Source organism: Cryptomeria japonica, chromosome 11 (genome assembly GCF_030272615.1).
Source record: "Cryptomeria japonica chromosome 11, Sugi_1.0, whole genome shotgun sequence".
In the NCBI taxonomy this organism is placed as follows: Eukaryota; Viridiplantae; Streptophyta; class Pinopsida; order Cupressales; family Cupressaceae; genus Cryptomeria; species Cryptomeria japonica.
The window spans coordinates 402,225,759-402,297,847 of record NC_081415.1 but is presented as its reverse complement, the minus strand read 5'-3'; the positions used below and the strand labels follow the sequence as shown (position 1 = coordinate 402,297,847).

General features: G+C 35.5%; 1 protein-coding gene across 2 annotated transcripts; it reads right to left on the bottom strand.

Moving 5' to 3' along the window:
• Positions 1 to 21,288: 21,288 nt before the first annotated feature.
• Positions 21,289 to 66,713, bottom strand: LOC131071583 (V-type proton ATPase subunit a3). 2 transcript variants are annotated; one of them, XM_058007484.2, is made up of 19 exons: positions 66,303 to 66,713; positions 63,971 to 64,015; positions 63,402 to 63,524; positions 63,194 to 63,301; positions 47,810 to 47,923; positions 47,518 to 47,691; positions 39,008 to 39,145; positions 30,118 to 30,225; positions 29,877 to 29,984; positions 29,480 to 29,628; positions 29,004 to 29,157; positions 28,017 to 28,177; positions 23,794 to 24,000; positions 23,468 to 23,651; positions 23,228 to 23,311; positions 22,290 to 22,483; positions 22,144 to 22,203; positions 21,735 to 21,970; positions 21,289 to 21,643 (listed from the first exon to the last, which is right to left on the bottom strand). In XM_058007484.2, exons 1-18 carry the CDS (start codon positions 66,444 to 66,446, stop codon positions 21,766 to 21,768), a joined length of 2,460 nt encoding a protein of 819 aa, XP_057863467.1. In that variant the 5' UTR covers positions 66,447 to 66,713; the 3' UTR covers positions 21,289 to 21,643; positions 21,735 to 21,765. The 2 variants fall into 2 exon arrangements, with proteins under 2 accessions (XP_057863467.1, XP_057863466.1); XM_058007483.2 differs by having other exon boundaries at positions 21,289 to 21,970.
• Positions 66,714 to 72,089: the final 5,376 nt, after the last annotated feature.

Below are 72,089 nucleotides of genomic sequence, written 5' to 3'. Positions count from 1 at the left end.
ATTTAAGACATCACCCGGTTAAGGGATTTTACAAAGGGACCTGTTAAAGTCCACCTGGTTAAGGGATTTGAGTTGCAATGGTTAGAAAGCAATAGAAAGATGATCTGTTGGAGTAGCTACTGATAGCTTGATTAGATCACAATGAAAATCATACTCTATCTGCACCGGTTGTGCTCTGTACAACGTCGGTTTTCTTCTTATACCTTTAGCTCTGCACTCTGTCGGTCCTCTGATCCTTGGCTCTTCACTCTATCGGTTGTCTAACCCTCGGCTTTGCACTCTGTCGGTCCTCTGATCCTTGCCTCTTCACTTTGTCGGTCCTCTGACCCTCGGCTCTGCACTAAATCGGTCCTCTGACCCTCAGCTGTGCACTCTATTGGTCTACTTCCTATACTCTATGCTCTACTAAATCTTTTAGCACATCCTCTCACTCTACTCTACACTTTGGATCGCCTTTCACAGGATCTTCTCTTTGCAAATTTTGCGATCAAGAATATTTTGAATGAACTCAAAATACTTTATACATTCTCTGTCATCACCTTCAGGTGTCTCCTTAATCAATGCAATCACAGGTTTCAATAGATTTAGAATTCAAATCTTCCCACTCTTGCTCTGCACGCCCTACAACAATTCCACCAACTACTCAACCAATTCTGCCACCACATCCCCCAAAAATAGTGACTTCTGGGTCAAGTACTGTCTTTTAAATGCGAACCAAAAAATCCGCAAGTAATCATGGCTTAATTGCATGATGACTGAAGTTGAATTCACCAACCTTTAGTTTGGCATAGACACAAGCTCACCAACTCACCTTTTCTTCCTTCTGCTTCACCAGTATACCACTGCACTCTTCATTACCAATTCATCCTTTGATGTTGGTTTGTTGTGCTTCTAGCAAGCCTCTTCTCCTATTTGCCAATTAGGTTCCAGTTTGCATACAACCTCAAGCCTTCTTGCCTAAGTCACCTTTTGTGACTTCATCATTATCAAAATGACCAACCTGGAGATCTGACCTCAACACCGATCTTCTTGAGTGATAGACCGGTTAGCTTAGTTTGTCTTCCCTTGAGCTGACTGAACCTTGATCATCTGTCTCTTATGTTGTTTCCATGTTGTTTACAAGTCATCACCTTTGCTACTGAGATACACCACTCCACCGGTCAATGTTAGACATCAATGACAAATCTTAGCAAATATATCGGTTCTCTGGAATAACCAGTTTTGTCAATGCCAACATAGGTAGCAGCTTCTAGTCATCATCCACTAACTTGAATGGAAACTCAGAGACTTCATTGATAATGTCAACCCTTTTCTCATTGTAGTCCTTCTAATATTTTCGAAGATCTTTGATAATATATTTAAATGCATCTATTTTGTACTCCAAGGTCCCACTATTCAATGTACATTTGACAAGTGGGAATGACTTCACTGTCAACAAGAACATCCAATTCAAAATCCTCAAGTTTGAGCCAAGCATCAAGGTCTTTTTCCTATACCTATAATTCTTGTGACAACAGATCAAGTGTTTGATCTAATTGGGATCCCACACTATCCAAGTTATTCACCAATTTACCTAAGGAACTCAAAAGGTGTGTTCCTTGTGATAGAATCTTATCTGTCCATGCAGCAATAGCTCTTCCATGGACTACAATTTGTTCTGCCTTTTTCACAATTTCTTTATCAATGAAAGAACAAACTAGTTCAATCACTTGTGAGGACTGAGTAATTTTATACAATACAAAAGTAAGTTGCTCCACTTGAAGTTTGAGCTTGTCTCTGATCTCTTTATCTCTATCATACCTTTCAATCAAAGATTCAAACTTGTTTATTGAGAATCTTCTTTGGCACTCTAATGAGTCTTCTTCCTAAGGTCAATCCTCCTCAATTCATAATATGTTTCTTGAATCTCATCAATTACTTTGCCTTGAGGAGGGATTGCCACTTCTACATATTTATTTCTTAACTCATCTACTTTAATCCTTGAAAAAGTTTTCACTTTCTCAATACCCTTTGGTTTAGGACCCAAATTCCTGAAGTCAAAGTCATCTAGGGAGATGGCTTGCTTCTTTCTTTTTGGGGCTATTGATTGCAACCATGAAAGAAGATTAGAAATTGTTCATGTACAAGCTACTACATTTTGGATTGGCATGGTTTGTTGTGGCACAGTGGCCATTATGATGGGCTCGATGTGAGTCATGACTGCGAGTGGAACTTCTATAGTTGAGGCACTTGGGAGAACATCAGACATAAACTTATCAAATTTAATGTAAGCCTCATCAAGCATTGAGGTAATAACTTTTTAAAGGCTTAGGAAAGAAGAAAGGGAACCGAAAACATGTGTTACATTATCCTAAGGTGTATCCAAGACTAACTCAGTTGAAGTGGATTAATTAATGGAAATGATAGGGGTAATATTGGGAATAGTGGAAACAATAGGAGTAGACGTCACAGTAGAAACAATGTCAAAGAGGAAAAAATGAGAGTGGAAGTAGAACATTTCACACCCATAATAGTAAGAGGATTTGAATCCTTTGGAGATTCTTCAAAAGTGAACACTTGTTGTTTCATCGCGAGAGGTTCTGAAAGATTTTCTTCATGTGAGCCTTCTTCATGTTCTTGTTCCTAGTCAAGTTCAACAACATCAATTTGTTCTTCTGCCTAATGAGGTATTTCATCTTTATCCTTTTTCTTCTCTTTAACTATTGTAAACTTGAGCTTGGGACCCTTCTTTGGAGTAGAGGGATCCTCTCTATTCTTTGTTCTAAGTTCAAACCTTTTCCTAGGAGGTCCTTCAATATCTTCTTCAAATCCTGTCTTGAAGGGTTTCAATATGATTCCTTTCTTTTGCAACCAAACATTAGTATTGGCAAGAATGTATTAGAATCTTTCCCTGGTGGAGATGGATTCCTTTTGAGACCATTATATCATAGGGAGTGAAGTCTCGACAATTTTACCTTGTAAAAATCTAGGATCTACTATATCATCTTCGTCCTCCATGGTGTCAAGGATATCTACTAGATCAGTATTTTCAATCTACTCAAATGTAAGATGATTGTAATCCAATCTCCTTACATCTTCATTGGTCCTACATTCTACCTAGATATCTTCAATCTTGTGTACATGTGTATAACTCTATTTGAGTTCGTCCTTCATGCCATGGTAATCAAAGTCTTCTCTCCTCTTGAATCTTTTCATGGTTACCCATTGCATTTAATTCTCCATTTTTTTGGCTTTGTAAGATGTAATTACTAAGTAACGACCAATCGCAAGAGGAAATTAGAAGCCTACTTTATGTGCTTCAGATTGTTGGTCATGAATAATTATGATCTATTGACTCAGCGCCATCAGAACAATCTCATCACTAGGGTACCTGGGTGACATGAAGGGTTCTCCTTCATAGCAACCAATCCTGATGTAAGGAAAAGTGGGAAACTAAAGGAAAAGACATCCATACTCCTTCAATGTGTTTCAGGCCTCCTTTGAAACTCTTATTTCTTCTAGGCTTTGATCGAGTGAGCACATTAGTGCTCCAAACAAATCATCATTGACCCTATGGAAATGATCTAGATTGTGTTTGTAGGTTAACTGAAGGTAATACTTATAAATAAGAACAACAGTTATGTCTCCCTCTGTGGTAAGGCCTAGAAAATGTCTCATATATGCAGCAGCATATACTAAGTAAGAAGTCATATAGAATTTCAGGGTTGTAGCACTAGTACATTTGGGCCTAATTTTTTATGGCTAATTATCAGAATTCTGACGACACCACGTCGGACTTCCGACCAATTTTACCATCGAAAACTTGTCGTCGGTCTTCTCGACGATGCCATTTGCACCGGACGTCCGACGACATTATGAACTCATCCAACGGTGGCTATATTTTCTCCCCTGACCACAAATTTTGGTGGATTACCGTCGGAATTCCGACGGATGCTATATCTACTCCTCGACGACTTTCCGACATGGAAGTGATGTCAGATATATAGCATCCTTGTCAAATGTTTCTTTAGTTGTCGTCAGAATTCCGGCAGTGAGAGATGATGTGGGTCAGACGGCTTTGCCATCGGTGCATGAAAGCATTGCAGGAGTTCTACTTTTAAAAATTACATGAAACATTTTTAATTTATTTGATTCAGTGTTATTTGAAAAAAAGTTTATCAATGATGTTTCCTTTCTCCAAGAATTGTCTAGGATCTTTCCGTCAGATAATATGTAACATCGAATGACTAAATATTTTCTTTACAAATGTTTATTTTATTTAATTATCATCTGAGCGTGAATTAAAATTTATATCTGTACGGAAGCAGAACATACAAGCTGAAGACTCGTGTGCAAGTAAATTTCGTAAAAGAAAGCAAGCAAGCATTATCTTGAATGACATGGAAACAAGCTCATCAACTACCTAGAAGAGAGCAATTGGAGAAAAGCAGAGGAAAGTGTTAAAGGGTGATAAATACATAGAGTATGCAATACAAACAAACAATGTTTGGAGTGTGTGATGTGACGTCTCTAATTTATGTCCAGAGGGACTAACTGGTTTTGGAGTTCCTGTGAAACCTATTGGGCCACGCTTGGAGGAAATCAATGTGTTCATGCAAGGAGCACCTTTTTTCTATTATGATAATGATGCTTTTGCACCGAAGGATATTTGGAAGGCAATATCCAAAAATTTCTATAGTGTGGAACTAGAGTTGGCGGACTCGAAGTAATTTTCATCTTTCAGAAGACCAAGAGGTTATGTACACAATCTCCCAATAGAAGGGCGATTTCAAGCATTACCTCTCCCCCCCATGACTATTTAGGAAGCACTTCCTCAGACAAGGGACTATTGGCCTCCATGGGATCAAAGAAAAAAATTGAAGCATAGACTCTAGACGATGTGGTGGTGTCCTTCGTGAAGAACTCTGCACTATAATTGAAAATTCACGAGGGAAACTGCAAGATAGTGAACATAAATACATTCTTGAAAAGTGGGAAGAATGGAACTTGGTTTGGGTGGGGCCAGGTCAGGTGGATCCTCTAGAGTTTGACGAGATAGAAATAATATTAGGATTTGAAAAAGATCACACTCGTGGAACTTCGTGTGCGACTGATCGATTGCACTGTTTGGGTAATGCATTCCAAATAGATACAGTTGCATACCATTTATCTATCTTGATTAAAGCCTTTTATCCTGATGGCATTAAATTAAAGTAATTTCTCTTCTATCTGGTATTGCTGGAGAAGAGGTTGCATTGCATTGACCTAAAATACATATTTCCGCAGATACAACACAAGTTAAATGTATCCTAGATCGATGCAAAGCAACCTCTTCTCCACCAATACCAGATAGAAGAGAAAGAACTTTAATTTAATGCCATCAGGATAAAAGGCTTTAATCAAGATAGATAAATGGTATGCAACTGTATCTATTTGGAATGCATTACCCAAACAACGCAATCGATCAGTCGCACACGAAGTTCCACGAGTGTGATCTTTTTCAAATCCTAATATGATTTCTATCTCATCAACCTCTAGAGGAGCCCCCTGACCTGGCCCCACCCAATCCAAGATCCATTCTTCCCACTTTTCAAGAATGTATTTATCTTCACTATTTTGCAGTTTCCCTCGTGAATTTTCAATTTTAGTGCAGAGTTCTTCACGAAGGACACCACCACATCGTCTAGAGTCTATGCTTCAAATTTTTTCTTTGATCCCATGGAGGCCAATAGTCCTTTGTATGAGGAAGTGCTTCCTAAATAGTCATGGGGGGGAGAGGTAATACTTGAAATCACCCTTCCATTGGGAGATTGTGTACATAACCTCTTGGTCTTCTGAAAGCTGAAAATTGCTTTGAGTCTGCCAACTCTGGTTCCACACTATAGAAATTTTTGGATATTGCCTTCCAAATATCCTTCGGTGAAAAAGCATCATTCTCATAATAGAAAAAAGGTGCTCTTTGCATGAACACATTGATTTCCTCCAAGCGTGGCCCAATAGGTTTCGTAGGAACTCCAAAACCAGTTAGTCCCTCCGGACATAAATTAGAGACGTCACATCACACACTCCAGACATTGTTTGTTTGTATTGCATACTCTCTATGTATTTATCACCCTTTAACACTTTCCTCTGCTTTTCTCCAATTGCTCTCTTCTAGGCAGTTGATGAGCTTGTTTCCATGTCATTCAAGATAATGCCTGCTTGCTTTCTTTTACGAAATTTACTTGCACATGAGTCTTTAGGTTGTATGTTCTACTTCTGTACAGATATAAATTTTAATTCACGCTCAGATGATAATTAAATAAAATAAGCATTTGTAAAGAAAATATTTAGTCATTCGATGTTACATATTATCTGATGGAAAGATCCTAGACAATTCTTGGAGAAAGGAAACATCATTGATAAACTTTTTTTCAAATAACACTGAATCAAATAAATTAAAAATGTTTCATGTAATTTTTAAAAGTAGAACTCCTGCAATGCTTTCATGCACCGATGACAAAGCCGTCTAACCCACACCATTATCCATAATAGAACAAATCAATATAATAGACTATTATAAAGAATATATACAAAAATATGAAAGAACATTAAATTACCATTACAAACCCATAAACCATTAAATAGTGAAAATAGATATAAATTTGTAAATGTCTCCCTACAAACACCACAACCATAACCAAAACAAACAAAAAATCTTACCCGCAAAAACTAAGTAGCTGGTGAGTTGCAAGTCTACAACATCTCTCAGATGATCGAACCGTTTCTTAATTTTGTTCTTCTGATTAGTAAATGGATTTAGTTGCATGTACAAGTTTTCTATTTCAAGCCTTCTGTTTCCCTATATTTGAGACTTAATAAAATTCTTGTGAGTAGAATGGTGAAGTTTATCACCCAAACAAATCATATGCAAGGGAGAAAATCACTTAAGGTCCATCTGATCTTGAGACATTGATGCCCACTTTAGCATGTCACATCCTAAATTGACAAGACTCGTGATTGGGACTTTAAATATGACCCCTCATTTCTTGTCTCATGTGTGAGAAAAAATTCAAACACTTTATGTATGATTAGGTATAAAAGGAAGCCTACCCTGTCATTTGAAGGGGTCTACCTACAATTCAAGTGATCTCTTAACTATAAAATCAATTAAATTCCAAGTGAACAAGCAATCAAGCATTCATCAAGCATTGAAGGAGAATTCAAGTTAAAGCACACTTCCATTTCCATTGAAGGAGAAATGGGTAGGAGATTAAGAATACAAACCTTCCATATTACACATTTCAAGGTATATTAAAACCTATTTGACCTAGGAAAGCCCCCATCAACAAACCTATTTTCATCATTTTGTGTGTAGGAAATTGATTCAGGAGTTACGTGTGAAGAATTTGGCAAAGTAAATGATGACAATCAAACTCAAATTTTATCTGTCTTGAAAGCCTTTTATCCTGATGGCATTAAATTAAAGTTCTTTCTCTATTTTCTGGTGATCTCTGGAGCAGAGGTTGCTTTGCATCGACCTGGGATACATTTAACTTGTGTTGTATCTGCGGAAATATGTATCATAGGTCGATGCAATGCAACCTCTGCTCCACCAATACCAGATAGAAGAGAAAGTACTTTAATTTAATGCCATCAGGATAAAATGCTTTCAAGACATATATTAGGTATAAAAGGAATCCTACCCTATCATTTGAAGGGGTCTACCTTAAATTCAAGTGATCTCTTAATTATAAAATCAATTCAATTCCAAGTGAACAAGCAATCAAGCATTCATCAAGCATTGAAGGAGAATTCAAGTTGGTGCAGGTGCATTTGGAAGACCAAAGGACTCAATGAAGCCATTAAAGAATTTTGAAGGTTTTAGGAGTGAAGATCCAATCAATTATGACATCTTAAGGTCCATTATGGCCTTTAATGATGAAAATTGTAATAAGTTTGTAATTTGTCCTAAAGGGCCTAGTAAGGACCTTAGGACCAACAAAAAGATGTAATAGGAATTTATGGCATAGGGAGTCTAGAAGAGTTTAGTCAAGTTCAATAAATCATTTCATGACCTTGTGTGTCAGCAATTAAGAGTTTTTTATCAAATGGTTGATGTAATGCTTTGTACGACAGAGAATGCTGGTGTACAGATTGGGACAAGCAATAACAGCAAATTTTTGTTTTCTTGAAAATCTTTGGTGTTTTGGCTTATGGTAACTTTGTCTTGAGTGTGTATTTGAATTCCTAATGCATTGAAGAGACCTTGAACATCTTATTTGCAGGGAAGATGCACTGATAATCCATTTGTCTCAGACTTTAGACTAGTTGCATTGACTGTTCTAACAAATTTGTGCAATTTGGCATTTGATTTGGTTGATTTACAATGAGAATGGCCATTCCATGAATATAAAAGGCCTAATATTCATGGGATGGCACTCCTCTAACATGTACAATAAATTACTAACAGGTTGATGTGCAGATTGGGTGGAGAACTGGGGTGATCACCAAAACAGCGAATGTAAGAGTGGAGAAATTGCTTGCTAAGGAGCAGCAGTAGCAAATCCGCCTTAAGGAGGGGCACATTTTATGATTGAAAGTGTTTATAAATTTCAAATGAAAGGTTAATCCATCATCATTTGGATGGTATAGTGTTTGGAAGAGGGGTATATGAGAAACTCTACTTTTAAGGGTTTGTGAGAGGCTAAATAAGGGATTTTGCATCTAAGAAGGTTAAACCTTGTAAATAATTGCATTTTCCTTCGTTTTGAATCATATTGGATGAATTTTGATAGTCTAGGAGTATAGGAGTTAAAACATTATATACTTCCTTTGTAAAATTGTCATTTTTGGAGTCCAAAAACAGTGCATAGTTACAGGACGGCATATACTTTCCAAAGAAACCATATGCAATATTTTGGTATGTTGCAGAGAAGACAAATGGGTGTCTTAATATCCAAATTTTCTGTTTAGTTGTTTGGGAAAGTTGAGAGAAAATAATTCATTTTCCTTGTTGGAGGGCTAATTGGGCAACTATGCCTAGAAGGCTAAAAAGAGGGCTTTGCACTTAAACAAGTTCTTGGAACCACAAAACCAATTAAAACAACTTATTTGGAGGTATTAAAAACATTCCATACCTTTGGAATCATTTGAAAAAGTGTTGGTTTGCATTTGACCTATTTGAGCCATTTGGGTGCTAGTAGGCCTAGGGGTTTGGACCTTGTATTTCCCTTATAAATATTAAAGGTTCATTTATCACACCCTTCCTCTGCATCACAAGTTAAAGAACAACATCCATGATCAACAGACTGCATGACATCCTGAAAACTTGTGTGAGGATTCAAGAAAGATTCATCAAGGTATCATGTTCAATTTTAAGCATTTTTAGATTAGATATATCCTTTCCCTCAAAAGGAAAACATTATACTTCAAGGTTAATTCACCACCTGAGGTTTGACCTAAGAAATCCCCCATCAACAAACCTATTTTTCGTCATTTTATGTGTAGGAAATTGATTCAGGAGTTACATGTGAAGAATTTGGCAAAGTAAATGATGACAATCAAACTCAAATTTTGATGGCATGAAAAGCATAAGAGTAGGCCATTTCACACCTCCTAGTCCCAAGAATTTTTGACAACCTTTTGATAGTAGATTATGTGTACCATCCTAATCCAAAAAGCATTCATTTTGTCTACATCCAATAGTCATTTCTAAAATCAGTTTAAAGTGTATTCATTTAGGGACCTTTCATAAAATATTCTCAACTTACACATCATAAAAGGATCTTAAAATATTCATTGTTTATAATGATAAGAATTTGGTTGTTCCATACACCTTCCTTTACTATTTTAAAAATATCATCGACCAAAATATTGTGCAGCAGTAGTATGGAGTGCATTTCATCTATTGTATGCCCAAAGATTTCATCATACCACTTTCTTTTCAAAGGCGACTGATCAATTGCGTTGTTTGGGTAATGCATTCCAAATAGATACAGTTGCATACCATTTATCTGTCTTGAAAGCCTTTTATCCTGATGGCATTAAATTAAAATTCTTTCTCTATTTTTTGGTGATCTCTGGAGCAGAGGTTGCTTTGCATCGACCTGGGATACATTTAACTTGTGTTGTATCTGCGGAAATATGTATCCTAGGTCGATGCAATGCAACCTCTGCTCCACCAATATGAGATAGAAGAGAAAGTACTTTAATTTAATGTCATCGGTAAAAATGCTTTCAAGACATATATTAGGTATAAAAGGAAGCCTACCCTATCATTTGAAGGGGTCTACCTACAATTCAAGTGATCTCTTAATTGCAAAAGAAAGGAAGAGATAGTTGTAAAAGAGATATTATGGAAACGTTACATAATTTAAATGAAGGCAGCCAAAAGAATGCAGAGAAATTTAAAAAAATCTATAGAGCAACTATTTTACATACCTCAAATACAAAATTGTAGGGTGGAACAATAAAAAATGGCAAATCAAGGAAAGAATGAAAGATCCACACCAAATTCTTATACAATGCAGTCCAGTTGAAGGATTTTCATTCAACAAAAGATAGTGAAGGGGTCATTATGATGATTTATTTGAAGGTTCATAAGTTAAAGGTAGTCACTAACATATAAAGAGTGAATAAATTGAAGAGCCCGATGAATTGCCAGCGTAGCATGAGGATGTATGATGTTAACAATAGCAAAATGATATTATGATGGTGGTGAAACTACAAAAAGTTTTGATCATATTTTTATTGAGCATGAAAGCAACCACCTTGAGCTCATGAATGATAGGCATCATGAATGATAGGCATCGTGTTGAGGCTCGATCAGTGCAAGGAGACATTTTGTGTATATGAAGTGGTTTCAATTAGCTATTTTGTGTATAAGTAGAGAGGAGAGGTTGATGTCTTTGTTTATTTGCCTACAAAACAATGAAAGAGGTCCTAATCAAGGAACACACGTCCAAGCAAGGAGAGAATTTGGATTTAGGACAATTCTATGCAAGAAAGGATATCAAGTTATAAAAGATAAAAATCAACAAAGGTAAAGTGGATCCTTAAAAAAGAGGAACAATTGACAACTATTATTCTTGCTCCACAATGTAGAGACAAGAAGAACTAGGCTATTATGTTGCCTCCCAAGTATGATTGCACATGAAATCGTAGTACCATGAATGACAATGAGCCCCTAATAGGCAATTAAGCTACCAATGTCATATAGCAAGATAAAAACATAATAGGTTATAAATGTCAATTAGAAGGGATATGATGAGTGTATAACTCATTGTCACCTATTATTTAAATGTTACTAGAACTACAATAAGTTGATGAATTTTCATCTCCAAATCATGACATTCATTAGTGGAATAGTTGATGATGCTTGAAAAAAGGATTGTCCTAATTTTGTTTATGGTTTTTTCTTCAATTTTTCAAGGGGAGAGTAATAAAGTTGGCTTTAAGAAACTCATACAAAATTATCGCTTGTGATATTAAAAGTTGTTGGAAAAGTCATAGATATATTAGACAATGGGGGAGGGGATGTCAACAAAGGAGGAGGATAGAAACCTAAATCGGTGTATATCACTTAATAAACCACCTGATACTTAATCGACGTGTATATCATATGCAAGACAACCGATAATAATCGGTATGTATTAGTTAAGCCCGATAACAATCAATGTTCACAGTTAATATATTAACCGATATTAATCGAAGTGCATTAGTTAAGCCCGATAACAATCGGTGTTCATAGTTAATATGTTAACTGATATTAATCGGAGTGCATTGGTTTTAATGTAAACCGATACCAATCGGTATTTTGTGCTATGAAATTTACAACCGATGATTATCGATAGTTAAGCATTGATCAAACTTTGCAAGTATGGTTGAATATATACAAATTTAAGAATGATCATCAAATGAAGGAACAATAGCTTGAAGTCTTCATCATATTTTATCGATAGGATAGATGATTGAATGAGAGACTTCATTTATCTCTCATTCAATCATTTATCTTACCGAGGCTATCATGCATTAACAGGATAGAGGGACCTTATATCAAATTAAGGAAGGCATGAGAGTGATATGTATTAGTGTAATTATTATACTTTTTGAATATTTATCCTTAGTATCACCTAACAGCCAACCTTCACACAATGGATGAGGAGCAAGTTCGCACAAGAGAGAGAGAGAGAGAGAGAGAGAGAGAGAGAGAGAGAGAGAGAGAGAGAGAGAGATCACCAAATGTTGGAGAGCATATTACATGTGTTGATAGCCTTAAGAATAATTCACCTTAAGATTACATAATTGCTCAAAATACATATTGGACCTATCCTATCTACAAGTTACATTCAAATTGAAGGAATTAAAAGTTTGGTATTTGTCCATGGTAAAGGAATTTATAGATTTAACAAACAATTATGTGTAAAATATGCAATAAACTCAAAGAAGTTAATTCTTGGTTAACAATGTGTTGCACTTGCAAATTAATGTCAAAATGATATATTAACTTTTGAAGTTGTTATGCTCTAGTTATGCATAATATGTTTTTCTAATACAAGTAAACTGAAATCGCAAAACTAACAGATAACTATACCTGCTCTACTATATTCTCAAGGTCATGACCAAACTTGTTGAGAGCAACGGCATATACATCAGTAATGCCAAGGTTTCCAATTGCATTTGTCAGTGCACATCCTTGAAGATATTTGATTCGTGATTGATTGCCAAGGACAGAATTTAGTTCACCAAAAAACACCATGGAAATCCTCTTCGCCCTACCCCTGAATAGAGCGGCTCATTATCTCGCCCGAGAAATAGAGAGCTAAGCAGAAGCCCGGGTTTCGCTTGTATCTCTTCGTAAGTGGGTGTGGAAGTGCAATACAGTCTACTTCTGTTGGTGTCACTACCTTTGTTGCCTTTATAACAGCCCATGCCTATGATCCTGCAACTCCAATTCGTACTAGTTTGACCCTTAATAACCTAATTCTTATGTACAAGAAAGCAAGACCAGCAATACTACATTATCTTTAGCTTGCTCTGTTCACTCTGTATGCAGATCCTCCAAAAGCAGTTCGAGATATAAAACCCACTTCAGGACGCGAGGTAGCCGGCTTCATTGGATTGTTCGGCTCAGTCGAGAAAGGTTATGGCTCCATCCTCCCAAAAAAAACCGATCGTGGCATTACGCAGACACAACCTCGATACAGTTGTTGGGGTTTGACAGAGGTGGAACTGTGGGCAGGAATACGCTGTTGAGGCGGCAACATGAGAATGGGAAGAGGCCGCAAAAATGATTTGAAATGTCTTGGTCTTTTGTTTTGTTTTTTAAGTAATGCCCGCTATCATCGGAATTTCGACGAACGCAGGCACTTTTTGTAAAAAACACAAATGTCGTTGCCAATTCCTTCTCTGCCGAAAACATATATTGAATTATCGTTGGAATTTTGACGAATGAAGGCAATTTTTCAAAAAAAAATCAAATTTGTTCACAATATACCTTCTCCGTCGAAAACCTCCATCGGAATTTTAGGCCAAATGTATTAGTGTAGTCACCTAGGATAGTTGTTCACTGATTGAGTCGCTGATTATCTCTCCCCAATAGATCATATCCTTGTCCTTCCTAATTATTTGGATGAATTGATACATCCAATCCTGAAATACATTTGATGGGGGCAGGCCTCTAACCCTGCTTACGAGAATTATCACATCTCCTATTTCTTCTTTAAAATCATTTATGTTCAAGAACTTAGGCCATCTAGTAGTTGTATCTCTATATGCCTACAAAAAATTAGTATTTATGCTCTTGATGCATTTTTTGTGTTCTTATCATAATATTATTGAGCCATCTCAAAGGAAACATTTGCATACTCCTCTACATATAGACATTTGAATATTATGTCAAAGATCTTTGCATCTAGTCTAATAACCACCTTCCCATTTAAGTCCTTGATGCTCCTTGTTTCTTTGTCAAAAGAAGTTGCTGCCACAAGGACGAACTCAGGATCATGATCCGCGACAGGAAGGGATGAAACTAAGTGAAGACCACTATTAACAAGCACAAGCATATTGAAGTTGTGTGGTTGTTTCTTTATATGTTGCAAGAATTCGAACATGTCCACATGCCCGATTTCAGTGTCCTTGATGTCCTTGACATTTGAGGAGACTGAGCTCTCCGAGAACATGTTCAAGTACTTTTGATATTTATACTCCATACTTTTTCTTGGTGATGGCTCTGACATCTAACATTGTGAGATTTCCTGACAAAATCTCGCTGGAGTTAGAAAAACTCATCATGTAAGAAAACTTGCAAATCGGGTTTTAAAACCCGATTTACAAAAAAGTATGGTTGAAAACTTGCAAATCGGGTTTTAAACCCCAATTAGGATAAACCAACAAAAGATGCAAATTACGTTTCAAAACCTAATTTGCAAGTGTGGGCATCTAACATGCAAATCAAGTTTTGAAACCTGATTTGCAAGTTTGGTAAAACTTGTAAATCAATTGAAACTGCTCATCGAGTTTTAAAACCCGATTAGCATGTTGGCAAAAGCAAAAATATAAGATGTGTTCATTGGGTTTTAAACCCGATGAACAAAAATGGTGAAATTTGTTCAAATTGTTCATCAGGTTTTAAAACTTGATGAACACATTTGAGTAATTCAACCTATGTTGGTCGAGGTTCAAACCTTGCCCAACACTAAAAACATGTTGGCCAAGGTATGAACCCCATCCCACATGTTCTATGAAAAATTAACAAAAATAACTATGTAGTGTTGAGTGAGAATTGTTTTCTAATCAACACAGTAAGGTGTTGATAGGAATACAAGTCTCGCTCAACACCATGAGGGAAAATGAGTTGGAGATGTGATTTAGGCTTTAAAACCCAAACACATTCGATAAAGGATGTAAATAAATATAACAAAATAAAAATGAAAACCCTAAAACAACATGAAACAAAAAAAAATACCTATGAAAATCAACCTAAATTCTAACAAATGCAAAGGCCTCTCCAATGATCCAAGTGGAGCAAAGACACGGGAGGATACAAGGAGATCAACACAAAAGAAAATGATTATAAAATGAATTTAAAATAAAACAAATAGAGTTTGGTTTGAACTCAAAAACCTAACTAAAACTCATTAATGGCAATATGTGGGAATTAATGAGATGCACTTCGAGTTTTGAAACCTAATGTGTATTTAATTACACATTGGATTTCAAAACCCAAATTGTAATAATCAATGAAAAACAAATAAGACTTGTAATTTGGGTTTCAAAACCCGAATTACAAGTAACACATGACAAAGTGTAAGTTGGGTTTTGAAACCCGAATTACAACTTCGAGCAAAAATGATTAACTTTACACAAATACTAAAAAGAGCCCCTAGAAATGACAAACATGATTTTTGAGGCATCATTCCAAAAGACCAAAATACGCCTCAAGAATTGCTTTAGAGGTTTTCAAGCCATGAAAAAGGCAAAAATTTAAGGGGGTCCTCAATTATAAACTTATTCAAAATTGAGGATAGCAGCATGCATGAGGTTGAATTACCAAAGGGTATTGGCATATCACCAATCTTCAACATTATAGATCTCCTCCAATTTTATGGAGTGCAGTGGGATGGGGATGGCACAAAAGCCCCTCTTCAAGACTAATTACCACAAAAACAGAAGGAGATCATAAACTATGAATATGAGTTTGAATAAAAAATCAACTTGTTGAGTTTGAGGCGAGTCCAAGTATGAGTATTTTAACACTGATGCTTGTTTATTTTTTAGCATGCCCATCTAGGATTTACAAAAGAAATATGAAAACTGTGTGCCATGAAGTTATCTGTTTCTCATGATTAAAAAAAAACTTAAAATAAATAATCAATTTCATAGATCTTTTGGTGCTTCTTTGCAATGTTCTATGAAAAATAACATTATTTTCAAATGTTCCAAGTACCTATCTCCCAATAACAATGGTTCTTAATGCCAACAATAATGTCACTATGTGAGGAAATGCAAGGAGTTGGATGTGCACGTGATGTTGGCATCAGGTACTCTCCAAAGTCTTGAATAAAGAAAGAAATTTGATGTCATAAATTACCTGAGACTTATCTCTACCTACTTGTAACACCTACAATCCGAAGAAAGTTCTGACTGAAATGGCAATGAATGAGAAATATCCCTCTACGAAAATTGTAATAACCATGGAGATCTATATGTTATTGAATGATCATGATATAGTGTCAGAGAATGTTTTGAAAGGATCGCCACCAATCTAGGGCATCAACCATCACATAGATCTCATGCCTAAAGCAAGTCTACCAAATAATGCAGCACACTAGATGAGGCCAAGGGAGAATGTGGATTTGAGTAGGCAAGTGCAAGAGTTAATGAAGAAACGATAGATTTGGGAGAACCTGAGCCCTTGTGTGGTATATGTTGTCTTAGCACCAAAGAAGGATGGGGAATGGAGGATGTGTAGACTCTAGGCCCATCGACAATATCACTATCAAATGCAAATTTCTCTTGTCGAGGATGGATGACATCATGGAGTATTTGAGTGGTGCAAGATACTTTACCAAGATTGACCTCAAGAGAAAATACCATCAAATAAGAATTAGAGAGGGGGATGAATGGAAGACTGCATCCAAAACTAATGAAGGATTGTATGAGTGGTTACTCATGCCCTTTGGACTAACTAATGTGGCAAGTACTTTCATACAATTGATGAATGAAGTGTTAGAGTTCCTAGGTAAGTTATTGTTTACCTAGATGATATTTTGACTTTTAGCAATATAAGGGGAGAACATTTGTGGCAAATCAAACAAGTGTTCCAACTACTGAGAGAAGTTTCTAATCAATATCAAGAAGTGTAGTTTCATGAAAATAGAGCTACTCTATTTAGGGTTTGGCATCCCAGCTGAAGGATTAAAATAGATTGAAAAAAGTGAGAACAATTGTGGAATGGGCAGCATTAATAGACATTGGAGAGGTGAGATCTTTTCACGGATTGGCAAGTTTTTATCAAAAGTTTATTAGAAATTTTAGTACCATCTTCTCACTAATGACTAAGACCATGAGAGGAGACCCAAAGGAGTTCAAGTGAACATCTGGAGTACATAAGATCTTTGAGTTAAAGAAAAACATGATGGAGCAACTAGTACTAGCCTTACTAGATTTCAACAAGGTCTTTCAAGTGGATTGTGATGCCAATGGTAGTGCAATAGGAGCAGTCTTAAGTCAATAAGGAAGATTGATTGCATATTTTAGTGAGAAGTTCAATAATGCTCTAAGGAGATATTCATTTATGATCTGAAGTTCTATGCCATAGTTCAAACTTCAAAGAAATAGAGGGACTATTTACAGCTAAAGTAGTTTGTGCTATATATTGACCATCAAGCTCTATGGGGCCTAAATAATCAAGATAAATTAAACCAAAGGCATATGCGATGAGTTGAATTCATGTAGAGATATACATTTATCCTAAAACACCAGAGTGGGAAGTTCAATAGATTTGTGGATACACTGAATAGGAAAACGAACTTGATAATGCAGATGAGGGTGACTGTAATGGGATTTAATGAGTTGAAGCATTTGTATGAGGTTGACCCTGACTTTGTAGAGGCCTAGAAGACAAGCAGGGATTCATTACTGAGTGATAGAAGCAAGTGGATGGACTATTTCATCCAAGATGGCATGTTCAAAGGGAACCAATTGTACATTCCCAAGAGTTCAATGTGGGAAATTTTGATCAAGGAGAAGCATTTTAGAGGATTAGCGAAACAATTTGGCACTGATAAAATTGTAGCTTTGGTGAGTGAGCATTATTTTAGGCCTTAGATCTACAAGGATGTCCAAAAGTTTGTTCAAGAATGCATGGCCTGTCAAGTAGCCAAGGGAACCATCTGAAAACCAGTCTAACCAACCTCTTGTGATTTCAGAAAGGCCTTGGAAGGACATCAACATGGATTTTGTGTTGGGGTTGCCAAGGACCCTAAGAGGACATGACTCCATATTTGTGATAGTAGACCGATTCTCCAAGATGGCACATTTCATTTCTCGCAAGAAAACCAATGATGAAATGCATATTGCTAATCTTTTCTCCCAAGAGATTGTGTGATTGCATAAAGTACCTTAGAGTATTGTCGCACATCGGCAAACCAAGTTTACTAGATATTTCTAGATAACATTGTGGAAGAAAATGAAGACATACCTGAAATTCGATTCCACATTCCATCCCCAAACTAATAGTCAAACAGAGGTGGTGAATATGAGCTTGGGAAACTTGCTCAAATGTTTGGTAGGAGACAAGGCAAGGAACTTGGACTTAATTCTACCACAAGCAAAAATTGCATATTATTCAATAAACCAAAGTATAATGAAAAGACCATTTGAGATTATTGCCAGATTGCATCTTAAGAGAGTTGCAGAACTCAAAGACATCAAATCAAAGGATAAAAGAAGTGTGAAGGCAGAAGAATTTGTAGACCACATGGGGTCATGCATAAGCAAGTCAAGTAGCATCTTGAGACAATGATTGGAAAATACAAGGACCACACATATGCCAAGAGATGTCATAAAGAGTTTCTTGATGGAGATGAAGTAATGGTGTATCTCTAAAAGGAGAGGTTTCTAGTGGGTACATACAACAAATTGAAGATGAAGAAGTTTGTATTGTACAAGATCCTCCTCAAATTTGACTCTAGCAATGCATGAGATTGAATTACCAGAGGGCATTGGCATATCACCAATCTTCAACATTGCAAATCTCTTCCAATTTTGTGGAGTGTACTTGTAAGGGTATAGCATAGAAGCCCCTCTTCAAGACCAATTACTACAACAACAACCAAAGCAAATAGCGAAAATTCTAAACAACTGAACTAGGCGCAACACCCGAAACAAAGAGTATATGGAGTATCTAGCCAAATGGAAAGGTAAACTAATGGAATACACAACATGGATCTCAAAAGATGAATTGGAATGTCTTGGATCATTTATGGAGCAGACAACGTGTGAGGCTCACTTCTCAAATAACCCTAGGGATCTGATGCAGAAGCATCCCTATGAATTTTTTCACATTCTATTGCAACAAATTTCTCTCTGCAGATTGGCACAAAAACAAAATGGTGACTCTACTACAACATACCCCAGGTGGAGCAGTTATTGGACTTATTTTTTGAAAGATCTCTTTACCAAAAGTTCGCCCTATCAAGAAACCTGAACTCATACCAATGGGAGGTAGCATGCAGAATTCCTTTGTATCTGGCAAAGTCTTCACATCTCATCACACAGTAGCTTTGGGTTAGAACAACCCCTAGACTTATTTGCACCCCTCTGCATCAAACCTTGGTGCTTCATCTTCCACTTCAGATTGACATACACATTTTGCTAGACTTTGGGCTTGGGGCATAACTTCTAAGGCTCGAAGCTAGTATTTAATCATCCTCTAAATTATGTAGAAGGTAGCTAGGAGTTAGGGAATTATGAGATAGGAAATTAGGATCTGAAACTGATTTTTGCATGTAGGTTGGTAATAAGCCTATGGTGCCTTGTGAGCCTACAAGTATGGCCAATGGGGCCTACTGTAATCTGCATATGAGAAGGCATGCAAGCATGTTTGTTACTATTTTAGGTTAATAAAGTTGCATATTTTTGTCCATTGCTTGAGTTGTGTTGGATTCTACTGCAAGGCTAGACAATCCATTCTAGAACCTCCATCCTTGACTACGTCATAAACAAATCAGTTTGTTAAAGAAATCATTTCAAATAAACTTTCTCCAACCTATTAAGTGTGACACAAACATACAAAAACTCACTAATTTACATTTTCCAATATCAAATATAATCATCTATGTTCAGTCTTTCTCATCATACAAAATATACAATAACCCACCAAATTCCATATCTAAGTACAACCATGTGATCAGTCTTTCTTCTCACTATCATCAAGAGCTATATCAACCTTGTATATCTTTGTGGAAGATATATAATAAACCTTCGACTAAGCTCCCTTAGGTGACAATTCTGATCCATTGTTAGCATAGTCTCCTGGCTATCTATTGAATCTGTATACAGCATTTTTTTCAACTAAAAATATATCCACATATCTGTATGCAGCGTGTATTATTTTAACTAAAAATATTTCCACGTGAAGATATTGCCTTGGTTAAGTTTACTCGTTTCATTACACCTAAAGCTAATACAGTCTTATGTACATACGAGTTAAACACTCCCTTAATTTGACACCTACCCTCTTTGATAAAAGAAATTGATTTATAACTTACCGAATTTTATTAATACACATCTCTTTGTATGGCAACTAGTTTCCCTATAAATGTCTTGTCCTTACTGAAATACATTAAATGATAAAAAAATTATAAATAAAAATAAAAACGTAATATAATCCTAGACTTTTTTTTGGTCAATATGAAAATTAACTAGACTCTTAAAAGCTTAAAAACTGTATTGGAAAAGAACCAAATATATATATATATATTGAAAGGTTAAAAGGCATTAAAAACTCGTACGTAACTTGCACGTCATTGACTAATACAGTTTAATAATTAAAAGTATCTTATTTACAGATATTTTCATCATTCAATATTTCTTGAAAAACAAGTAAATTAAATTTTCTTGTGAGAAAAATGATTAAATTACCAATATTTCCTTCTCTAATATGTTGGTGATTAATTACCATTTGTGCTTAGTAAAAATCTAGTTTTATTTATTAAATAATTTCTTCCCAACTTTCGAGTTAGAGAAAATTAATCATTTTTTAATTATGTTTAGAAACAATTGACATGATTTTTTGTTTTGTTAAATGTTTCAAAATTACTACACTTTGCTTTACAGAATTCTCCGTACATAATTGAAAGTTCTTGTTCTTACTTTAAAAATAGATTTTATCATTAATATATGTAAGCAAACACAGCCAAAAAACTTTATTTAACCACAACTCATATTTGTCTGCTCATATTTGTGATCACAGCCCATCTCTACATACAAAATAATCAACAGAAGCTTTTGCTATATAAAGAAAATGTAGGAATGCTCTTTCCAGCATGTGACATGTACAATTTTTTTCCGTTCCAAATAACTTAAGATTCAGTATCCAAGTTGGTAAAAAAAAATTAAAGCAATTTTTTTATTCTACAGATTAAATCATTGAACAACAAAAGTGATTGGGAAAAATAAATCTATTTTCTCGAAAGCAGCATTACTTTCGCCCTATTGCTCTGAGAAAGAATTTGTAAAACCTTGTTCCAACCCGTGACATTAGCAGTAAAATTATGAGAAACAGGTTAAATATCTTAAACCAACTGATGTTGAGAAGAAATATGAAAAAGCAGGTTTAACCTCTTCAAACCAATTTATTTAAAATAGCTTACATTCTCAACAGCATTAGGCATCCGTCCTAGAGATGAAGGCATGACACTAGGAGATCCTATCATTTTTTATGAAGAATCTGAATCATGAATTTTATCCTCAATCAACAAAGGTAAAAGAGAGTTAATTTCTAAGTACATCTGACAAAAAATGATTCACCAACAACGGTTCAGATTCTTAAATTATCAGTAGGTGAGGACAGATTAAATATATTCTATACAATATATCCTGATGCAATGCACATCAATTTATTCACAACTTGTTGGAAAAAGAACTTTGGTGATGTCTCTTACAGCCAACAATGGATCTGTTGGAGATTGCAACATCAGAACCCTTCATTATCACCTTCAATGATGACAAATCATTTTCAATGATAATAAAATACAATAACCAAATACCTGTCAAAGAAGGGCTCAACAAGTACTAATATCAATCCTCTTGGTCAACAAGTACTGCAAATGAGAAAGGCTCAAATTTGTAACCATCACCCTCGTAGAACTTGTTTTGGAACTCAACCCAGTGAAGACGTAGAGCATGAAGAAATGCACTGAGAGTTTCCATCACAAGCAATACACCAATGGTTGCAAAGGCAAACACAAGAAATCCAATAATGAGAATGAAAATGTTGTTATATCTGCATGACAAATTGAGGTAAACAAATGTCATAGTTAGAACATTTGGAATCAGAATATCTATCCGCTACCTTCAAATCTCTGTCATTATCAAAGGATTCCAATACTATCACCTCAAGCCTCCTTTATCTATCTTACTAAATATTGAAATACAAAATGGTACAGCTAAACTCACCCCCAGGCGAGAAGCAGCACCTTTTCATAAAATACAGTTGATAGTTCTGCATGTGCCAAGCTGTAAAGAAAAAAACATTTAGATCTTATTTATGAAATTAAATTTTAAGTCTTCAACAAACCGATGTAAGGGGAGATGCAAGTTACCTAAGTGCCCATAGCCTAAGATAAGATGCAGTATTGGACACTGCACCCAATACAAATTCTATTGTATGTATCATCTGGTGAACAAAAATCTCGCTGAACTCAAATTCCTCGTGTTCAGAGTCAACCTCATGATCCATATCAAAAGAATCTGCTTCTGAAGTTCGAAGAGCATGATACGCACGTCCTTGAAGACTCTGTCTTAGATAAGGCACTTTCAAAATATGAAGAAGAATAATAACATAGAGCTTAAATCTAGGAATACAGAACAAAAAAAATGTCCAGTTATTTTTCGGCATAGTTGGTTAACATTGCCACTGTCTTTAACCTCAATAGACTTCAACAACTTCTATTTCAATAAAACAAAATTCTAAATGAAACTAGTAGACAAAAATGTTTTGGCATATTTACTTGAATAATATTCTCAAGTTCTCCATTAAATTTATTTGAACCTTTTATTTTTTGAATGCTTGAGTACACTTCTAATGTGGTTCCAGCCTATTCAAATATATGCATACTCAATCGAGTCAATACACTCAACCTGACCACATTAACCAACCTAAAATGATCCTATGCTTTCCTCGTGTTAACAATTTCAGACTATCAAGCTCTTTCAGTTTTTATTGTTTCTACATTGTCTTAAAGGTTTTTGTACCTACCAGCCAGCGAACAACTCAACTGTACATTTAATTACTGAAACAAGTTACTAATGTTTTCTTAACTAAATAGTAATGAGAAACATTTGAACCTTCCCCCTCCCACAAGATGGTCACAATGTTTATTTATGGCCAAAACAAGTAAGTCCACTTTCCTTGTGAGGTTAGCGATTGACATAGAAACAAAATAATCAACCAAAAACTACATAAAAGGTCAAGAACCAGGGGTTTATAAAGCTAAAAAGAGAAACAATTTTTAAGATTTCAAAATCTCCAAAAAACTACCTGATCATGTTGTCTCTTCAAAAGCAGAGGCTTTGGAAGAAGCATCCAAGGAACTGCGACAAGAGCCAACAGTAGCAGCACCATCTGAGAAATAATAATACAAGTCTTTCAGGAGAAGAACACAAAACAATTGTAGCAACTAATGTGATATAAACCATGAAAAAATTGTCTTTGAATTAAATTAAAGAAAGAGATAGTTAACTGCAATCGATTGTCAATAAAATGTACAAAAAAAATTACCTGGACTGTCTTCTGTCCCCAGAAAAGTTGATTTTCACCCAGTTCATCTGTTGGGCTTAAGAACATGTATATCATTACATGATAAAGATCAGCTTGGGAACCAGTACACCACTTAATAATAATGAGGAGTGAAAGATAGCCAAACAGGCTATTCAAAAAAATTATCTGTGGCACAAATTGGTACCTACAAACATTCAAATTTTTTACTTCCTGTTAATTGTCGAATAAACTCCAACCACAACACACCTTTTTGTTGGAAAAAGAATTTTAATACTAAAAACTTATTCACATGGGAAAACAAGATGCATCACAAACAGACATCTCACCAGATGTTGAGATTATTACTGAAGAACTTTGCATTGAAATAGCTCAAGATAATTCCCAAATTCATCTGTGCAACTCCAATCAATATGGACATCTTCATTTTTAACGAGTTCAGAAATGGCAACTCAGATCTACTGCCATGCCATGCTGGATCAACTCCAAATGGATATGCTTCACGAGTCTTTACCAACCCTATCGTATAAGCATCCCTGCAAGAAACGCAACACATATAATCAGTCATACCAGATAACAAAATTCATAATCCTTTCATCTAATGAATGTAGTTCAACAAATTAATTAACAGCATTCACCAATTCTCCTTGACAAAAGTTGTTCCATGCACCAAATTTAATGGCATTGAAAAAAAAAGCACAGGGCAACAGAAACTAATATTAAGACATTCAAGTCAAAAGATAAATGGATATAGAAGCAGGATATGGAGTCCCTTGACAAAAAAGGGTCTTTTAGAAAAAAAACGAAAGATGTTTCATTTCAAAACTTAACAATGTCCCACAATCTGAGTAAAATAATAATTGCCACCTTCAAAAAGTAGCAGTGCATACCACAGTTACCGGGCTCGCCAAGACTCGAAGAGTCCCGGAGTGAAGGAGCCTGATAGAATCCTGGGGACTCGAGACCCAAGTACCTGACGAGTTCTGGAGACTCGCCAAGTCTGCCAGTCTCACTAGACCTGGCAAGTGTTGCGGGCTTGACTCGGCCACAGCAAGGTCAAGTAAAAATTGAAAAAGTATAATAAAAAAGACGTAAAGCATTAATATAACATTTTTGTTACTTCAAAAAAAAAAAAACTTGCAACCCTTCAATGCTTGTCAATACAGGTCTCACCTGGACTCACCAAGACTTGGTGAGTCCCAAGGCCGACCAGGTCCTAGGGACTTGAGACCTGGGTACCTGACAAGTTCTAGAGACTCATCGAGTCTGCTATACTCGCCGGACCTGGCAAGTCCTGTGAGCCAGACTCGGCTGCAACAAGGTCAAGGAAAAATTTATAAAAACATAAAGTGTTAGTTTGATATTTAAGTTACTTTCTAAAAAAAATTACAACCTTTCAATGCTTGTTTGATTTATGAGATGCCCTCTGCCCCTCAACCCTGCCATGTATCGCAACAAGGAATGCACCAAGGGTGCTACCCCTCAATCTTGTTGGGGGTGCTACCCCGAGATCCCCACCGCAAGGGGCACTGCACCATGACCTTGTTAGAGGCATTGCTCCCAAACCCCCATCAAACTGTAAGTCTAACCAAACAATAGACCAATGATGAATCATTATCACAAAATCCATATCCCTCTCTGCACCTTCACAGTCAATGCCACAATCAAGAATTTTCTTGTTTCACACATTGGACAAATTGTTTAGTAAACAAGGACTGCCATAGACAAAGTTGGCATGCTACAATCATTATACTACTAAATACAAGTTAAGTCATAGTTGGCAGGAAATGCCATTTTCATAATGCAAAATGGCATCAATCATGCCTTGCACAGACAACTCATAGAACAATCCCATCTATTAGAATCCCAACTAAGATCAAACTGGAACGTAACCAGTTATCTTTTTACTTAACTATTCCTCTTTGTTGATGAGTTTGGCAACAAAACATGCAATCTCAAAGGCTTCCAGAAAACTTTAATAATAAATCCCTCACTTGAATATACACACTAGTTAGGCATGTCTTATTAGATGCCAGAACATGACTTGCCATGATGTTGGCAGCAGTGATGCAAGCTCCTATGAACCATAGACTTATATTTTTAGTTTAGATATTTGTTTTGATGTCATGGATTTCATAATCAATGAGATTTGTATATATTTTATGATATTTAAAATTTATACTCGTGGTCAATGTTTACTTGTGAATATGGTCAAAGTAGCTTCTATTTGATTAGTTTTTAGTCTTTAAAGTATATTTGTTAAGGGGTGCATAAAACAAGTTTTAAATCCTTACAAATCTCTATATTTCATTGTGTTTTCAATTTGCCAAGCCTGGGTGCTGAGTCCGAGTCCGAGTCCGAATCAAAAATCAGCTTCTCTAGTCTGAGGCAAGTCCAAGTCCGAGTCTTTTAACACTGATGCTTGTTTGGTTTATAGCATGCCCATCTAGGATTTACAAAATATATGAAATTTTGTGTGCCATTAAATTGTGTTTCTTATGATTAGAAAAAACCTTAAAATAAATAATCAATTTCATAGATCTTTTGATGCTTCTTTGCAATGTTCTAGGGAAAATAACATTATTTTCAAATGTTCCAAGTACCTGTCTCCCGGTAACTATGGTTTTCCTTAATGCCAGCAACACTGTCTCTGTGTGAGGAAATGCAAGCAACTGGATGTGTGGTGATGTTGGCACCAGGTAATATCCAAAGTCTTGCACAAAGCAAGAAATTGGATGTCATAAATTACCTTAAGCTATACCACAAAACTTATCTCTGCCTACTTGTAACACCTGCTATCCTGATAAAGTTTTGACTGAAATGGCACTAAATGAGAAATATTCCTCTATGAAAATTGTAATATCAAAAATAATGGAAATTGAAGTAGCTGCTACATGCTGTCGTTTTTGCTTTGAAATGCACCATTGTTCATGTTTCTATACCATCTCTTTTGTTCAGAGACAATACATTTCCATGGTCCATACTAGTGAACATGAATGCTTCTGAATTAAACTGTATTAAATTTTTTACCATCAAAGTTTTGGATCACACCAAATAAATCATCATCAAGATGAAGAGAACGAGAAAGTAGTAAAGTGCCAACACAGGCTTACTGAATAGAAGAGGAACAGGATTGAGGGGACAGAAAACAAGAGCTGCCAAGAGGACATAAGAGCGGGCAATTGAGGAATCCCAAAATTAGAAAAAATAGAAATGAATAAAAAAAGTTACATGAAAATAAGAGAAGAAATGAATCAGTTGAATTAAATGCAATGAAATTCTTAGGCATATTAAATACTAGTAATGAATAGCTACTAGAGAGACACCAAGAGGAGATAAGAAGAGGAAGTGATTGAGGAATCCAAAAAAAGTTAGATAAATAATGAAAAAAATCAAAATAATGGGAGGAAATGAACCAAGACTCGAAATTAAAAGCAATGAAAATTTTAGACATAATACTGGTAATGTATAGTGTACTGGAGGGATGCCAAGAGGGCATAAGAAGAGAGGGTGTTTGAGCTATCCCAAAATTTATAAAAAAAAAAATAGAAAGAACAGGAAAAAAATTACATTAAAAGAGAGGAAACAAATAAGAGTTTAAATTAAAAGCAATGAAATTTTTAGGCATATTAATACTGGTAATTAATAGTACACTAGAGAAGCCCCATCATGAGATTAAAATAAAAAATTCATTTCTTTCTATTGTTTTCTAATTTTGAGATTCCTCAACCACCCATTCTATTCCTCTTTTATTTAGTAAGCTTGTATCTGCAATTTGCTGCTTTCCTCTTCTGTTCATCCTGATGATGGATCATGTAGTGTAATCCGAGATGTTGATGGCGAAAAAATCTCACCGTTAAATCTGGAAGCATTCATGTTCATCTCTTTTGTTGTCTATGGGTATGGGGATAGCTAATTGACAGCCATGTTTTGCCCTTAACTCAAATTATCCTCTCAGCCATTGATATTTTGCAGCTGCAGTAGTATATGGTGCCACAGTGGCTATTATATAAATGCATATTGCTGAAGTGTTTTATCTTCAACTAATGTTTAATTCCAGAGTAAGGTCATCTTTTGTAAAAAATGTGTGGGATTCAACATCACTTTTTTCATTTACCTGATCAAAGGGAGTTGAGGCCATCACAAAAATATGATATACCACAACTGAAATTATGGTATTTGTCCAAAAGTATCTTCAATCTTTCACACTACCATTCATTTTTGTTCTCAATAAAGTATTGCCCACATGAAAGGAATATTTATCAATTGACTTCATGAAATTCTAATAAGCGAGACATTCCATGGTCAAATTCTGAAGCTAGTTACCAAAGGAAATAACAGGTAGACATTAATATGAAAAAAAAAAATGTTCTTCTATTCCAAGCATCGAACATGGCTTTTGTCTCCATTATCATAACAATAAGTTTCAATCAGTATTAGGAACCAAGCACATAAAATGAATATCACTAGCATAGAAATAATTATTTTCAAAAACAAATCTGCTCAACCATAACAAAGAGACAATAACACGTTAACAGCATAACCTCATTACCTGCAAGAAGGATCACGGCAGGAATAGGCAGATAGACCAAAAATATTAAATGGAACTGAAAAAAACTCATTGTAGATAAGTCCAGTGTAAATTGAGAAGATTGCCATCATCAGAATTACATAGCGACCTCCAAATGCCATCTCCATTATGTCTCCAAGTTTCTGACATGAGCACCAAAATAAGACAGATTAGTTAACTTCTGTTTTTAATTGTTTATGCTGCCCTCCATCAGATCATCACTAGAAACAATTCAAACTTCCAAAGCAACTGAATGATGGAATACAGTATCCTGCATTTAATGAATCGAGTCAAAGGATTTATATACAGAAGTTAGATTTATTATACTCTTCATTTCATTAACAAGGTTTTATCTTACAGTCCTGGCTGTAGTGAGGTCTTTTTCTCATAACTTTACTTTAAGGGGACCCATCTAGGCTAAAAGGGATCTGTTGAAGATTTTTACAGGGAGAAATGAAGTTACTGCTCTTTAATGCAGAGTTTTTAAATGCCTATAATAGAGGTTACAGAGCCTCCACATGTTCATTTGGAGTTACTCTGCACTAGAATATATACAGATCCTCGTTTTCAGCCATATGCCAGCAATAATATATAGAAAGTTATTCTCATAAGTTATTTCCTACAGACTTCCACCTAAAGGGACAATCCACTCATACTTTAAACATGACTGACACATTTCCAGTTGGAAAATCACAGTCCAGGCAAGACAGCAGAGGAATACTTTTGAGGGGAAAGATCAAAACCATGAATCATGATTTTCCATACAATGTTGACATTTTCGTTCATGTTTATTGCAATCAATTGCCATATGATGTGTAAAGTGCTTCACAAAACATTTTCCAAACAAAAGAAACAAGTAAAAGGTATGAACAAAACTAGCAGACTTTAAGAGTGATTGTTATACACAGTCAAATTTTTTACCAACAAGCATCATACAGTAGAGTGTTCAAAATGTGGTGCATTACTTACCTGACTACCAAGCTTTTTTTCTCTGAATATGAGCACCAGGGTTGCAAGTAATAAACATATGCCATGGCCCCAGTCACCAAACATAACAGCAAACAAAAATGGAAATGTAACAATTGTGAATACTCCGGGATTTGCCTCTTGGTACTTGGCCACACTGCAATATGAGTGCACATTTGCAGACAGAGATTGACTATTAATAAAGAAAAATAGTTGTACTGAGACTCCAGAGCTTTAAACAAGCACCAGAAAATAAAAATAAATAAAAAATTATTTATGAATATAATCGAATTCTTAGCTAACACATTTGTAAACATTTAGTGCATTTTATCAACCTATCCAACATAAAATTGTAAGAAATGTTCTACAAAACAAACCCTGAAATTTGAATCTTCTTCCTTGAGTAAGGTACCCATCTCAGAAGGTCAAGATTTATCATCATAGAAATCTCTCGTGATTTAAGATGATAGTGCACTCACCCATATGCATCAACAATTTCTTGGAAAGCAGTCGTGAATTTGTTAGTCCTGAAATATGTGGGTGGCAACTCTTTTGTATAAAGCACTTGGAATATAGTTCCAACTTGCGAATTACTATCAAATGTTGCACGCTGCAATGCATCAAGAATCTGCATCACAAACAGCCATCATTATTTAAAATCCATTGAAGACCTACATGATAAAGAGCTGATTATTTAGAAGTCAAATGGTGATCATCTTTACAACCAAAGTTTAGAAGCCCAATGTACCACAAAAGGAAAAAAAATCTGAACCGAGAACAATCCATAACTGAATAGGTATTCAGTGCCTCATTTTTTCCACTGTCAATAAAAAGGAATTTCTCAAATAATGCTATTAAAGAGAATCATACAGATACCTGAGATTTTGCAAATACAGGGCACCAACACTCAGCAACTAGACATGTTCTTGCAACATCAATGCTAAGCATATTAAGAGTATGATAAACAGATTTCTCCTTTCTCACCTGGAAACATGAAATCCAGTTCAGTCAAATCTTTATTCTTTCTGTCAAACTCCTAGAACCAGTAAATGGAGAACAAGAATGAGGACACCATTAAAACTGGAATCTCACATTATTATGGAAAGGGTGTCATTACCAAAAGATTCCACTGTTCAAACTGGTATCCAATTGTTGTCATCACATTTTCTCGATGACGAATGCCAGCATCAATTGTGATTTGTAGCTCAGCAAGCCTTTCAGATACCTGCCCAAAGTACAAGTTGATTTAGATCTACCAAATTTGTCATCATATCTTCTACTTGACTCCTTTAGATCAACCCCAAAGAATATTTAACTGTAGTCTGCAGAGAATCAAAAATACATATTGCCTACATATTCCCATGGACAAACATATACATCTAACAGATGATACTAAGATATTCTGTAAACGATACAAAGGGTGGAAAGCACCAGGAAAACATTAGAGAGAAAGAAAAAAGAAAAAAAAAAACTCTACAAAAAGAATGAGTACACAAAGACAAAAAATATTGAAAGAGAATATTACAGATCACTTCTATCACCTTTCACCAAATCAATATCACCTTAACAGTATTATGAATGTCCAAGCTCATATGCCTAAGTGAAAATAAACATACATCATAAATGTCTCTTACCTCTTACTCACAGTGACAGATAATTAAAGGGTTTGGCTAAATGTGAAAGAGGCTTGCCAAATCTTGACTCAGTTTTGGAAGGTCAAAGTTATTTGACTGGAAGTGAAAGGGAATTGCCAGAAGCTCCAGCTTTGCCATCCAGATTTTACAGTTTACTTGATGCATTTTCATCCTTAGGAATCCCTGCACTTCAGCTAATCAAAGAACTAGGTATCTATATTACCGGGTACGCCCTTAAGGCGTCCCACACCCATTCTGGGTAAGGGTTTGCCCAGGGATACGGGTTCACCCGAGGGTACGCATCTGAGTCATTAATTGCAAAATCATTTCAGGATCTGCTTATCTTTTCTTGGGTTTGTTCGAAACATACAAACTGTCCATCTAGTTTAGATGGATGGCTACCAATCATCCCAAAGGTTTTAGAAGTTTGTATAAAATGTGAGGGCTCCTTGGCCATCCAATTTGAAGGCTCAATTTAGAACCATTAGATTTTTTTCATTTCCTTCAAAGTATCATAAGGAGATATGGAAATTTGAGCTCAATGCACAGTATTCGCACCATTGATCTCTAGTGTGATTAATGACTCATGAAATCCCAAAGTTGTCAAATATATATGAATCAAGGAATTGCGGCAATTGTCTGATCAAATCAGCATTTGGCTGCACCATTCAATCTTGCGAATCATTTCAAAATAGCTACTAAAACCAATTAGTCACATCAAGAAGACTTTTGGTTATTTTATGTCTTATCAAAGTGTAATGTCATAATCTTGTCATAATCCCAAGTGCAATGTCACCCACTCAAATAAAGTGAACAAATAATTATCATTAATGAAGTTGTCGCAACCCACACCCCTTCTTAGCCATATATCTGTTCATAAAGCTTAAAAAAATTAGTGGCCATTTGCCAACTTCCTAAGCTCTTATGATATTTCCAAGTCTACAGCCAAATTGCTGCCTCATCGTCCAATGTGAATTGCTTACTTCCGGTGCTTGCATTCAGCTGTATTCTCAATTGAGGAAGAGGAACAAGTTCAGAGAGCCCATGCCTTCAATCCTACACAAATAGAAAATGGGTGAGGGTAAGGAACAAATGGAGGTTGCTTCCCAGCCTACTTTCTATGTAAGTAGATCTTATGCTTCTGCTCCTCCCCCAAGTAGACCTCCCTACTTTCTAAGCAAATCTTATGCTTCTGCTTCACAATCTACTTAAGTAAGCAAATCTTAAGCTTCTGATCCTCCTCCAAGTAGACCTCCAAGAGCCTCCTATTAATGTAAAAACAATAAGAAAAAGGATCGTATGTAGATCCCAACCTAAAATTTGATTATGATGATAATATATTTGATCCTAACGTTGCCAAGCAAACCAAGAACCCTATGGAGGGTACCCATGCAGGTAGGTTAGATATTTTTTGAAATTAGGAGAAGAGTCAGAAGACCAAACAATTCTTATCAAAATTTGGACCACCACATTGGCCCAATACATGTACTCAAGTCCATCTCTGCCCTAGGCTGTTCCATGCATGAGCAAATTGTTATGATGACAACAATGGGGTTATTAAAGTTGCCACCATTAAGTTGTGATTACAGCAAAAATGGTCTCTACAGCTTCCTCATGTCCAAGGTGCTTTCCACAACAATTACAAGAACCTTAAGAATACGTGAGATACTAAGACGAGTCAGTTGTACTTTCTCAACAAAGAGTTGCATTTGTCACAATAAAATGCAACCCTCCCTGCTGTTCACAATTCTATTTCTTCCTTAAATAATGATGTCTAGGATATCTGATCCATGCTTGCTTTCGTCTTTGGTGTTGATAATGATAAAAATGTGCATGATTTCCAGCTTCATGCTTTGAACAATATGAAAACCATCAAAAAGGATCAATTCCTATATCTGGATTTTGCTGATGCAATTGCTGACTCAATTCATGAGCAACTAATGAATTTCTACTCCCAAAGGATTTTCAAGTTTCCTGCCTTTCTTGCCCACTTGCTTCTCTATCAGAAGCTCCACCATTCCCAGTCTTAATTCGGCTTGTTCATGTATGATGAATCTTTTGCTCCCATGTTTCTGCCGAAACCCATGTCTTACCCAAGTCCTCAAATTTCTGAGTTCACGGAGCTTTTTCTGATCCCCACTGTAGCCAACTTGAATAATGAAGACCTCACCCAGCTTTCAACAAAACAAATAAAACTATTGGGTGGAAAAATGACAGTTGACTAATTCTTCAGGGCCCATTACACAATGATCCAACTCCACAGAGTCAGTGATGAGGCTCTTTCGGCTCCCAAAATTTACATTTGATGGTATCTTTGCAATTGAGCTTTTACCCATTAGATGGATATTGTTGACACCAACTATAGAGCAGGTCAAAAGAAGAGAGTGATGTCTGATACCCCATTCACATGTGGAGGTATTACTATGCTTAAAAGAACAAGCTAGCTACTCAAACTAATGATTGCAGCTCATCAAAAACTGGACCTAAGATCCTGTGGGTTTCAGGGTGGACCAGATGACGAAATTGAAATCAAAGGAGCAATTTATTAATGAAAGTCAGACAGAAGTTGAAAGCAAAATGTGTTCCCCATAAGATCATTCTGCTATGCATGTTGACATTTTTGAGCTCCCTTCTAAGGCCCTCCCACCTTGGGAAAGATTTTATATTAAGTTCTGTGGACAAATCAAGTACACAACAACATATCTTAAGTTTTGTTTTTTGCAATATTCTACAGGCATTGAGGAGGGGGGACGCGGGGCTTAAGTTTCGGGGACGAGGGCCTGGGGGGGGGGGGGGGGCACATCCCCATGGAACACTGGTTTTTTGCATTGTAGTGATGATGATTGATTGGTCACATTACCAATATCTTCATGATGGTCCCATCTAGTGCATATTCCTTTCCTTCATCTCATACTTTTACTTGTGTCCCTCTTCTTGAAAAGAATTCCTCATCCTATAACAGTTGTAATGCTCGAGGATGATCGTCTCAAATTCTCCTTACATTAAATCTCCTTTCAATATGTATATTTATTCAAAAGAAGATGTATGCCCACTTTGAATCCCTTGAAACAAAGATCTAAGCATGGAGATATACTAGTTGCAACCTAAGTCACAAGGTTCGAATTCGAATTCGAATTTGACAGCCATGAAATTCGGATGAAATTCGACAAGGGAAAAATTCGAAAAAAAATTCGGATAAAATTTGCCTTCTATAATTTTGTTTATTTTTAAATATATGTATACTTCTAATAAATTATCAGAATAGCGACCCTTGTTGGAGAAAATCCGAGGGCGACCCAGCAGTTGCAGACACCCATGACCCAATAGATACAAAGCATATACAAAGAATACCCACGACCAGCTGAGTTGTGTTTAGAGGCGGATAGCAGTGCTTTATAGAGGAAATTCGATTAAATTCGATTTTTTTTATAGAAGTTTGAAATTCGATTAAATTCGAACCTCATCCATGAAAATCGCCGTATCCTGTGACTTAGGTTGCAACTATGGGGGCCCATAGAAATTGTTGAGAGACTTTTTCAATATAAAAAGGATCTCCAGATCTGAAAACTATTTTAAATCGACATGTCTTTGTTTTACCAAAACTTAATGAAATGTCTTTGTTTACCATACTTGATGAATTGCCTTTGCACCTTGGAGCTCAAAACTGCATAAACTTGACTCTAACAGCCATTCTTGCAAGATTGTGGTATACTCCCATGTCAGATCATCTAGAAAGTCACTAAGACAGAAGGAACTACAGGAAGTACTTGAAGCAAACCGATCATAGCATGCACAGTGCATAGAGACTTCCTTATAAGATGTACTTGAATCCATAAGATGCATAACTACACAATCATCAGATAAATAGGAGGGCCTATCATATCACTGTCATATCATTTTGCATATCCTTAAAAATAAAACTTTTGTAGATTGTGATTACAAATTTTATTTAAAGTCTCAATTGAAATCCCATCAATTCTATTTGGGCCACATTTTTAAGGATACAGGGAACACAATCTCAGGCATGTCATCTGGAGAGTTTTTCTTTGAACTCAAGGGGCATCCAGGAAAATTCCGAGTCCATTAAATAAATTATTACTTTTTAATAATTTTTCACTAAACATATAAAAATAGACACGTATGTTAAAAGAAACTGCTATGAAATGCATTGCAAAAAATCTGAAGATTCCAATTAATCTTTGGAGAGTAAATGCATGACTGACATGGTCAATATATGAGCGAATCTTCCACTCATGGGTTTCCTCTCTCTCCACATTTATCTAATAACTGGTGTAAGGTCAAGTGCATTCCCCCTCCCAAATGAATGTTCAAAATGAACTTGACAGAGCATCGAGAGGAAATCTGGAGCTATCCAAGATTGGTTGTGTGATTGGGGATTATTCAAGGAGGATGATCAAGGTGGCTTTGAAAAGGATCAAAACTAGGACAAATAATGAGGCAGAAGCAGAGGCATTGCTCTTGGGTTTTCAGTTGGTACAATCATGCAAATTAGAAATATAATGATTGATGGGAATTCAAAGGTTATCATCCTAGGTCTAAAAAATGCCATTTGGGGAATTGGAGAATAAAAAACATTCTCAATGAAGCTTGGTCAGAATTGGATTTTGCAATAAAAAACATTCTCAATTTCTCCATAAGCCATTGCCTAAGAGAAGGCAACAACATAGCAGATCTTCTATCAAACCATGGAATAGATCAAGAGGCTGAACTTATCATAAGTGATGATATCGAAACTTGGTCAGACTCCAAGAACAGTGTATTTCATACTTGGAAGTACCTTTTAATACTGGATAATAATTACCATTTCAATCATCATGGGTTTGCATTTAATTCAAGTGTCATTTGAAGACACTTCAATGACGTCAGGGCAGTACTCTTCTCCATCTTACCCAAGTGAAAGGTCTACATTCTATAGCACATCCAAGCCCCACATCCATTATTCCATCAGAATACTCTCTTCAAGCTCTTGGTCATTCATGTATGGAGCCTTTGTCGATGTGTTGAGTTTCAGTGCACCAGACAAAGTCTCCCCAAATCAAGAATAATTTGATATAGCAAAAAATGAAAAAGGCAATCAAGTTTCTCCGGAGAAAAGCCAACCTGGTAAAGCTTGAGGACGGTACCTATGTGTGAGAATTAATCTATTCTTCAAGTTCAGATATCAGTAACAGTATTTTGAATTTTTGGCCATTGTGACAGCAATGCAATAGCATGTTGCAAGTCAGGCTTATAGAGCCTCAATCCTTGTTTTTGTATTTTGACAATCTATGTTAAAGTCAAATGCTCTTAATAGGGGTTGACACTCCATAAGTTTTCCATAGTTTTCATCTGCTCAATCCTTGCCCACCATCAAGGCAGGATTTCTATGTAAATCTTTATAATATTTTAATGAAAACGAAGAGAGCCCTGCCCCCTCACTTAAATTATCAAAATAATAATAGCAATATATTACTATATCCATTTTTCTTGGCAATGTTGTATCATTATTGGCTCTATTTAATAGAAATTCCATCTGTTGGTTTGTATGGTCATTGCTTTATACAACTTACACATACATGATGTTGGTGCAATGTCATATTATTTGTCAAAAAGCTATTTGTTTGAAAAAAAAATCTTGAACACAAAATAAGCATAAACGATGCTTGCTTCATACAGTTTAAGAGATTGTTAGGCATTTTGTCATTGATGTCCAGTGGTTTTTGTCAAACTTGAGTCATTCAAGCTAAAGGATTTCTCAAAGTAATATTGGACTGAGTTTGAAGTGCTTCGAGCTACTGTTTATTCATTAGATTTTCTCAATTTTGGTTGAGCTGCTTGACGTGCCTGACCTACTTCAGTTCCTTGCCTGCTTGCTCCAGCTGCTTGCTTGGCTGTTTAAGGTGCCTATGTGTCTGTTTCAGTTGTGTGGGTGCCTACTTGTCACCTTGTCAGCTGCCAAATCAGTTTTTATGCTATGTCATCTTTGAATATTGAAAAAGGCTGTGATGGCATAAGAGATAAAGTTTTTGTCTTATCATGAACAAGTCAGCAAGATAAGTTGCCAGGTTACTATCAAAGGAAAAGGTGCGATTTTAATTTACGAGCAAGTGTAATGCCTTATTTATTTTTTACGGTATGTGGACAAGGAAAGTTAACGGTGATACTACTTTTCCATCCAGCCATTTATTGTCCAAATTATTGGGTCAGACTATTTAAGCATGGAGTAAATAATATAGTGGTGGCTGCCAGTTTTACCATATAAACAGGGCATATAATGGATCGCTAGAAAATACGTTTGTGTGAAAAGTAACGGAAGATATTAATTATTTTTTGGAGCTGGGCATGAGTGGTGACATGTTGGTTTCGTCTTTTCTTCTGGAAATAGCTGAGTCGTGTTTTTGAAGAAAAGTGTGAAAGTTGGAGTTGCCATAAATAATGAGGACGTTATTCTTTTTGTGAAGTGGTGCCTTGGTGAAAATCAATGAAGTTTTCTTTATGTGGCAGTGCATGATATGTGAATTATTGAAAATGTTTTCTCTGCATCATTTAGTGGATGTGGTGGCCTACGATTTTGTTTTCAAAGTGAGGATTCTTTTTTAAATGCGGATCAGAATTGATTTACCTGTGCTGGAGTTTGTAACGGCAGAGGAGATTACAGCTGGCTGGGAAGTCGTTTTTGTGGGTGCCTAGGTTGATTCTTAGTTCATGCATTGAAATCATATTTTGAAGTGCTTTTATTCAATTTCATGGAGATACAGCAATAAAAATTATTATTACAGATCTTGAGCCTTTGTTCTTTTATGACTGGCTTTAGTATGAATTTTCTGTAGAGAATTGGAGTTTTTACAATATGAGGTGCACGTTGAAAAGTATAAAATATACGAACTCAGTGAGAAGTTTTTTTTTTTTCTGGAAGATTTGGGGGGGGATTCGCAGTGCATGCTGAGCTGTGAAGAACTTGGAAGTGTTGGTGGGCTGTTAAGAACTCGAAAGTATAGCTGGTCATGTAAAAGGGATGTGAAGTAAAACTTTACAAAGATGTTTGTATGACAGTAACAAGTTCGTGAAGTTGATTTTTCTGAATCTTGATTCTATACAGCGTTCTGGAGAAGTTTGAAAGTTCTGGTTTTTGTAATTCTGAGTTCACATTTTGGTGTTTAAAAGGGAGTTGGTGCTCTCTTTTGTTTGGGGGTTGGAGCCTCTACTGGTCTTAGTTGGTGCTGAGTGGAGAGTTGTTGCTCTTTTTTATTTTAGCTGTGTAATCTGGGTTGGTGCCCATATGAAGTTGATGAAAGTCTTTTGATGCCGTGGTTTTTTACCCGAAAGGGTTTTCCACGAGAAAATTTTGTGTTGTTTTCATGTTTAGCTTGCATTTCTACATCTTTGTTTCCAGTTGTTTCAAGAGTTATTTGTTGATTTAAAAAGGTTTCAAATACTGATTTACCCCACCCCCCCCCCCCACCTCTCAGTATTTGCTGTGTGACTTTCAGAGATAAGTTCTATCAACATGGATGTCTAAGTTGTTAGTGCATACATTAAAAAATAGGAAAAGGATAGTCATAAACAACACAGATCACTCAATCAACTGTCAGTATCTACTCAGGGTATACAGCAATTGAGTATACAATATTTTTCCTGAATGTCAATTAATAAATATATCAACAAATGCAAAGAAAGTAGTCACATAAACTCTTGTCTATATTCTTCTGTAGTTAAATAATTTCCAACTACCCCTTATTTAAAGCACAATAAGGTCAATTAAAATAAAATACAAAAGGACCAGTATGAAAAACAAGAATTATACTATGAAATATATTGCAATTGCAACATATAACACCACCTTTGAAATAGGCACAGGAAAAAAGCCTACAGCTTTCCCTGTTCAAAATATTCTTATCTTATGCAATAGGAAGAAACCATCCCAATAAATTTCTCTGTTGACACTTCTAATAATAATGGATACATATGAAATCTTCACATCCATCAAATAATGAAATCAAAACTTCAAACCATATGCCAAATTTACTGCTCTTACTTGAGAAAACTGCCTGTCAATCCCACTTTAGGTGATAGACCCAGTTAATATCATCATTTGTCAGCACCATTCTTACCAAAATTGTATTGACATAGAAACTACCTGTTAATCCTACTTTGGATGATTGTTAATATTAAATATCAACATTTGTCAGCATCATTCTTACCAAAACCATAATTAAGTATAAGCATTTCCACATGCCAACCTTCATGATATGTCCACAACTAACATCTTATGCCCCAAAATAAGTGAAGCACAAAATATATATAGCATTTTATAGGAAAATCAAGTCTCTCACTAAATCTGAAATCTGAAGCTCAAAGATCGTAGAAGCATACCTCTCCAATCATTTGCCTTTGTTTACTGAATTCTTCAGGAAAAGGATAGCGATTTGCTCCAAAGGCATCACATATTTTCAGTATTTTAGCCCTGGCACGCTCTCCAGAAAAAAATATAACAAAAACAATTTTCTCAACCTGCACAGACCAAATTTTAAACAATAAAATGTCAAAGATAATGTTTCAGTTAAAACAATGCATTGTAAAAAATAACGGCTATGTGCATCAGCAGGCAGATATGTATGTAATACCAGAAATGTAACAGTACAGTTAGAGGCAATGAAACTGTTACTGAAAATAAGGCAAAAGGTAGGACCAAGGGAGGTTGATGGATTTCAATCAATATATATCACACAAGATCACTGCCAATAGGTGATATACTTTTGGTAGTGTTATATGATCATATGGATTCATGTACTGATACACTAGTGCCCACAAATTATTATTCCCACATATTGGTAACACTGTATATGTTGTTCCAATGTCCGTTCAGTTAAGAGGCTCCATATAATAGAGCCTTCAATCCCATTTTAAAGAACCCATCAGAGAGTTTTAATATCAATTTATTTTTTTGTATAATATTCATGTGCAATTCTGTGTTTTCCATGGCTTATACTTTTGTGGGAGTCCCGTTTAGTGGGACCATCTTTCAATCTGAAACCATCCTCTCAACTGCATCTCTAGAAGATTTATGCGTCACTCTCTATCCAGGAGTACCAATGTTTTTAGCCACACTTCCAAGATATCCCTTCAAAATGTGTCTTCAATTTAGTTATTCAGCCTACAGTTCTTTATGGGTTGGAGGTTTTGGGGTATTCTCAATGACAAATATAGAAGGTTCAACCTCTCATGTCAGTCCATGATTTGTTACAAATGGATTGCTCCTGAGAGCATCATCCAGGCAGAATTTTACAAAAAATTCCTTCACTTTGATTGCATCTTCAGCCTCACTTCATGAGGGAGGTGCCTACTTGGCACATTTGTCTTTAAATAGAATTGCCTCCTTGGACCCCATTAGACAATCCTGGACAAGTATGTGTCTTCAATCTATCAAATCCTCTATTGATCAAGTTTTACCTTGATGCCTTTAATTGGCTTCTTCCATAACAAATATACTATTGATTTATTCAAGTCATTAATAGCATTGTCAAAGAGGATATTTACTGATGGTATATTCAGGTCATTTAGATGTTCAAAAACCACTAAGCTCCTAGTTGGATTTCTAAGATGAACCGTTACTTAAGAAATGTAGAAGGCATCATCATTCAGCCTATCTTCATTATCATTGCCTGCACAGCTTCAGGAGTCCCCTGACCAGCTGAGGATGTGCTCCAACCACCCATTACATGCTGAGACTAACAACCATATCTCACAACTTGACAAGATCAGCTATCTTTGGGCTCTCCAAGAGATTGAGACCATCATAGAAAAAATATTGCTTGTTTCAGAAAAGCAGAAGATAAAGATTTTTTTGATCACACAGAAAATTAAAAACAGTGAAAATTTAAAAAAGGAGGGAAAAAATTGCCATTTTTTTAATTTCATGCCTAATCGACTAAAATGGGATTGTGCAGTTAAAATCACAATTTCTGCTGAAATCATGATTAAAATTGTAAGATTTTGTCAACTTTTTGGTTCCCTGGGATTAGATCCCATGTATGAAGATAAAATTGGCAAGCCAAACTCGCAAGGTATCACAATTTGTCGCAGAACATTGTTACTATAATTGACACTGCGGAGCACTTCATTTTTAAGTGTCCTGTATACCAGGGTATCTAGGGGAGGTACCAATAATTGTACAAAGAGTTGAGCAACATTTTATCCACATTCTTCCAGTACCCTACTTCCTCATTTCTTGAAGCCAACCAAAGGCATTGGAGGTATTTTGCAACCTTTGGACACAACCAACTCATGTATAAAGGTTGAATAGATTCATAAATGGATACAGTTGTTTGAGACTCCATGGCAAAGTAAGGACACTTGTGTTGCAGTTCCAAAAAGCAGGTCTTTAATAGCATCAAAATCTGAATGCTATTGCTCATTTGGATTCCTTTCAAAAATAAATGCAACATCAAAAACAATGGCACCTCGTTTTGAATTTGTATGCAAAAGTTATGGCCCCCAGGAAAGGACAAATCTGCCAGATAGCAGAAGTTTTGCGTTTTGTTTTTGTCATAGAAGTTTCATTCTAATAGGAAGCTGCAATTTCATCCATGCACAAGAAACAGCACGGGGCATTCCATTCCCCTTCATTTCTTCAATTTCTTAGGCTCTACAACTTCCAGTCTATGTTGTAATGCTTTAACAAGCCATTGTAAACCCAAATTGATCATTCTAGTAGCATGTAATTCAGATTTAGAATGCATTTTCTGAGTTCCAGATTGACCGCAGTAAGAAAAGACCAGTGTTAGAGAGATTATAGGGAGACTGAATCAAATTAGATTCATGTTCATCAGGAGACACAGATCTGTAAGTTGCTATTGCAGTGAGGATTTATGTGAGTAGTAGCTCATTTTGCTGGAGTTTTCTCCCAGGCATTGTATGGATTTCTCTAGGGTAAATCTGTGTTCCAAGCTTGTGGTGATGTTTGCTCTCTAGTTCTTGCATTTTCCTGAATTCATTTGTGCTTACAATAATTCCAGTCATATTTGTTCTCAGTGACAAATGTGTAAAGTGATGACTAGAGTATTGAATATCCATCCTAATTTACTGATCAAGTGGTATCATAAAAGTTTCTTACTTTTGTGGAAGTTGTTCCAACTATTCTACAGGTTCATCCCAACAACAAGGTCAAGTGAAGGAGATATTTTACCTTATCAAAGAGACAATGAGTATCATAGATGGAAGAAATAACTAGGAAGCATGGAAAGATAAGAGAAATTTATGTATGAAGAAGCAAAGTTCCTCAAGATGGAAGGAAACTTTGCATGCTTATCTCAATCAACAAAGACTTAAGAGTCTAATGGAGACTCATGGATAAAATCTGTGTTTTGGAAGACACCGAAGAGAAAGGCAAAGCCTATTCCAAAGATGAGGACAACTCTTTGCATGGTGAGAAAAGCAATCCAAACAGAATCTCTATTCAAAGTGGAGGCCAAGATTGAGATTCCACCATTTGAAGGAAATGTGGACACAGAAGCTTAAGCACTGGTTGGTGGATATGGGGGTATATTTCAGCATACATTTTCTTACTTTGGAACAAAAGATTTATTTTCCTAGATTAAGATTAGCAAAGCATGTTTTGACTCGATTTTGGGAGTCTCTTGTGTTCTATATACTTGAGAAACAAGCTTCAATTAGATCATAGAATCGATTTTAATTTTTGATTAAAAGATAGTTTTATCTTCTTTATCATAGAGGAGAAAAATCAAAAATATATCGACGACAATTTTTCAAGTAAAAAGAGGGACAAAGTGTACAAGAATACAATAGTAAGTTTCATAGAAGGAAAGATAACAAGATGAGTTCTTCATAAAATTTATTGGAGGCCTTCATAGCCCATCTTTAAAGATTCATGTTCCTATCCAAACTCGTGGGCATAGATGAGGCATGTGCCTATGCTCACTATCTAGAAATAGATAGTCCTCCATCCTCCCCAAGAATAAGTGGAGCTCAAGCAAAGACAAAAAGGTGAATTCCACAAGTGCCAAGAAGAAAGATGTGCATTGTGATCCTTGTGGCCAAGACAGTCATTTAGAATCCTCTTGTTGTGTTGATGTGTTTTTATGCACATGCGAACACAGAATAAAATACCCACGAGTATCTTATCGTCTCTTGAACAAAATCTCTCAAATGCTGAAGATTAGCTTAAGGATCACTCGAGAAGACTCCAAGGTTCATGAATATAGGGTCACTACGTGTGGATAAGCTCTGTTGATTGATGTGATTATGTTGGAATCACAAGGGGACTTATGTTTGAATGCCTGAATGCTTGATTTGCTGGAACTTAGATCATCCGATGTTGCAATATGCGATGCTTTTTGTCCTAACTAGCTTGATTTTGCAAAAATGGCAAACGATGAGGGGTTGAGAGAGTCTATTCTAATCCTAAGAATGTAGGAAGATGAGTGAATGATTAGATGGAATCCTACTGAGCCAGGTCTCACAATCAAACTAAACAATTTGACACAAGCTCATTGCAATCTTCTAAGGATATTTCGAAGATATTCAAATCAATACCAACAAACATCGATCACCATTCAAGTTAATGCATAAGCAATGAATGTAGAACGATTCGAAGTTAAGATCATATCATTCCAGTTGACCACACAAGGCATGCTTACAATCAGTAAGAGGCTAGTGGTATGGATAAAATGGATTCGACACAAATACATTCAACAAATTCCTCCACTCAATCTAATAAACATGAAAGTAGATCGAGAAGCAAAGACCATGCGAGCTGTTGAAAAAAAATCAAATTCACCATAACTTCAATGAAATCAATTGTTCTTTACAACAAGGTTTGGCAACAATCTTTGCCTTCTCCTAATCTAATTTCTATTCTAATTGCTATTCTTCTAAGCTATCTATTATTCTATTCTATTCACTATTCTAGCACTATTAACTATTAACCAACTATTAACCTTTACAAATGAAGAGCTTGAGCCTTATATAGAGAGTTCATTTACAATGAACGGCCAGGATTGATTCTCCATCAATGGCCAAGATTTTACAATGAAACCCTAATTAGGGTTTGTTACAACAAACTCTCCTTAGCCAATGAGAAAATTACATCCAATGAGCGTAGACCAATAGATGTCAAGGGTAGGTACCTCGGAGTTTGTGCATCCATGGGTGAGCTTGGTTCATTTAACTTAGACGCGTTGATGTGGACCTCTCTGATTGGTGGAGTAGCGACTGGGATGCCACCTCAATCTTGCACTTTGTAGTCTTGATTTGATTCACTGCCATGAAGGGATGTTGAGAGACATCTCTTGATACTCGGTATTATTCAGCTGCTCAATGTGATGATGATGCAAACTTTAATTAACTCTTCTGAAACTATTTGCTTCTTCAATCGTGCTCGATGTAGGTCTTGTGATGACTTGGGTTGACCCTCCTCTTGCTCATGATATGCTAAATGAATGATGCAACCGGTTGAATGTATCTCTTCATCATACTGACTTCGATTCTTGGATTCCCAAAGGGAACTCAAGATTGCAAAACATCCTTCTATCATGTGGGTTATCTTTTCTTCATGCTCTAGTGCCTTGAGGTAGTTGAGTGGATTCTTCCTTGCATTCCTTTTATCTCCTCATGTCGCTAGGATGTGATGGGAGTCTTGTCTTCCTTTCTAAATACCGTTGTGTTTGATGAAGTTTCTTCTTGAACTTGCATAGTGGTGATACGAAGTATTTGTCATGGTCAAGTCATTCCTTCTATCCTTGCTTGTATATCCTGTTCTACAGTTTGCAGCTGTTGAATATTTGAATTTTTTCAGCCTAGTAGCACTTTGAGTCTTCTTCATGCACTTGAGGTGTTCTTGATGTTGATGAAGCTACTTGAAGAGGTCCTCCTTGTATCTTGTCCTTGGTGTTGAAACTTTCTCCTTGAGATCCTTACTCCAATCTTCCTCCAGCCTGATCCTTATGATTTCTTTCCTTGCCTCCTGCAAAAGAAACAAATGGGCATCAATTTCACATGATATATAACCTTCACACATTCCCATTTTGACTTAATCTCTTATTCTATATGCTGCAGGTCTGATATGTGTTTCTATAGGGGAGATTGCTCCTTTTAATAACTGAATTCACTGTGTGGAAAGTAAACTTAATGTCCTAGGGCAAATCTGGGCTGTCTAATGATGAAGTCCACTAGTTGATATGTCTCCCAGCTGGGTACATTCGCTCCCTCCTGCTGTATGTTGAATTCACCTTCCTAAAACATCAGATCTGTATCTTTAACGCTCGAATTTATCTTCCTTGATCATCAGCTCTGCACCTTCAATGTCCAATTTCACCTTTGTGCTGGAGCAATTCACTTATGTTTTAATGAAATTCGCTCATGTATGGATAAAATTCGCTGCCTTGCTGAAGAAATTCGCTAATTCTGCTCTCACATTCACACTTGGAGAGAGAAAATGTTTGATTTGATAGTTGAAATGAATGTTTTGAGCCACCCTTTATAGGCGCTTAGAGTAAAGGTCTGTCTTTTGGGTAAAAGGCCGACTTGTTTTGACAAAAATAAAATAATAAATTGCCTTCCTTAATGCTTGCCGACACACATTAGAGCTTTCCCTTTTAGCAATTCGAATTTTAAATGAAATTTTAGTGCCAAAAATGTTTGTCTTTAAGGACATTCGCTCTAGGACCTCTCCAAGGACATGAAAAAATTTGCTCTAGGACCTTAGCAAGGACATGGAAAAGTTTGCTCTAGGACCTTAGCAAGGACATGGAAAAGTTTGCTCTAGGACCTTAGCAAGTACATGACTTGGAGATGAAATTCGCTCTATGCCTTGTGTAAGGTACATGACTTGGTAAAGAATTTCGCTTTGGGACCTCAGCAAGGTACATATCTTCATGAAAAATTCGCTCTCAATCGTTAGCAAGGACAGGGTCCAAGTAAGAAATTCGCTCCATGTCCTTAGCAAGGACATGGTCAAGGTGAGAAATTCGCTCCATGCCCTTAGCAAGGATAGGCTCCAAGGTGAGAAATTCGCTCCATGTCCTTAGCAAGGACATAACTCAAAATTCGCTCTAGGACCTTTCCAAGGACAAAACTCAAAATTCGCTCTAGGACCTTTGGAAGGACATGGCAGAGTTCACTCTCAATCTTGAGTAAAGTACGTGACTTGGTGAAGATCTTTGATTTGATTCCTTCAACTTTCTTTTACTTTGTTGATTTTAACCTTAAATTCTCCACTCTTTCCACATGAAAGCAATTACCAATCTGACCTTTTGAGAGCATCTATTCGCTTGGACTCTTGAGCAAGGTACAAGATCTTATAAAATTTGCTCGACCCTTGGCAAGGTACGGGAGTCTATGTCCTTAGCAAGGTACAGGATCTATGTGAAATTCAAGAAGGACACAATTCAAACAACCAAGGCTTGTTCTTGCAACTAGAAATATGATCAGATAACACAAGAAACCTAGGCATGATCCAAGGGGTTCTAGATCTACTTTCATGCTCACAACCGACTATCTTCACTCCACCCTAAGGAGACCAACCTGACTTGATGACCCTCTAGCTACTTGAGAAACTCTATCCCTCCAATGCAAAGATTAACAGCAAAGACTCAAAGACAACCTAGAAAACAAAAAGTGGGGGTCCCCATTTTCAATGGGGCGATGTGTGAATACCTCACAACATGTTGGAAGTTATAACTAGAGAAAAACCCTCTTAATCAAGGTAAAGGTAAGAAAAAATCTATGCCTACTGTAAACTGTGTCAACTGTTAATCAAAAGACAGTAAGTGGAAGTAGTATTTATTAGAATATTTAATTATATTTTAGTCACCTATATTTAGTTCCTTGTTTAATGGTCATTTAGCTTTTTAGTTAATTAGCTTTTAAGCTTTATTTAGCATTTAGCTTTTTCTTTTTACTTAATTAGCTTTTAAGCTTTATTTAGCGTTTAGCTTTTTAGTACTTCACTTTAAACGACGTGTTCTTAATTTAGAACGTCGTCTTGTAATCTCTATATATACGCTTGTATATTGTTGAATAGATTATCCGATTATTGAATCATTCATTCAATTTATTTTTCAGTATTTTCACTTGTCTTGACCTTGGATTGGGGCTGGGTAGTGGTCCTAGATGGGGATCATATGGCAGCAACTCTCTCCTCCAATGTGATTAGGGTTGATTTTATGCTGAAACTGAAGCTTGGAGTTTTCAAAGTTGAAAACTTTGATACATGGAATGATGAAAAGTCTTTAACATATGATCTCACGTGATCATGAACAGAAGCTCCTTAGGAAATGACTAATTATCTATTTCTTATGTGGATGTTTAATGGAAAACTCACCTTGAGTCCCACAATGCAAATGACAGTGAACTCTGTATAATTCTGTGTGATATACAAATTAAGTAAACTCAGTCAGTGCTAGCTTATCTAGTATCTTTATATACTTTTATCTGTTTGATATCTCTATGAACTATCCCTGAGATTTAAGAAATGAAAGCTCAATACAGTTAAACTAGACTACAGAAGAGGTACTCAGAGTGACAAAGAACTAATATCCAGCTGAAAATCAGATTAATAGTGTCAGTCCTCTATTTTCTACTTTTGAAGAGATTCTTAAGGATGCATTATGTTCAGCTTAGCATGCTCATAATTTACAAGCCTCGATGACAATCACTTGGTCAGTAGTGGATGTTATTATATATTTATTTCATTTTTTGCTTAAAAGGTTTTACTGCATACACTGGGGCTTTGTCGTGCTTGGGAATATTCACCTAAATTTAAAGATTAATAAAGGGAATATGCAATTGATTTAGAATGTTAAGCAAGATTATATAAAATTGTTTTCCTTAACCTTTTAATGACTGTAATATGATTATTAACAAACCTTTGCCCCTGAGACGGGATCAGTTACTGGCTCCTCAACCACAGCCTGCTTTAGGTACATATTACCTCTTGTAGCACGGAACAGAATCCTTTCAAATGGTATCGCCTTCACTTTAGGAACAAGACCACTAATAAATCCTAGCCTTCCTTGCTTCAAAGGCTCTGTCAGCATTTCCTGTACCAATATTTAATCATCAGAGAAACAAGTCATGCAAACCAAAAAAGTATGATATATACATGACATTAAAAAAGAGGTTATATTGACAGAAAAGACAGCCAACAGCTGACGTAACCTGTTCTAGTAACAAGGGACTATCCATGGATTCTTCTGCAACATATGAGGAGTCTTCTATTTCTCTCTGTTGTGCAGCTGCATCGCTCCGAGCTGATGAGAAGAAAGCACCAGCCTGAAACAAAATGCCAATAGATCATACAAGAGGGGAAATTTTTAGGAATTTGGTATTTTCAAAAAGGTTGATAAAGCTGATTTTTGACAAAAAAATTTAAAAAAGGAACATACTAAACATATATCTATTTCAATCATAGACCCGAAATTGTCCTGCTGTACATACATTTGCTAGTTTTAAGATATTTCCTTTTTATAGATTATATAGAAGTTTTTATTTTTTACTATTATAAAAAATCATAAAAAGCCAAGATCTAGATCAGCATGTTTCATCTGCTCAACCCAAAAAATTTAAAAAAGGAACATACTAAACATATATCTATTTCAATCATAGACCCGAAATTGTCCTGTTGTACATACATTTGCTAGTTTTAAGATATTTCCTTTTTATAGATTATATAGAAGTTTTTATTTTTTACTATTATAAAAAATCATAAAAAGCCAAGATCTAGATCAGCATGTTTCATCTGCTCAACCCAAAAAATTTAGATAAGATTAAACACTAATCAGATTGTATAGGATGAAGTAAATATGATTCAAAACTCAGATATATGATCTTAGAACATGTTGCTATTTTAATTTAGAATTTATATTAAAATTATCCTTCATGTAGTTATCAACTTTTTCATTTCTATGTTGTGTGGTAAAATTTAATAACATTAAGTGTCAAATTACATTTATTTTTATCAAAAACAAAATACTTTAGAACTTATTGAGATATAAACAGCATATATGAAGAAATCTGCAAAAGGTCATGATTAATTACAATTAAATGGTGCTCAGCCTGGGTGTTAAATTTTTTTTTTAAATGCAAGTTTTTTGTTTAATTAGTCAGCCTGAATTTTTACCTTTTTTGACAATTTATCAGTTGAATAACACTCTTTTGGTTTAAAAATTAGGATTTCCAGGTTATTTTCCTGATTTCTCCGCAATTTTTTAATTTTTTTCCCAACACTAACTCAATTTTTTCCCTAATTAAATCCATCCCAGGTTTATCAATTTATTCCAACATCCTGAATAAGATTTTTGCTACAATAAGCAATGGGAAGATTTCATATTGGTCTTAGGTAAAATGAGATGCAAGCATGATAACCTGGGATGATAGACCGATTACTCACACATAAATTAAAATGTTCACAATAAGCAAACTTAAGCAGCCCAAGCATATAGTAGGAACACCCATTCCAGGCTAAAGTTCTTAAGATAAGAACACTAGCAACCTTCTCCATGCATGAACCCAATATTGGTTTGACATTTTTGCCTACAAGAATAGATCCTTTCAGGCTTCAGCATACAATTATCTGGTAGCCTTGAAATTTTGAAAATCAAGTTCACGTTCATTGATGCGAGAGCATCTTGGAGCTTGAGAAATCCGCATCCACCATAAGTAATTTTCACTGTATTTTTGTTCCTGAATAAGGAACCTCAGGCTCTTATGATGTGGAAAATCTCAGAGATTTCAGTTTTGAGCTTTTTAAAATATTATTTATCTTGTAGTTTGGGGCATCCCACTTGGTAGGATTCTTGAAGATTCCCTCTTCCCAAAAAATATGCATCTTAATGACAAGTTATGGCATCTCTTTCAATATGGGGGTTACATATGACAAAATTCAAAACGCGTAAAAGCATCTACGATGTGTCATAGATGAGGAGTTACACAAGAACGGCTCCTATAACTTGTCAAATTTAGCCTTGGTTTTCCACAATTAAGGCAACTTAATTTTCAGATTTGCATATGAGTTTCAAATTTTCATTTTGAAGCTATCTAAGCTTTGTATCTCATCATTCAATTAGTTTATTGGATAGAGATTAATCTTCACGATATTTGGTAATGAACCTATTTATTTCCCAACAGATTACATCAATGATACACTTCTCAAATGACAAATAGAGATGAATCACATTAAATATAGCTGAAATGAAGTAACTAGATCAAAGAAGCACCTCTTCAACTGTCAAAATCCAGTAATCCACCAATATGCAAAAAAAGAAAAACTGAATCACACGTGTACCTGGGACAAAATCTAGAAAAAGTGCATGGATGGCTTTGTAAAGCTCTCTAATACCTTTCCAATGCTGCAAGAATTGCAAAAAATGAAGATCATGGCAAAAAGTTACAAGCTTGAGAGCCAAAAATCGAGATATGAATTCAAACACCAAAACAAAGAAATCACTTCCACCACTATGAAGTAGACGGAACGAGCTTTCTGGCTGAATCTCATTTTCGAAAATCAGCCCCCCATTGCCTGAGTTATGAGCAAAAGAAAATGACCCCCCCTTTAGAGGCACAAAGGGGGCCAAAATGAGCACCTAGGGCTAAAAATAGTCCAACACTTGATCACCATATAACCACAGGTGCAGCATGTGAAAATAAAAAAGGGGCTTGGCGCTTTGGATTGGTGCTAGCACCAAAACCAAAGCACACCACGAAAGCAGAGCCGACCACACGAACCTTAGACAGCCAAACAAAAAGGTGACAGGCCAAAATAACACACCTGGCAATAAACATCCAATGCAAATAAACCGACCAATATGTGTGGGCCAACCATAGGTCAAAGGGTCACCTCCCAAATAAACCCGCTAGCCAAATTAATACACCGAGCCAAGAGGTAGATGCACAGACCACTTAAAACCAATATGCCGACCTGATATAAATGTTGGCCAATGGAATGAGATCCGGCCACTAATCAACCAAACCTGTCATGCCCCACCAATCTAAAAGCAATCGCAGCCCTTTTTACACCAAACTCAGGCAAAGGATATAATGCTAGCACTCCATATAGGGGGCCGACCAATAATCAAGGGATATAATTAATAAAAAAGGGCCAAATTAGAACTAAACAAAGTTAACCTTTTTGGCATGCAATTTACTTTAAGCCAAGCAACGCTTGGGCTGAGAGGAGTTGTGTCCCTTGTAAAGGATGGGATGTCAATAGGGTTGTGACTATCCACTCCATCATGAGAGATATAAAAAGAGATCATGGAATGAATGGAAGAAAATATCTTTTTCCATTAAAAGAAGATTTAGGAGCAGACCTGAATCAGAATTATAAGAAAATTTGAAGGAGAATTATTAACAGGTCTTTAGCAGATTTAGAAGAGAAACAAAAGCAGACTTCAGAGCAGAAATGTGTAGAAGATTTGCAGATTTTGTGCAAACACCGAATAGAAATATATAGAAAATCAGTCAAATTAAGAGCAGTTGGGTAAAGTACACAATAGATATAAAAATATGTTACGAACAGATTTGTTAGGTCATCCAAGAAGGATCAAATCGAATAGAATGAACGATTGGATGGAAATCAGAAAAATGGAAATAAAAAGCAGAAATCTGATAAGCAGCCTCAAATTAGTAAGTTTATGGGTGGATATCGAATGATCAAGAGAAATTAGAGAATAAATCTGAATATCAAGGAAACACAATAGGGATGCAGGAGTACAGATCCTACCCATTATGTGGACACCCATTAAGTTGGTTACTTGTGGACACACATTGGGTTGGTTGCTTGTGGGCCCCTATTGATTTGGTTGCCTGTTCGACACTCTTGGGCTTAATTGTGGATGATAGTCTCCCAGCATCCTATGGTATTTTCCCCTCATGTTTCTAATATGGTTGAAGGCTTGAAGCTATAGTGTGCATTATCATTTGTTTGATGTTAATTGATTACTTTTCCTAAATTCAATTGCTATTGTGTAATCTACTGAAAGAATACTATTGTAAATAAATTGTATTGTTGGATTTGTTATTTTTGGGGGCAAAATTAGGTATATCCCAAAGGGGGACATTACAAAACCGTAGGCAATACAAAACATTGCTCACAATAACCATACACTTGCGAATGAAGAAAACCACCGACCACACCAGCAACACAAGACCCGCCACAATGCAGAAGAAGCCTACAAAAAAGTGAGCCTCGACCAATAAAGGATTGTATGGTGTCGGCCTGCATATAACACATGGACCAATAAAATGTGCCTGTCAATAATATTTTACACCCTGCATAATAACTGCCACTCAAATGCTAGTATGGGCAGTCAGGAATTTGAAGGCATTGACCCAATCAATCAAATCAACCACCAAACACGCAGGCCTGCCAAGACTTACAGACCTCAAAAAATATGAAACTGCCGCTCAAGACAAAATTTGTACAAACAGCCCCGCCAATCACAAAATGAATGCACCGGCCACAGAGGTTTATATACAAGGCTGACAATAAGTGCGTCAAATAATATAAAACCTAACAAAGGGTAATGCGCCAATCCAAACAGTAATATGCCAGCAAGTCGAATGGCACAGGCCAACAATAATAAAGATACACCAACCACTAAAAAATGTGCAAACCACATGAAAACCCTGATCACGCTCCACGCAAGAATGGAGACATGTACATCAACCAAATAAAACACCTTCGATGCAAAAGGCCGACCCAGTACCAAACATATTTCGCCTAATATAAAAGAAATATTGTCCAAAACAAATAAAACACAGGAATAATAATTATTGTTGAAAAAATAAATTTCCGTACCCTACGCTTGGGGAGGTCGTAGGCCTCTCCAAGCAAAAAAAAATTTGCTTCAAAAACTTCTTTTCCCAAAGATGACGTACCTTATATGGAAATAGGAGTTTTTGGGCCTTCTAAACGCAACCATGATGCTCTTTTCACCTCAAACTACAACCATTGACAACTCAATGCCAAAACACAACTCTCAAAAGAAAGAGTCTTCAAGTGAAGCTATAGCTCTAATACCATGTTCACATAATTAGGTGACTCCACAACACCCCAAAGATCCCTAAAAGACCAAAACAACTTCCACAAGAGAGAATGGCAAGAATGGATTGCTTCAACAATGCAAGATTGATTGAATATTGATAATGGACATAAAAAATGTACATGAGAGCCCTCGCTTATAAAGGCAAGGTGATGAGGTAGGATGACAACTACCCTTGATACAAACATTAAATGCATGATGCAAATATTAAGTGCCGAGATAACTATAAGTAAATAATGAGACATGACCCCATTATAAGGAACTTCTAGAAATGACCCCTAGTACATAAGGATAACTAACATGATCCTAAGTAAACATGTGAATAGGTTCCCACTAACAACTAGATAGGTAACAAACTCATTCACACTAACACTCATGACAAAGGATATGGAGATGTTAATTGTCAACTCCAAAGAAGAAAAGGCTGAAAATGCATGTACATGAAGGTAACAGTAGAGGTGGTACAAATACACACTCATGAGGATGTGAAAGTAATGTGTGATGCACATGATGAGGTCCAAGTAACTTGAGATGAGTGTGTAGCGAGAAGTTGCAGATGTAGCACCTGGGTTGTTTGCAAATGAAGAAAATGGGCCTTTGATTGAGGGTGCATTGAAAAGTAAATAACTGATCAACAAATTGTTTGATAAGATCATGAGATTAAATTGAAACTAGAGGAACATTTTGTGTTGAACTTTTCTTGTCATTGATGTCAAATGGTTCAGATTGATGGAGGATTACTCAAAGTAAGCTGAGCTCTGTTGCTGCTGATTATTCATCAGATCTCAATTTGACCTGCTTAAGCTGCCTACTTGCTTGTTCACCTGCTTGAGCTACGTGTTAGCTTGTTTGCTTATGTCAGCAGCTTGTTTGTCCTTCCTTATGCCAAATCAGACTTCATGCCAAGTCAGCTCCCTTGCCATGTCATCATGAGAATATGTTTATGGCACTGAATTGTTTTTTACAAGATATGTCAGATCGTGGGTGCTTAACGGCTGAAGTCGTGGGCTACACGTATTCTGTGTGAATAAGTGAAGTCGTGGTAATTCGAAATTAATTCCCCTGTCAGCGTTGTGGATTCTGCATGAAGGAAAAACATGTTTTTGGTCAGAGCTGTTTTGCTTTTAAAATTTGCTTTTTGCTTTCAGATTGGGTTTCATGTTGAAGCCGGCAGATATAAAAATATACGAACTCAGAATTTTTTCAGGGGTATCGACTGGATGTTTTAAATCTTTATTACTTGGGTTGTGGAATTTTTTTTTGGCATCGTGGGCTGAAGACGTTTTGTATTGAGCTGGCAGCTGTAGCGTATTTTTTGTTGGTTGCTATATGTTTCCAGAACGAATGGAGTCTTTTTTTTGAAACATCACAATTTTAAAAATACGATGTCTCCCTTTGACCGATACTGTGTTGTGTATTTGAGGTGATTAATTCAGAATTTTTCAAGCCCAGGAAAGACATGATTTTGGTGTAGAAGGCTGTGCTAAAATAATTCGGGAGTTTTCTAATGCATTCATTTTTTATTTTGGCAGAAGTCATGGTCTTCCAGGCATGATGCATGTGGAAAGTTAAGCTGACAAGTTGGTGGGCGTGTGATTTCTGGAATCTCGATAGTGAGCTGTGGATGTTATGCATCCAAAAAATTATCGTTGCCATTAAAGAGAAAAGGGAAAAGTGTGGGCTATGTGGCAGTGGGTGTGTCGAGCTGTAAAAAAAATTTTGGGGTGACAGATTTGAATTCTGTTTTTGATGCTTTGTTTGTGAAAAAGAAAACATAGTATGTGCGTGTGCTTTTCATTAAAGAGGAGACTATTGCAGAATGCAGAGTGTGGTTGTGTGATTCATGTAAGGACTGGGTGGCTGAGTGGAAAACATAATAAAAACTTTCTGAATACAAGTGTGAAAAATAAGGGACAGGTTTGAAGTTGAATGTTTTATTGAAGAGATCTTAAAATGTATGCTTTGTACTGTCCGTTCAAAACTCTTTTTGTTTCTGTTAGTCAGAGGTTGGTGCCTCTGTAATCAGAGTAGGTGCTCTGTCAAGTTAGTTTTCAGTGAGTTGGTGCTCACCTTTTGTAACTGAGTTGGTGCCCATTTAGTCTTTGAAGGATTCGGTTGAACCGTGGTTTTTTACCCGGAAGGGTTTTCCACGTGATAAAATTTGGTGCCTCAGTCTTCATGCATTCTTTTCTTCTAATTTTCTGTTTTAAAAAATGAAATTTAATTGAAAGGTTCAAACACTGATTCACCCTCCCCCACGCACCCCCCCTCTCAGTATTTGCTGGGTGATCTTCATTTTGCACTTAAAGAGGAGGAATTACTATGCATAATCTTGATTGGAGTTTATGACATTCATGTTTCTAAGAATGAATATGTTGGAAGCATGGATGACGAACATAGCAGTACATGCTATCTAGGAGCAATATAAATGTATACAGAGCAAAGAAATGAGGATAGAAGTAACTGAATTTGAGTCAAAAAAATCTAGAGTATGGGGAAGAGAAGGTGAAGTAATTGGAGATCAGATTATGGAGGGCAAAGATCCACAAGAGGAATGGAAGCAAAACAAAATATGGTCCAACAAAAAAGCTTGTGGAGGCAAAAGAAGATACTTTTTTTCTAAAGCACCTGCATCCAATTATGAGGCACACACTGAGGTTTATGCATAGACTGGATGAGCGGTTCTACCATTCAACACTTATTTGTGAGCACTATGCCCATAAATTCTTACCTAGTGTGTTTGATGTAGGAGCATCTTGAGCATGAGTAATCCACATCAACCAAAAATAATTCTCTTTATTTTTGTTCTTGAAAAAGGAACTATAGTAGCCTATGGTGTGAAAATTCTTAGGGATTTTAGTTTTGAGCATTTTTTAAATATTATTTATCATGTGATTTGGGGTCCCACTTGGTGGGATCCTTGGAGATTTCCTCTTACAACTTGTATGCAAGTTAATGATGGGTTAAGACACCTATTTTAATGTGGGGATTGCATATGACAGCATTGAAAAGGTTTACGAGCATCTAGGAGTGTCATGTGAGAGACATATTTGATTTGTCAAACTTGGCCTCAAGAAATGAAGTGTTCCATTTACATGTTGATGTATGCTGGAGAGAGCACCCTGCTTAGCTATTTTTAACTGATGGATGATTCTCTTTGATTGTAGGGTTATAATGTTGCCATTCATTCTTGGAAGGCTGTCATGTCCCCACATTTGTAGAAAATATAATTGATATATTTTTACCATAACATATGTAAAATCATAATGAAATTATTATATCATATTATTAATTTACACTTTATATTGATTAATGATTATTTTAATTAGCAATGTTCAAAAATACATTATAAGCAATAGAAAGCAACTTACTAATTCTATTTCCTAAGACCCGATAACCTTTGGTGAATCGGTGGGAAGACTAAGTATTACCCACGTCAGATTGTGGAGGGCCCCGCTAGGTAAAAGTGGTGTCCCTTCATACTGGCTACCAAGAGAAGTATCGTGACTTTCCACCACGATGGTTGGAGAGGTTAAATACCCCTCCTCCCTGTGCAAATCAGAAAAGGAGGAAGAACGGAAAATCAGAAAAGGAAATAAAAGAAAGGAATCTCCAGGTTTGCCAACAGGGATAAGGGAAAGTCAACAGTGACAGGTATGTATAAGTCTGACTTTTGATTTAATATTAGAATATAACCAGTCAGCAATTTATATATATTAAAATCATATTGGTATGTAATTATATATAACTGCTGTGTGTAATCTTAATCAAATGGGTGGCATTTATATGATATTAAGTTGAGAAGCAAATAATATATAATTATTCAAACAATATTGAAATGATTATACATAACAGTACTGTTTGTTAAACATAATACATATAGATATACATCTGTTAATGAATCCAGAAGGAATAAGGCAATCAAATGCAGTTTGTAATAAATTGCTATAATACTGTAAAATGCATCAATGACACTTAATGAATAATTCTGATTTGAAGTAATACTAACAGAAAGAACTGTTAACAATCTGATATAAGACACTAAGCAATATGATATAATGGAAGTATAATAACTATGTCAAATACAATTGATTATCATAATTAGTTGAGCTGAATAACAAATATGATTTCAGTGGGAATATCATAATTGGTTCATTGCATATGAGGGACCCTCTCTTAGGTACGCCACTCCATAGTGGATGCCTAACCCCTGCCACATGGAGCCAAGAGGGATGAAGCATCTGCTCTTGGGCTTAAGAGAGGGGGTGGTTGTGATGAGGGGGAACTGCGATAGGATACCTCACTGGGTATGCCACTCCATGATGGATGCTTAATACCTGCCATATGGAGCCAAGGGGGATATGGTATCTGCTCTTGGGCCTAGGAGGGAGGATTCCTTGGACACCCTATCCAACTAGCCTACCCTAGTGTAATGAGGAATTGGATAGCTAAGAAAAGTACCTAACCTATAGATCTGATTTTATCTAACAAATCTGACTGTATCTGACAGATATAACAATCTGAATTTATTTAATAAATCTCATACTAATGGTAATTAATGCATTAAGACATATGTCATTCGACATACTTTTTACTTGGGTAAATTGGGGCTAACTTTCAAGGTATAGCTAACTAGGGGACATTACAAAGGCGGTGTTTCAATTTGGTTGTAGAAAGTTACACATTGCCTATCCTTACATTTCTGGAATTTTGGCATCTCAATAAGAGGAGGTGAAACTTATAAATAATGGTTGAAGATAGAAAGAGAAATTGGCTTCCAGTGAAAGGATTGACAAGTGAACAGAAAGAAAGAGGTGTTCTTCTTTGTTTACAAGTTGCCAAAATGCTTGATTGATGAGACTGAGAAGTACTTAGTATGTGAGTGTTTGATAGGCTATTCTTACACGTCATTTTTGCAGGTTGAGATTGTTGACTTTACAAGGAGAAACTGTCCCAACTAATTCCTCAGAGCTGGATAGAGGCGTTGCATGTCATTTACAGGTCTTACCACGTGTAACAAGCTATTATTCAGGCTAAGCTAAGGTATGTCCTGCAAGAACAAGTGAAGTAGAGTATCCTGCTATTGTGTGGATCAGATCGATGCCTTGCATAAAAATGGTTGGATGGACCCTATGGAGACTAGTGAGATTGTCTTTTAATAAAAAAATTATTGCTAGACTGGAGAGAAAACTAGATGAGAATATGAAGAATTTGCAAACAAGGGTGGATGTTCTATGTAAATCAGACACCAATGGTGAAAAATGAAAAATTGGTACCTGAGCAGCACTGCAATGCAGAAGAAGTCCTCATGACAGATATGGAGGTGGTAGTTGACTTAAATAGGAAGAGATTGAGAAAGTATCTCCTTCTTAGGACATGACGGTGGCAGTGGAGGTGGTACAAATGAATGTTCATGAGGAAGTGAAAGTAATCAATTTGAATGAACATTATGACTACCATGAGATGGTACTAAGTGTGCAAGGCAAAGTTGCAGATGTCGGACCTGAGTTGGTTGCAGATGAGGAAGATGGGATCTTGATCAAGGGTGGACAGAAAAGTGAAGAATTGATGGATGGATTCTTTGATTCCATCATGCAGATTGAATTGAGCCAGGAAGAAGATTTTCCACCATAAGAGGAAATGCTATACAAAATTTTGAATGGACTTGATAATGAGATCCTGTTTCAAAGAATGGATGCAGTGTAGCATGGGTGCCAGACATTGGAGTGCATGCCATATAGAAGCAATATATATGTGGGGTAAGAGAGGAGTTGCAGGTAGCGGTAAATGAATTCAAGTCGATAAAATTATATAACAGAGGGAAGTAAAGGTGTAACTGGAGGAGGTCAAATTATGATGGAAATAGATCCACAAGAGAAATGAAAGCAATGGAGTAAAAACCTTGGCAGAGGAATATGGGATATCCAAAATAATTAAGATTTGTTTAGATAATTGTAATTTTCATCACCCAAGATAACAAGGCATTGTGCTTTGGGTTCAGGCCTAAAGAATATGGATTGTTTCAGAGTTTAATCGATTGTTATTCCACAAGTTTTTAGATTTCATGCTTCAATAAATGAAAAACTGTAAAATTTCTGTACCGGATTTTTATAATAGTTTGAGTCATGTTTGAAAGAATGTAGACCATCTAATTATTTTTAATAAATTTGTCTTGAACACTTATATTAATTGGAACTAACATTTGCTCATCATCTCAAGAGTTCAAGATCATTATAGCTTTCATGGATTATTTCTACGATATAAGTGCTTACAAAGTATGGAAAATAAACACAAAGTATAGAACTTAAGACAATTATTCCGTCCTTTAGTTCAAATCTGCAAATAGTCAACTGTATGGCTTTTCTTTTAAATTAACCTGGAAACTCTTTTATATCGCTACTGGCAGCTGTAACAATTCTCACATAGTTATGAATGTTTAAAAATATGTGTTAGGGCAAATATACTTATATCCAGCGACTCAACACTTGTTCACATAGTTATGAATGTTTAAAAATATGTGTTAGGGTGAATATACTTATATCCAGCGACTCAACACTTGTATTAATCTCTTTCCAGCTAACCTGTCTCTTTCCAAAGAGACATAATTGATGAAATGATCACAGGGCCTATACTAATCCCTAAACTGCATCCTCAATTGATATCTGAGTGACCTGGCATGGTGTTCCCATAAATCGTGTCTAGGGTTTGTTCCAAAACTGGAGGCAGATTTGCTATACTACTTGAAATCCTGTCCAAAAATTGTGACTTGCTGTTTTAATCCGTTCTATCCTTCATGTGACCTCTGTTAATGCCAAAAATGACCTCTTTGACCAATAGAAAGTCAGATGCAACCCTCCTTTGACACTTTTATATGGCATGATTCCCTTTGTCTATGATTTGCACCTTCAATTCCCTCCACAAGCCTTCGACCTGGCAGAAAACTGAGTAGCAGCTCTTAATTGAGTCAAATATTATATCAAATGCTCAAATATTATATCAAATGCAAGCGTTGACCCTCTGATATGGCTGGAATTGAATGACATCAACCCATACTTCTTTTATTATTATTTATTCTTTGAAAATTACCGGTAAACATCAGAACATTTTCAGATACAATATGTTCAAATGCATTCAAGGGCTATGCTGGCCATTTGGCAATTCCAATGATCTTATGCATTTAATCTCCCTATAAACAGAGGTCAACAAGTGTGAAACTAGAGGTATGATCATGGCAACCAGCTTCAATTGACTTCCTCAACAAATTTATTCTTTACCTGCACACTTCAAATAAATTTGCAAACTTGCAAACCTGGAGATTTATCAATTATACCCCATCTCTCATTCCATGAACATTCTGCACTGAAGGTGATTCCCAAATGAAACCACTCACAAAGAAACGAAGGTTTCCATTCTGATTTTGAAACCTTTGCTGCACACTATTGATCCTGGATGGAACCACTCAATTGAAGGCACAGGGTTTTCATCCTCAGCTTCAGCCTTTCGGGTTTTCATCCATCAAGCGACAATTGGGATTTTCATCCCACTGGAAGGAATTTGGCCACACGAACAAATCTCCAAAGAGATATTATCAATCTTCTAAATTAAGTTCCTTTCTTCTCCTCAGTCTCCTTTTATAGCTCCTTTAGAATAACTTATATTATTTTACTTTTTGGCCCAAAGTGAAGTCACTTTATAGAGGTTAAAAATAATCTGCTTAATCACCTAATCTGAAAATATTAACTTAGACAACTTTATCTAAGAAATTAAATCATTTGTCAGGGCCATAAAAGGGGGCATTACAAAAACCCTAGCCAGAGAAGCCAATGGTGGAATCATTTTAACAATGGTGTTTCTTTTCAATGTACATTCATGCAAGTTTTTGTTAGGCATCCAATAATCTGGCTAAGGCATTCTACGCAAAAGATTAAAGCTTCAAAAAAATAGGGCTGCCAGGATACATTTAGAGTTGGGAAATGGCAAGCTAATTTCAAAAGCAACAAACTGTAAATTCTTGATCAAGCATACATCTCTCAAGAATCACATTGATCAAGGATTTTTACTAAATTATTAGTTGTGCATATTTTCCAGTGTTTCTCCAAATTTCCAAAACTAGGGGTCACAGTTGTGCGGATTAAAAAAAAATCCCAACTTTTGGGGACAATGGAGAGGCAGCCTTTAAATAGTTTAAACAAACTAAAAGCAGCTGAAATATCAAAACACTGTATTGCATTTGCAACTATAACCCTCCCCCTTCTGATTTTAGGTGTTTTTACTTTTTAGCATTTTTTACCTCTAAAGTTTAAAAGTTACCTTTTATATTTTTATGCACATTATGGAACAGAGTGTCCGGTCCTGAAAAAATGGGATGTCCCCTCCAAGTCCCCAGGATATCCAAGACATTGGGGGCATCACCTAGACCCATAGGGCCACATTCCCACCCTCATGAAAAAATTGGATGTCCCCTCCAAGTCCCCAGGACATCCAAGACATTGGAGGCATCACCTAGACCTATAGGGCCACATTCCCATGGAACACTAGTCCTATTTTTAGGGTCAAGAATGACAATGCAAATGCAGCAGCAAATGATGTGACTTTCATGAAGCCCAATTCAGTTGAACTCAGATTTTAACCTATTCAATGTATTTGAGTACTTGTTATATACATCAACAATTTTTTTTTAAAATGTGTAGTTTTGAGCTTTGGGATTAATTTTGTGGTAGGACCAAAATGATTTTGATTTAATTTTGATTTGGTTTATTATGAAGCTAAAATGTTTCTCTTGTTTTGTATCTATATATTATTCAAATTTAGAAAAGTAAACTCATTTAATACAGTACATGCACAACCAACGTTGAAATACATATTGTCAGGCTACCTCAATGGCATTTTTAAAGATGAGTTGCAATGAATGTAAAGGTACATCACCATATAAATATTCATAATGCATTGTGTAAACACCCATTTATGTCCATTAAATTAAATTGATATTTGATATTTATTTGATTATTTAACCATCGTTCAACTATTAATTTAAATAATTAATTAATTCATCATAACTATGTTCTTCTATTAATTAAATAAATTATTCAATTTATTTGATTTAATTCACTTAACCAAATTCAGACAGTTAATTAAATAAATAAAGCATATTTGTTTAGCTAACCCCCCTCTCACGTTTAAATAAATTAACATTTATTTAAATCTCATCTCTCACATTTAAATAAATATTTGTTTAAATTCCTAAATCCCTCACCCACTTGCACTTTTTTGATAATGCAAGTTGCACACTAACCCTTCTCCTAATCATGTCTAAACCCCTATTATTAACCTAATCACCCTTTAATGGTTTGCACATTCCTAAACCAAAGGTTAACCCAAAACCCACCTTTAAATGGCTTCCTTTAAAGTCTTCACTTTAATTGTTTCCTTTTGGAGTCTTCATGCCTTTAATGGCTTTCTTTAAAGTCTTTAAGCCTTTAATGGTTTCTGTTTAAAGTCCTCTTAAGCCTTTAATGGTTTCTTTTTAAAGTCCTCTTAAGCCTTTAATGGCTTCCTTCTAAAGTCTTCTTAAGTCTTTAATGGCTTCTTTCAAAGTCTTCAAGCTTTTAATGGCTTCTTTCAAGAGTCTTCTTAAGCCTTTAATGGCTTCCTTTAAAGTCTTCAAGCCTTTAATGGTTTCCTTCTAGAGTCTTCAAACCTTTAATTGCTTCCTTTAAAGTCTTTAAGCCTTTAATGGTTTCCTTCTAAAGTCTTCTTAAGCCTTTAATGACTTCCTTCAAAGTCTTCAAGCCTTTAATGGCTTCCTTCAAGTCTTCAAGCATTTCATGCTTTGTCTCCCTGTCCTCTCAAGCCTTCCCTTGTTGAAACTTGTCAACATGTGATTGGCTTAAAAGAGAGCATATGGATTAAGATCAACAATTCCTCAAGCAATCCTAACCCTTCTTCAAACAACTCAATCTCAAACCTTCATTTGCCCATTTTCTCTATAAATAGAACTCATTCCTTCATTGTTGAGGGTCATACACAAGAGTTATACATGCATTGTTATTTTGTTTAGATTTTGAATGATTTGTATTATGTTTTTAGCTCTTCCACTAGTTGGAATTGCTATTTGACATTAATACTCCATTCGCAAGCTTCATCCACACTTGACATAATCGACTATCTCCCATCCTCCATTTGACATCCATTTGTGCTAGTGTTCAAGCTGAGGGCATACTTCACACAACAGCAGAATCTTGGAGAGGAGGAGGACAAGGAAGAGCCATGGCATAGGAAGCATCATGGGGAAGTAATTTCGTTTTATTTATTTCCTAACTAACCCCTTGTGTTAATCTTCTTTGATAATGCTTTGGATGGATATGACTTCATGTTTTGCTTATGGTTGAAAGCTCCTACTAACATGATTTCCTATTGGTTTAAGCTAACCTCCATTTTCACAGTGTTTCACATTGCACATAAAACAACTATAAATGAAAAGAAAGATAATGAAGTACCATACCTTTTGCAGAACAAGCTTAAACTCTTGAAGTTCACTGTGACCTCGCTGGAGCTTTTCACCATTTGAATTGATTTCCAGAAGTTCTTTTTCAAGCTCACCAAGCTTTACCTGCATGTAAGATATAGATATTAAATTAAAAATTCAAATAAAGCATGTCAAGTCTATATTAAAACATCCAAACCATCAGTGATTTAAACTAGAAAATTACTTCAAGATCATCCAACTCGATATGTGGATGCAAAGCAGGCCTTGTAGAAGGTGATAAACCAGATTTACTCATTTGTTCTCTGAAAAAACGCATTTTACGAGCCATTTCCCCACATCGTTTAACCTGCAAATGTAAGTCTGCTTCTTTATTTATCGATAAATGGGCAAGATAATTGACAATAACAGCCACATATTTTGTGCAATACCAAACTAGAAATTGCCGAGTCCTCATTAACTGTAGCTTTAAACTTCATCTATGTATACTCTTGAATGGGCAACAGTTACTACACATATTAAATTCATGGAGAGATGTTTGTACTCCTCTTGACTTATTGATGTCTTTTACTTAAAATCATTTGACTAAGAAGGAAAGAAAAAAACTGTATTAACATTGATAAATGACCAAACCAGGTCAATGTACTCAAAAAGTACATAAAAACAAGAAATTAAAACTAAGAGAACAATGAAGTGCCATCACCCATTATGCTTATCAGATACAAAGAAACTAAATGCTCACTAACAAATAACATTGCTTATACAAGCATTGGCTCCAAAACAAACTGTGCATACCTGATTAGCATAAGTTCGCTGAAATGGGCTTTTGTCTGCATTAAGCTGTCAAAAGAAAGTATTAAACCTTAGAATCCTTGAAAGAATAAACTTTATGTCTGACATTTCAAACTTGAAATAGAGAACAGATCAGAAAAGAGTTGCTTTAATAGCAATTTATAGCAGCTCATTAAAACAACAACCAAAAAACATCTGAACTTAGAATATAAACCTTGTAATAAATTTTAAAATAAAATAATTTTAAAGTCAGAAATTTTTAGAATAGAGATCTCTCCGATTGTTCTGTAAAACAAGCATAAGAGTCCATTGTAAAACGTTTCTATTCTTTAGCAAAAAGCAAATTATCAGGAACTTACATAAATATGCAAAATATTACAGCTCCAAAATACTTATGCACATTCAACCCATTGCCTGAAGCCTCTACTCCAAGAGAAGATATTAAGGCACGACAATAGACCTCTAATAGCAACCACAATCAGAAATGAATTCTTGCATACACCATACCAAAATATGGAAAGAAAGATGCATCTCCATCCCAAGTCTACCTTTGCAGCTAAGAACAATTATAAGAACTGGCCATAATTTTAGTCCCTACCAAGCAAATTGGGCAAAAAAATGCCCAAGTCTTAATTATTCTTATAGTACGTCTACCAGGTGATCAGTCTAATGCAAGTGCCTGAACCACTAACGAAGGCCTACTACATGCTGATTGATAACAACTAACTAGTACTGTGTAGCAGTTGAGATTCACTCTAACTGTGGCACGGAGGGTCAGCCTGTCTTCCTCATATACAGCTCAAACTTCAGCCTAGCACAATAAGAGAGATAGCCAAGAAAAGGAATAAATTTAAGGGAGTTAACTAGGACAGCTGAATTATTTATATATAAGAGAATGAACCTTGGAGAACGGTGTGGCACTGTTCCTTAGAAGGTCAGGCATAGACATCAGGAAAACTAACGGTTACTGGAGATAGAGGGGGATAACACTCAACCATTAATAGAGGATAAACATGGTTTTGGGTGGCAATTTTAACAATGATGGATCATCCTTCTTAGATGGATGTTGATAAAATTATTCACAGAAATCATTCCTTTGTAAGAATAGTACTTACAATTGATATTACTAAGCCATAAAGAGAAGGGAAAGTGTATGAATCATAGCATATCGCTACAGTCCTTCTGATGCATTTTGACTGAATTATAATCCCATATGATGGGCAAACGATGAGGGGACAAGAAGAAAGAGAAAAAGAACTTTTCTTCTAAAACATCTGGAAGAAGCCATCAGGACATGTTCATACAAAAACAGCAGGAAATTTAAAAACATGCACGTAGTTTAAACAGATCAAGCAAAAGAGGGTCTCACTAAGGAAACTTGATGAAAAGGACCACTGATATTTAGTTGGAAATAATGTTGTTCTGACGAAAAAAAAATCATTGCAAAGACTGTGGAAGCATCTCAGTTTGGAAGTAATTCCAGGAAGTATTTATTAGTTATAACTCAAAAATGAAGCTGACCATAGATGATATTAGATTCCAAATCTTTGAATACGCGAATGTTTAAAGACACAAGCCAGATGCTAGAGGTGAAAAGAATGCAATTTACAAGTAGCAGATCATTAAGATGGTCAGTACTTGAGATCAAGATGAAACCATAGATGTTGAGGTTTGTACTCTTTAAACTAAAGTTTACGAAAATAATTTAAAATCTCTCTTAATAATCCTTAGAGGAATTGCAATTAAATATCAAGTACATTGTGTACTCATTTCAAATCTTGTTCTGCTTTGTTGCACTTTACAATCAATTTTCAGGAAAAATAAAATTAGAACTTGCAGACTAATGATCTCATGTTTACAGACAAATGCCCAAAAACAACATTTAATGAAAATTCCTGCAAATTCCAGCCAACGCTAAGGGACACCCACGGGATCCTGGAGCTCCTGAATAAAAGAGATTGCTTATATTCTAGTTCGTTTACCACACACTTCCTGAACTGCGCATTTGCTAGTTGGGGACAGTTTTGAGGCCAAATCGATAAAAACAAGAAAAAAAAATACATCTTTGGCAAATCAAAAAGGCAGTAGACATCAAATAATGGGCCCCTCTTATACCGAGCTTTGGAAATAGTACCAAGAAAACAAACAATCTATTCCTTTATCATAACAAGATCGCTCTCTAAAACATTACCAAATCGATTGTAACATTATGCATAAACATTCAAAACCCTTACAAGATAACGAAAAAATAACTTAAATCTAGCGCCAAAATCGCACAAACAGCAATGATTAGCTATTTATTTGAAGGGAAGGGCAGTAGATCTTGAATAATTACGTCCTTAAATTGAACAAGGCCGAGTTCCCCGAGATTCGAAATGGTGGCGTGGGCAGACTCGACAGGAATAATGAGCTGCACCAAATTCATCTCCTCCGACCGCAGTAACTCCATGGGGGCGCACAAACTAGAATTCCTCGCCATGTTGCAGGCTCTTGGATCTGCCACTTCAAAAGCCAGTGCAACCTGCAACGCTTCTACTTCTGCTTTCTTATAATAATAACCATTAACATTTACCAGTGAAGACAACGATTCGATCGGATATCTCAGATGGGCGGGTTTCTTTGTTTATTTCTTCCCCACTTTTCCCCAATTGGGTTCCTTCCGTAGTGATACAACTGAGATATTTTCCCCTACTTTGCTCGGAGAAAATGCACGGTAAGATAAAGTCACCCGTTTCCACAGATTTGTTTAGGCTACTCTTCTAAAATTTGTGTGAGATCTTCTAAATAATTAAAAAATAAAAAATAAAAAATAAAAAATTTAAAAATAAAAAATATTGTAAATTGTGAGAGAGAGGGGGTGTTGCTAGACTATTTTTTTCATATACTAGCGCTTGCACCAATTGAAGGTGCAATGGTTAGCCGATAGTAATTATTGCTGAAGTTTTAGAGTTCTAAATATTTTTTATGGCATATAATTTCTTTTATCAAGTGTCTTTGTGAAATTGTGTTGGAAAACTTGAATGCAATCACATAAATAAAGGTCCAAGCAAAAGGTAAGCTACATATCCTACATGTACAATGTGGAAGCATTCCCAATGCATGCTACATATCCTACATGTACAATGTGGAAGCATTCCACAATGCATGAAATCAATCATAATATATTATATTCCTTGAGCTCTCTCTCATCCACGTTGTGTGACCTAAAACGTTGATGCTAAACTAAATAGATAATTACATGAAATGTGGAAATCTATTCGCACTAATCTTCATTTTGATGAGTTGCATTAGATAGCATTAATATGATTGCCATCTCCCTACAAAGCCTAAAGACCATAAGCACTAAAGCCTAAAGAGCATACACCAAATTATATCATTGGATAGCATATAATGATGTTTGTCTTTTTCTCCCTAAAATTTAAAACTATTTAGAGTTATTTCAATATATTTGTATTATTTACTTTAAAGTTTGAGAATCATTTAATTATATTAGAAAATTATGTTTTTATTTTATTCTAAAATTTATGAATTTTTTCAAAGTTTATTTTATTTTTCTCTAAAATTTAGATTACTTAACTCTTAATATTAATCTATTATTTTTTTCACAAGTTTTCCTTTACTTAGAAATTATTTTATTTTACTCTATTTTTTTTGTTTTTTGTTTTAATGTTTATGACAAAATGCCAATACTTACTCTTAATATTAAGATTTTTTTTATTATTTTGTTTTATTCTAACATTTAGATTATTTTTTTCTTAATGTTTATGACAAATTGCCTATACTTATTCTTATACTTATTCTTAATATTAATATTAATGTAAGAATTTTTCAAAAGAAATTGTTAATTTTAAGATTAATTTATTATATTTATATTACTTATTTTAGATTTTATTGAATATACCAATAATTTGCTTATTTTAATTTTTAAAGATCATGCTCAAAATTATTTAATGATTTTTATTATATTTATATTATTTTCTTTATTTATTTTTTTTAACTTGTTGAAAAATGTTTCTTTCCATATTTTTCTTTGTAAAAAAATTTAGACCACGTAAATAAGCAGGTGGCATCTTTAGACTTTAAAAAATTAGGTAGACCATCATTGTCCCAAGCCCTAGCAACCGATACAGAAATCTTTTTCTGTGTACAACTTTTAAGTACCTACTCTGGTGATCAAAATGTCACGGATCAGTAACAGCCTGGTAAGGATTCTGAATTCCCTAGTGTTTTTGTTGTCTATATCGATCTTAGGCTCATGCATATGGTCGGCCCACAAGCCATGGGACCGACTGTAATAGATTTATGCAATGCCCTGTTATGATCATAGTTATTTTCATAATGTTGGTTTCTTACAAAGTTCACTGAGACTTGCTGCTAAGCTTCAATCCAAGTAAATATTAACATTTTTTTATTTAAAATGTGTTAATTTTGGATACGTAATTTAACATTCTTAGCGTATTCAACTTTATTTAGCATCAGTTAATTTTGGATAGGTAATTTTCTCTACATTATCAACCTATTAAACTTTATTTAACATCCAAGGGTAGAATAATTAAAGAATATAAATATCCTAATTGTATTTATAAATTAAGATCATATTTGTATGAGTGATAATTTTAGAATCTGCAAAAAACGAATTTAACTTATAAAATAAAAGTATCAACCTATTAAACTTTATTTAACATCAAGGGTAGAATAATTAAAGAATATAAATATCCTAATTGTATTTATAAATCAAGATCATGTTTGTAGGAGTGATAATTTTAGAATCTACAAAAAAACGAATTTAACTTATAAAATAAAAGATGAATACTCTGTCAAATAAATAATTCAAAAATTATTATATATGTACAGGAACAAATATATTTTTAGAATCTGGAATCAATCTCTAAAAAATATATAATTTTAAAATCTGGAATCAATCTCTCTCTAAAAAATATAGAAGCCAAAATATAGAGAGTTTATTTTCCTCAATTCAGCTATGGCTTAGAAATAACATTACCGGTTATATTTCTTTTCAGGCAATGTAATCTTATCATTCCAAATAAATATCATTGGTTTGTACCCAATTCATGTATTCCTGTCGCACATCCAAACGTAAGTGAACAAATATCCTCCACTTTAGTAAACAATTAAACGTTAGCTATGATATTGGCCATTTTTAGATGACTCCAAAGAGATGGAAATAAAGTAGTGTGTGCGGCACCTTGCAAGGTGATTCATGTAGCTAAATTGTTGCATGGACGCCTCATACTCATACTGACACGTATCTCATTCTCTCACCATCTCCTTCCATTATCCTATATTTCCATTTCATAAACCCTTACAAACATTTTTTCCTAGCAATGCACCAAATCGATCGTTGAAGGGCCAATATCATAGTTAACGTTTACTTGTATGGTTTTTTAAGGGTTTGAGGTGGTAGAGCATCAATGGCAGCAGACAAGGAAGGATGGAAAGGCAATGTGGAAACACACCAAATACTCTCACTAAGTGATGAACCTCCATGGCTGCTCATCTGTAGCTTGATTTCACTATAGCTTTCTTTGGTTTCAAGTGTTTTACCCAGATATGTAAGTATTAGATTACTGGGTTTTATAAACCAAATACAAATTATCACTGATTAGCTATAACAGCACACTATGTTGTAGATTTGTTGTCTGCTGGAATGGATCAGATGAGTTTAAAAATAGGTATGTTTCTCTGTTTTGCATTTGATAATAAAACAGTTTTCTAACTAAACACTTTTATTTAAAATGTTGGATTTGAAGCTAAAGATCCTTAAAATAGTAATTTAAAAGTACAAACACTCCAAAGTTTCCTGTGGAAGACATGTTTATATCAGACAAATTATAAACACTTAAATTTCATAATTAATTTACTTTGTTAAAAAGTATGGGCTCCAGACTTGATTGGCAACAGCTTCCTGTCTCCCCAGCCCAAGTTCAAAAGTTTAATCTTACATTCTTAAAAAAATTAAAATGGACATTTATTTCAGACAATTTATTTCTCATGTCAAAACAAGACTTAAATTTGATAATTGATTTTACTTGTTAAACAATTTTATCAAGCCATCTGAAAATATCTTTCAAATATTATTATACACTAAATATATTAAAATCTATCCAGCTATCAAACTTAGGCCTGGTGTGAAAACCGGATATTAGTTTAAAATATTAAAAAATATCCAGCTATCATCTTTTGTTTTACTCTTCTCTGTTTTTTTGCAACCCTATATCAACGGAAACAAAAACCGTGTCTCATATTTTGAAACCCTAGAAGCCGGAATCCAAAGATTACCCCAGCCATATTTGAAAATAACAAAGGAAGATTTAGTTGAAGCAACAACCAATTTTAGCGACAGAAAAATAATTGGAAAAGGTCGATTTGGAATAGTCTACAGAGGAATCCTCGGCAATGGGCAAACAGTAGGCATAAAAAGAATGGAATTTTAATACAAGGGATAAGAGAAATTGATCTTTTTATTTAAGAATAATTATTTTAAAATATTCATTTGGAAAATTAATTTTCACTTTATTCAATTATTCTACATTAATTTGTGAGAATTATTTGTATTCAAACAAATTATAGACATTACAAAAGAATGAAGATTCAAGAAAATTCTAATGAAAAGATTTAAAAAATTCATTAATCAAGCCCAGATAAGAGATTCTTATAATACAGTAACTGGAAAATAATATCAAAACTTATAGAAATAATATCAAAATTTCCATTAAATTTTAAAGTTAGGGTTTCAACATACATTTGGCTTATGTCTAAAGCATTGGCAGATTATATTTGGCTTCTAATATCTCTTTCTCTACTGGCATTTATTTCATTTCACCGGAGCAAACCCTAGTAATAAAACAAATTAAAAACTTACTGTTAATGAAATCAGCTAAGAACACCATAATTGATAATCGATGCTCAAACTTCAGCAACCAGCATTATGGAATTTAACAAACTAAAAAAACTCATCTTCGCTTATTTTGTACGGTAGCCTGTTTGTTGATATGGCTTCGTTCTTCTCCAGGCGAGCCTATTTAAGCATCAGGAGAGCGGTGGACGGAAAACAGATGATAACCAACGTAAGGAGAGCGGTGGGGCGGCCAGCAGTATCTTTTTTTTAACATCTACTATTAAACGACACGTTAAATTAATCTCAACACGTAAATAGGTGTTGTCAAATTTCCTGAAAACTGCGAATGCGTCAGTGTGTGTGAAATAATATTTTACCACTGGCCTGAATTTCTTTTTTGCGCGATGCGTCAAACAACCCCAGTGGCAAATTTCCTGGATTACAAGATGCGTGAGACAATCCCAGTGGGCAATGCCCATGTTGAATAGCCTATCGGCTAAAAATATGGAGGTTAATTTCAACTATACTAGCATTTGTATTAAAAAGGAAGTGTAATGGTTATGATGATAATAATTTATATACAATTTTCTATAAATTTGAAAAGAGATCTATAATCGCTAAAATCTACATGATCAAGTTTATATTAGAGGGTCAATTAATAGTATTAATGTTAGTAATAATAGGGATCTAAGACTTTGGAGTGGGGGAAGTTGTAGAGATCTTAGCAACTATAGTCAAATTTTTACTATTGCATTTGATTAGGTATAGTGTTTAGAAGGTCCTGCATTTAACAAGGGTATAAATCATCCAAAATCACTAAAGAGACATTACACATGGCTGAGAGATATGACTTCAACTCTGTATAATCATCTTTATCTAAAAATATTAAGTAAATTACAATCTTAGTTCATATTCTCAATAAATAAATTGAAAATTACCTTGAATTTAGCTTTTATCATTTATTTTATTCTTTATCATTTTAATCCTCTAATGGCATCCATATATGGGAAGGATTCAACTCCTTTCACATAAGAAATTGGAACTTCTCACAAGATCTTAAATGCAAACATGTCAATATTTACTCTTGTCAAAGTCCTTGTGCCCATTCACAAAGTTGTATCTCTTGATATTGAGCATGAAAAAACTTGCAACTATAAAAGAAGAATTGTCACACCATAAACGAGTAGAACTCAATAACACAGACATCCAAGGAATGAACAAAATACAATCAATAAAGAACTTGAAAAGATGATATGAAATTTT

Coding starts and splice junctions, on each gene's coding strand:
- LOC131071583 (XM_058007483.2), bottom strand. CDS start 66,446: ATGGCGAGGAATTCTAGTTTGTGCGCCCCCATGGAGTTACTGCGGTCG. Junction 64,016..66,302: donor GCCTTGTTCAATTTAAGGAC/GTAATTATTCAA, acceptor TTCTTTTGACAG/CTTAATGCAGACAAAAGCCC. Junction 24,001..28,016: donor TGCCGTGATCCTTCTTGCAG/GTAATGAGGTTA, acceptor CGTTTCTTGCAG/GGATGCTTATACGATAGGGT.